The 72,089-nt window shown below is 35.5% G+C and overlaps 2 protein-coding genes across 2 annotated transcripts; one reads left to right on the top strand and one right to left on the bottom strand.

The window, feature by feature from the left end:
- Positions 1–16,169: 16,169 nt before the first annotated feature.
- LOC144450421 (ankyrin repeat and SOCS box protein 8-like) lies at positions 16,170–18,375 on the bottom strand. The gene is made up of 2 exons (XM_078141016.1): positions 18,154–18,375; positions 16,170–16,805 (listed from the first exon to the last, which is right to left on the bottom strand). The coding sequence occupies exons 1-2, from the start codon at positions 18,373–18,375 to the stop codon at positions 16,170–16,172; spliced, it is 858 nt and encodes a 285-aa protein (XP_077997142.1).
- Positions 18,376–20,763: 2,388 nt separating this feature from the next.
- LOC144450468 (presequence protease, mitochondrial-like) lies at positions 20,764–64,996 on the top strand. Its single transcript, XM_078141079.1, has 25 exons — positions 20,764–20,867; positions 21,192–21,294; positions 22,389–22,495; positions 46,626–46,777; positions 48,006–48,120; positions 48,812–48,908; positions 49,919–50,079; positions 50,670–50,796; positions 51,973–52,061; positions 52,469–52,597; positions 53,290–53,403; positions 53,631–53,727; positions 54,688–54,961; positions 55,699–55,815; positions 56,060–56,189; positions 56,833–56,953; positions 57,459–57,535; positions 58,751–59,017; positions 59,318–59,438; positions 60,342–60,454; positions 61,089–61,142; positions 61,462–61,533; positions 61,813–61,927; positions 62,918–63,051; positions 64,763–64,996. The coding sequence occupies exons 1-25, from the start codon at positions 20,809–20,811 to the stop codon at positions 64,887–64,889; spliced, it is 3,072 nt and encodes a 1,023-aa protein (XP_077997205.1). The 5' UTR covers positions 20,764–20,808; the 3' UTR covers positions 64,890–64,996.
- The last annotated feature ends 7,093 nt before the right edge of the window (positions 64,997–72,089 follow it).

Here is a 72,089-nt window from a genome sequence, read left to right as displayed (position 1 = left end):
AGAACTAGAATTTTGTTTGCAAACATGAACTATTATGTAAAGCGGCCATGAACCTGTTCATATCAAATGATGGAGTGCAATACAAGTCTCTGTATTTCCAACAATCTGTGCCAAGTGTTATTAATCCAGTTCACTTGAATGTTTACTTCCCCTGTTTGTAACAGGTTCCGTTTGTCCACGGTCTGATGACAGCAGTTGTAAAATGTAATGTATAGTAATTATGACATAAAATAGAGAAACACTTCCTCAATCTACTCTCAGACTCAAGGATATTATTCAATCTAATCTGAAATGTTTGAATTCCGACACATCTGTTTAATTAGCATACCACAAGAGACCAAATTCTGGTAAAATATTCATGAAAATTTACACAAGACCACAACCTTGGTGAATTTTAATATCAAAGGTTGGTGAAAAATTCTGATACAATATATTAATGCTAGTATTACTAGCATTATTAGTAGTAACCAATAAAATTACATGATTTTTTGATGTAATTACGTGGGTATTACTATCGGTAATGTAATTTTACTATTAAGTTGGGTCTAGATGGCGACAGATATGCAGTCAATTTTCAAATTAACGAGTCCATAATTAAATAAGAGTTTAGTCTGCAAAATGTCGTGATATAAGATCACACAATCATATTTCGGAATATGATCTTTGTTTCATGCCATAGTGGCTCTTTCTTGATGCGTTTTGAATTTTTCTTTTAAGAAAGAAACTGAAGGTGATGTTCTTAGCTACGATAACATACATGCACAGACACGTACAGATTCAGTGCTCACAATTGATATTATCTGCAGTGTGTAATAATTCAGTATCCACAGAAAAGGAAAGAACTTACTTTATCATTTTTTCATGTTTTTGATTCAAAATTTTGTACGCTAAAATCTAAAATTCTCTAAAAAGCATTCCTGTCTCCCCCCCCCCCTACTTTTACACTATTGACATTAATTTTTTGTTTTACTTTTCGATCTCATCAGCAAAAAAATAGCAAAAAGGGACATTCTGAAAGATGTCCTGTATTCACCCTACTTCACTGTCAACATTTCATTTTAGTTTCACTTTTAAAAATCAGCTCAAAACTACAAAAAGCAATTCTCGAGCTATCCTGTGTGTTCTTCTCACTTCATTCTGACAAAGTATTTTTTAAAACACTTTTTTCAATTTCATGAGCTTAGACTCACTCAAAGTATAATTCCCTACTAACTGTCATATATGCTTTCTTCTTAACACTGCCAACATTTTCGATTTTACACACATCATTGATTTCACTAGCTACTGAGAGAAATTCTGTATTTTTCTTCCACTTCAGACATTTTCATTTTTTACCACTGTCAAATTTCACTGGCTATTAACAGCAATGCTCTCTAATATGACAGAACCCTATAAAACGTGAGTGCACGTGTGGTGTACTTGGGGTATTTGCACGAGTGCTTGCAGTGTTCTCTGAGCCTGTATGCTCGTGAAAGTGCAGCAGAAAACACTGCAAACACAAATATGCAAATACCCCCGAGTATCCAAACTGGAACTCATGTGGCATGGGGTTTTGCTATTATTACATTATGTTTGTCTGAAATGGCAAATTTCCATAAAAATCATAAAAATCATACAGCGTAATTCTGCATGTAGAGAAAGTGTCCTCATTTGCATATCATCTGCATGCAAATATGCAATAATGTTTTCAGTATTGCACTGTAGTGAAAATACCACTAATAGACGTGTGCACCGGTGTAAGTACTCTCTGGTACATACATAATAATAAGCTCTCCTGTGTTTACTCCCCACTTCATGCAGACATCATAATTTTTTTTTTCACCTTTTTTTTTCAATTTCGCTAGTACTGTGGGCAATTCTCTACAAAGTAAGCCATCTTCAACTCTGCTGATATTCTATATCCTCTTCAATTCTCTGACATAATTGTAAAAATGCCTTTAGTATACAATTACATGTTATCACTGCAGTTTTATCTCTGGTGTTATTATTACATTTGATATTCCCTGTAGATTGCTGCCCTTTTTTTTTCAACAACATTTTCTATTTACTATTTTGACATTTGACAAATCTCCATGGCAGTATTTATCTCCTAATATGTAAATGTGCAAATGCAATAACGATTTTATAACATTTATACTTCATATCGGATCACATGCACACAGACCCTGCACCAGGGTCTCCGTAACACAATATTTTTGGCTTAAATTTTCTTTTACATGAAATAATTATTTTTTATTTTAATGTCGTATGTTATATTTGTATGCCTTACCATGCTAGCTTTGGCATGTTGTCATGCAATAAAAATTGATTGATTGATTGATTGATTGATTGATTGACTGATTGATTGATTATTGCAAAAATTAACCCTAGCCATTGAAGGGATATTCTTTATATGTTGTCTGAATGACTATTGTATTCAAATTATTTCTGTATATTATTTTTGTATGCTTTACCATGCTTGATATGGCATGTTGTTATGCAATAAAGAATGATTATCTGTCCAGTAATTTTATTTCGCCTGTAGAACATTTCTACCCGACTGGTTGTGGTCAGTATTTTTTTAAATTATATTCAAACATGAACAAAATAGATATTTCACATATCCTAGTAAAATACAATTTTTAAATCATGTTACATGCCAGGGTCAATACTCCCGAATGTTGTTTTCAAAAATCCCTCATTCTTAAATTCCTCACTTTGGAGAAGACAGAATGATGCATCATATCACACAGTGTACATACCATCTACGTTTGTATGTTATCCTTTAGAAAAGCACTGATTAACAAAGGCATTGAGTTTTATTCCGGGAAGGCTATACATTCCCAGAAAAGACTAAATTCTACACTATTCATGGTGCATTTGATTTTGTAATCCTTATTTCAGACTTATTCGAAGAATTACAGTGGTTTACGCAATAATATCACTACAGTCAGATACAAAATTAAATTTGTTATAAATTCATTACATAAAACTACAGGCTATGAATGATGACTCCGAGATGTGATAATCAAATTTTAAATTAGTGTTCTCGTTACAGCACAATTTTATAATTACAAATCTGTGTTGTGTAACTTATGCAGTCAGGCAGACGTGTAATAAAAAAAAAGTCATCTTGTCATACTTGCACAGATCAATGACCCTAGGTTCAACAACCTAGGCTATCATGTGACAGATCTGACCTTTGAACTCATCCCAGCATGCTCTTCACAGAGTGCAGGCATTTCATTAAAAAATGACACAGGGGTCACTTGATGTTTGAATGATAGTGTATTATGACAAGCAGTCGGTCGTAAACTATCCTTTTATGTAATAAACTTAAAACTCGTCTAGTATACTTTCATAATTTATGCATTCAAACATGAAATCTTGAATTATCACAAAATGTCTCCCGTTTATAACTTACAATGAATGTGTATTAGTTACAGGTTGGCATCGATAAAAATAAAGAGGTCCCATGCTTTTTTTTGAGGTATCAAGGTTTTTTCTAAAATCATTTATAATTTATTTTGTGGAAAAATTTAATCACATTTGCAGGAATTCCCCTGCTGTGCTCTCTACAATGTTGTGAAAATATACATGAGAACATTACTCATAATGTCATTAACTACATGCAATTTGTACAATGTGTTATGATTGTACAATTTGTTTTATACACGGTGTAAATTGGTACAAGATATATTTATCAATGACTAACGGTAAGATGCATAAAAGCTATTTTCCTAAGGCCAAATAAAAAAAATTGTGTGGTTCTGATTACGCTCAATTTTAGAATAGGTAGGGTAGGTAGATTTCTTATTTCATTTTCTTCATCTAGTTCAGGTAGTTATGTATTTTCCGTTGTGTCTCTGTGTTATTGGTTTCTTCCCATCAGATGTACAGCCATTACAGATTGGAAGGAGAGTGTCATATTGTCTTTTTAAGTTGATGTCAGTTTCCACATCCACTATTTCTGGTGAGACTTCACAATTTCCGCGATTTGATTGTCATTTTCTTGAATATTTTTTAAAAAGTTTAGGGTCGGCAGTGAAAAACTAGGTGGGGGTCGAATAACTGGGACCACACAATTTTTTTTATTAGGCCTCAGTAACCTGATAATGCAATTTTTAAGAAATTTACCAATGAATAAGACACTAGATGTTATGTTAGAGACTGTATAATGTTTTCATACACTGTAATTTACTACCAAACTAGAAAGACTTGACAGTTTCAATTACACATCACAATGTTTTTGACATCTCGCACAACGGTTTTAGTTACAGATTATACAAACAAAATATTACCCTCGTTCTCGTAGTTGAGTCTTTGGTTTTCTAAGATCAGCACAAACTAAAAACTATTGTTGCAACATGTTGATACAACAGTGATAAGCTATTGAACGGACGTTGGTTTAATTATAGTCTCAGTAGGGAGGGGTCTCTGAAAACTAGTTTATTTTGTGAGGTCCATGAACTTGCTGTGCTGTTTCGAGACTTCCAATGTTTACACTATCTTGATGATCACAGGGTGGTTAGAATCGCACAACAGAGGAACCGCTATCACCCACTTGTGTAATCTACCACATTGAAGACCAATAGATTTAGTTTGCACCTATCTGTTATAGTAAACCGAAGGCTGGATTACCAGTGTGTATAGGCACTGATAGAACACAAACACACAAAATGTTATAATTCATCTCGATCACAGTGAACAAAATAAACATTTTTTTTTTAATCTGGTGGTGAAGTGATGTTCACATGCATTTATAACATAAAGCGAGAGTTTTGTCCGTTGCTATTTCTCGATTCGGCAGCATAAATTAGGAAAATTGTTTGCAGACTTATGTTCGTATGACAGTTTTACATGAAATTTGTGGGATTCGTCGCTGTCAATGATGCCTGTGGAGTGCTACTCATCATATGAAGCAAATTTGACTTAATCAAGTTGTAGTTATTATGCCATATACCAGTTTTTACCTTAAAAAATAAGAATATTCCGTGTGAAACATGGGTTATGTTCCAGTAAACAAAAATACGAGATAGCTTCCTTTGTGATAACACGCCATAAAATAGGAAGTAAATAAAATTCAGAAAATGAGGAACAAGATAAAACTACACAAAATCTGATAATACAGGATTGAAATAAAAGAACAAAACACGTAAATAAGGAACAATGTTTTTGTGAGCTGATGTAACATCAATGCACGAAAATACAATTTACTGAGCTAACCTTACACTACAGGCAGCAGGTCTGTTTTCTATTTGTTTGGTCATACATTTGAAAGTGATTTTTTCCACTAGAATGTGTATGATTCTTGTGATATAACTCAGGATGGGACCAGGTGGTGGAATCTGTGTTCATCCTTAAAAAAGTATCTAAGGATTTCTTTAAAAATGTACAGTAATTTTTTTCATAATGGACTCCCCGTTATTTGTTTAAGACATTTACAAATGATTGAGGTGTAGTTAATTTTTAATTAAAAATTGTCAGTCAAATGTGAAAACTAGGCAGCAATATCTGTGAACAAGACCAGTGAATGGATGACAAGACCTATGAATGGATGAAAATATACTAAACACTCTTTACCTGCTTTCCTTGTATTTTTTAGCCCTTGAAAAAGACTGTCTGTGCACAGTTGAAACATCGGGATTCAAATAAAACAGAAGTTTTAACAAGACTTGGACTTGTCCTTTTATTTGAACTTGAAATATACTAGTTGAAACAAAGAATTCTTAAATAAATATCCCCCAAAAAGTAGCAGACAAAACATTGCGGAGTAATCAGTTGTTTTCCCGGCTACCGACCATTATCTACATTGCTGAATGACTGTGATATTAAGTATTTATGTTAAATGAATACACAGTTGTTTTTTGATAATAGACTGTGTCATTTGACATTTCTCAATGACCTGTTACCTTGACGATGTAATTTTAATACAAGCACCTACGTCAATTTATATTAAAGAAAGTGTTCTGCCAGGGGACACTTCAACTATTGAGAGTAGCAGATTCATCATAATATCGGTGAAGTCACAACATCACGACTCAAGGCTGTGTAATTTACTGTTTCTATTAACATGACCCAAAACTATATTAATTCAACACATTGGGACCAGAATGACATTGTGAAGGACAATATTAAATATAATTGACATTACTACCTTGGGGGTAAAATACCACAGATGTTAAATTACTATGCACCATGGCAAGGTGATATTATTAGCTGTCATTACAATAATCCAAGTAGAGCATATGGTGGACAGTGTGTAGTACTATTAAATGACAACAGTTTTTTGCTGTGAGTCAAAGTCATAAAAACTGAATTTTTCTTGTGGGTTTAATATAACATAATAAAGGATAGGACAGCGCTAATTGTTAGTCCATCACAAGAAATTGCTGTGTCCTAGTAGCAAAATTTGCTTAGAACTTAGAAGGCACAAGTGTGGCGGAATTTTGGTAGATTTACCTAAACTATTAACACCCTTAATTATAAAGACCAGGGTTTCCATCCCAGGTTCTTACATTTAGTGTTATCTTATCAGTGGAGCTACAAGGACTACATAGGAATGGATTATTCTTTTCTTGTGGGCCAACTTTTTCTATATTTCTGTCAGGTACATGTAACTGTTTTTCACACCTATATTTCAAGGCTTGTCCAAACTTGGCCTTTACCAAAACCAACCAACATCAGTAACTCAACAGCTTACAGATATCACCAAGGTGAACTCATTGGTACATATGAATAAATAATTTACCTTACTGCCTTGCGGATTATACCATAAATATTAAATTACTACGCATGACGAACTAATATTGGAAATCAATCCAAGTAGAGTGTGTGGGTAATTTTGGTAGACTTTACCTTTATTAGCAATACTACCAAATTAGTAGTACCAAATTCAGTACATGCAATGTAGCTACATACATGTAGCTTTGGGACATGTAACCAGGTATTATAATATACTATATCATCCTCTTAGCAGTGAACTTATTTTATTGGTAGATCCAAGTAAGGCGTGAGGGGGTAATTTGCTACATCTGACTAATTGTCACCCTCAGGAAAGCAAAATAAAGTCAGTAGCTACACAGCTTTGGGACATGAAACCATTGTATTTTATCTCCAACTATTACTTGTAACTCTCCGTAGTACACTTATTGATATATTTGAAGAAAAAAAAAAGTCTTTATTTAAAAAAAAATTATTCTTTATAATCTATTGTAAATGTAAGTGTACCGTACTCACTTGGAAAATATAAGTCTTGGAAAGTATAATAATAATTGAATCCCTATGATGCTTGAGTTCCAGTGTGGGTACTTGGGGTATTAGCACCATGGGAACCGTGCATCAGAGGTAGTATCGTACCGTCATCCTCAGCTTTCGTTCGACAATCTTCCATATAGACTGTAAGATACATCATGCAGTTCCACCCTTAGAGGGGGTTGACTGATGTGTGAGGGCGCCCTGTCATGGCGTGCCTTTACAGAAAACCTATCGAACACAGACCTTAGTTATTAATAGTTAAACAGTTAGCCCAGAAATTTATCATGATTTTACTATCTCTAGCTGCTTGTACTTTGCAACAGCATGGCTGAAAGGTAGTGTGATATAGTGAGACCATGTACCAAGACAAGACCTCAACAAGTGTCTGACCTATCAAACACTTGATGTATCTGTACTTTCACAATGATCACTTTAAGATAAACTAAGACATTTTCCACTGTATATATATATATAAAATAAATAGTGAGATGTATCAGTTATTGCAACGATTCTAGTAAATTCATCTTTCGCATAATTGACATCATAATGAAAAAAAACAGGGAATATTATTACGCATAACAAATATTTTCATTGATAATGTTATAACAGCTACAACAAATCGACCACATTCATATTTGGTTGATAGGTAGTGGAAGTCTAGATTCAATAAATGGATTTGAAACAAACTTGGATTCATCGTTAGTAGGTAGGAGGACTCCAAGGACAGTTCAGTAACATTAAAGTGGCCATATGGATGAGGATTTTGTATTTATTTTGGATTTTTTATTCACAAAAAAACATTATCATGGCTTCCTACTTGAAATACCAGTGTGAAATAACACTGACCAAGTCTATGTTTGTAAGTCAATATGTTGCAAAAAGCTAAAAAATGTGTAAAAAGTTTGTCATTGTACGTACAATAGCAAACATCTTATACATTTTTATCTTTTGCAATTTATTGAGTTACAAACATGAACTTGGTATATGTTGTTTCACATTGATTTTTCAAGTAGGAAGCCATGATAAAATTGTTTTATGAATTAAAAATCCATCCATATGACCATTTTAAGTGTCAAAAAATAGAGAGTGAAAAGATATGCATATTTACAGAGGTTACAGAATACCAGACAATATCCATCAATTCATACAGATAAACAGTGATATGACAGCAACATTCATACTTAACCTGAAATCCACATATATGTTGTCCTATGGGAAAACTGTCCAAGTCTGGAATCCATACTGTCTTCAGGGAGAAGTTGAACTGTCTTGCCTGGAGTATACAATCCTCAGGGAGGAATGTGTATCCCAGAATCCAGCATATAGTCCTCAGGGATGGGAAATTCCTAGTCTGGAATCCATAACTTCTCAGGGAAAACTGTCTTGCCTGGAGTATATACCGGTAATTCAGAGGAAGAACTGTGTAGCCCAGAACCAATGCAGCCCTCGGGGGAGGGAGAACTTCCTGGCATAGAATTGAAGCCAATTAATCTGTAGGGAAAACTTCTTAGCCTGGAATCCATGTGCAATCCATGTGCAGTCCTCAGGGGAAACTGTTTTCCTTGGAATCCATGAAGTACCTAGGGAGAACTTTTTGCCTAGAATACATATAGTCTTCAGGGAAGACTGTCTAGCCCTGGGTACGTAGTGACATTGGATTGGGGATAGATGCCATCTCTTGGATTTTGGAAGACACTTTCATCACTATACGATACATAGACAAAGACACTTAATTTGAAATAAAGTAATGTTACCAGATGCTTTATTTGCATTATCCTTTGTAAAGTTTTACAGAGCAAGATAAGATGCCGACCATTGAAATAAATAAAATATATATATTACCACCATTTAAAGCAGTAAACTGTACAAGTTTTAGAACTGTCAAATATCCCATGTACATTTTATACATTATGCAACATCCTGCAGTTTGTAATTTAAACTTGCCCAGATCACCAAATCACAGAAATAAATTTTGTTTAAAAAAAGAAAAAATAGGTAAATGTTCTTTGTTAAATATAATATACTATAAATAAATGACTGTCTACATTTATGCATACAGTTTACTTCACAGTAAATATTTCTAAGACTGGTTTTAAATGTGAAACGCCACTCCAGAAAATAGAAACATTTTCATAAAACTATGGGTTCTGGAGAGTCATTTCATGATTTTACATCACCTACAATTACTTGTGATTTCAGAGAAACATCAAGTTGATCTTGTGCATCTATAGGGTATCTTTGCTATGGGCTATTGCATCATGGGAATCAGCAGAAATAATGTGTTCGAGTTGCACACTGAATATTCATGAGTCAAAAATGCCTATTAAACAGTGTAAAAACAGTTGTCATGAATATTCAGTGTGCAACTTGAATACATTATTTCTGCTGACTCCCATGATGCAATGTCCCATAGCAAAGATACCATATAAAGGCACAAGGTTAACTTGATTTTTCTCTGGAAAACAGGAAATGCAGTAATTGTAGGTGATGTAAAATCATGAAATAACTCTCCAGAACCCATATTTTAGGAAAATGTCTCTATTTCCTGAAGTGCTGTTCCCGTTTAAATTTACACACTTTGCAAGGTTATGGAACATCTCAGAATTTTATGCAACTGGCACCAGATATTTCTCAAAGTGTTACCATGGTTTCCCAACCTTAACACAAACAGTGTTACACCATACACATCTCGTTTGACCATCCATAAAATCAATGAATGTTTTCACAACATTTGAGAGATAAACACATGTTGAAAGCATACATACATCCTGTGTGATAACGTTTAAAATTCGAAACATGAGTTAACTATTTTTTTTACGACTTTGAACGGAAAACATAACATTAGTTTTAATACTAATTTTAGAAAGTTGCACATAGGTTTGGCAATTAAATCTTCTGATAACCAACACCATGTTTCAAATAAAATCTACGTAATCCATCCCCTGTACACGTACGTATGTGCTACTCTGCTGAACTTTGAGATAAGTTTCTACAATTGTACTTCCTATGATAAAATCGAGTCAAAACTGGTTCTTTTCCAAATCAAAAAAAAATTGTGTGTCCGATAACCCAACCGACCCTAGTTTAGGCCTCAGACCCTAAACATTCTTAAAAACATTTAAAACAAAAAGATAAGAAAGTATTTCTCTTCTTGACCTTCATGCACATCTGTTTTCTTTCCCCAGCAATGTCTGTACATATTTCATCAAACTCTCACAGAAGGGGTATTCTGACCGACATTTTCTTTGTTTTTGGGTCGAAGCAATATTTTTCAAAAATAGTCAAAATTAAAAAAAAAATAAAGAAAAATAAAATCCCGACCTACCTACCCTATTTTCTAAGGCCATGTTATCGGAAACTCACAATTATTTTTTTTCACCTACTATGTACCTATGTCTGTAAACTCCATTGATAGCAATATCACAAGGATATCCATTTTGAAAGTTTTGCTCAAAAGCTGAAAAATGGTTAATTTTTCTTAGACTCGATCAAAAGGCATGATAAGGCAATCCTGATATTTACAGTTCAAATCAAAAGGAAATGAAAATGCCAGTAACTTAATTTTTACATCATAATTCCATAAAATTCCTAAAATAAAATAGCCATGGTCACGCACAGTACTTCTGAAAGTTATCATAAAACCATGATTTGAAACTGTACACTTTTCATCTGGCAGTGAGTTGAAAAACTTTTGAAAATGACTATCAAACCAACTTTCCCGTTCCTTAGTCTTATGTATGTGATATTACTACAGTGGCACTTGAGGTTTCGGCTGACTATTAAGAAAGAGACAAAAAAATGTTGTTGTTTGATGTGTTAGATTACACAACTTGGTGATAGTAGCACACCACCAGTACAGATATAGTCTCCCTGCAATCACCACAGTGTAAACGCACGCTGGAAGCCCAAAAACTGTACACTGTAGGATTATGGAATCATCAGAAATGCCACACTCTTGGAATACTTAAACCAATGTCCATTCAATAGCTTATATGTCTCAACAATAGTTTTAATGTGTCTACCTTAGTTAGCTGAAGCCTCGATTGCCACTGTTGTATTACGTTGCATAAAATTTCTACAATGCAATGATAAACTGAACTCCAAGCCATGATAAATGCCAGTGTGGCGTACTAGGGGAATTTACATGACTGCTTGTGAAGTTCTCTGATCATACATATGTACTTTAATAACTAGTGAAGAAAAAGTACATTAGAAAACAAGTTGTAAGCATAGAGTAAATACTTTAAGACCAAGATATTTTCGCTACTAGAAAATTTTGTGATTTTACAGTCTTCAGCAAATTCTGAAGGACTACCTTTGAAGATTTATCAGACTGGTAAACTGTGTTCATGTACAAGAAGGCATTTTAGTCACGACTTATTTTTTGCACTTTAGTTTTCCAGTGAAATACGTGAAAATATGTCTCTAGCGAAAATTTTCTGGTTTAAAGTAACCCAAGTACTAACCCTGACAGTAACACCACAGGGAGCAGCAAGCACGTAATTGATAGATAAATTATTACACGACAAAAATTAAACATTCAATCGATCGATCATTCAACCAAATAATAAATCAATCAATCAATCAATCCCATGCTTGCTGCTCCCTGTGGTAACACGTCTTATGGGGTTCTATTTTTTAAGATATGTTTCTCTACAACAGTAAATTTCGTAAAATCACATATTTACATAATTGTATGTACATCGGAATGCTTGAGATCTCATTTGCATACAGGTATGAAAATTTGCAACAATGGTTTATTTTTTTAAATCGCTGAATGGGAGTGCAAATCCCAACGGCTGCTTTAAGTTTAGCAGCGCGTAATCAATAGTACAATGTACACCGTATGTAATAATTACAAGATTGTACATCATATAAACTCAAAAGTCCATTTCTGTACACTGAATTTTAAGATTCTAAAAACCATCTTTTGTAAATACCATCTCCTTTAAAATGCATACAAATTCAGTGTTACCTTTACAAGCAAATAACTGTGAAAAGCATTTTCTTAATTGTTTAAGTTAAAATAGACTGATTTCAGATGGGAATTTCTTTGCTTGAACGTCAACAAAGAATACCTTAGTATCCTTTTTCTATACAAATCTATCATTGAAACTGAAAGGGAATTATATGATTGGCAAATAACCCTACAAAATTACAACCAGATATCATACTTTTGTCATTTTGATCACATTTTGAAATTTCTCACGTTCCTTTTTGAAGTGATATATTAACTACATTTTGTATCATGCAACATCTTTTGAAATAAATATCATTTCGGCTTTGTAGTTCTAACCACTGGTAAAAAGGAATTGATAGTATAATTGATTTGTGATACATGTATAGAAAAGGTCATGTACATTGGCGGTGGTGCTCAGATAGTCTTTAACTGTACAGAATAAACTATTCAAGAGCCACCAACAATGATATTCAATCTAACGTACTGACAGCGATGTGTCGTTGTTGGGATCTTACTCATCATGCTGACAGGCATAACAATTTACATGTATTCATGGTTGCAACAAGAATTTTTTGCATACAACAATTCTCGGTACCTGAAATAAAATATTACTGCATAGGCGCATTACAAAAATAACGACTATTCAATTTCTTAGTCGACACCATAACTTCTGCTCCACTCACTTCATATGCATTACTATAGTATAGGGTGCATGTGCCATAACTCCGGGCATAAGTCAAATTTTTGCTCTGTTTTTACCCTCTAACATGAGCAGTGCGCCCTCTCATGATAGCCAAATTTTGTTGTTCTGGGTCAAATTGATAAAAACTGACACTTCTTGTGAGTCATCACATAGTATTAAGAGATAGAGAAACATCAAATTTTGGTGTGTCACTATAAATTGTGTGTGTCAGTGGTGCATCGTATTGGCTTAGAAGGCACACTGAGCATGAGGTAAAATGCTATTATTGCAGGTACTGAGAATTCGTTCATGGTGCAACCAAGAATATCATGTTGCTGTAATAAATAATAAAGTAGGTATCCAGTTGTTGTACAAGTAAATGACAACTTTAGTGGGGCAATAACAACAACATATTTTTAAAACTAACATATAGAATTAGGACTATTTTTATACAGACTATCTGTCCTTGTAGTCTAGATCCTATATGATACGAGTTACAATTATTATGATCATCTCCACTCACTACATCTAGTCAAATTCATTACTCTAGCACAGAAATCTGTGCTACCCCTGACAGTGTTCATATAAACGTGAAGTTATCGCGTGCTCATGTGATTTTAATTTAGTACAGCTGTACTAATTGAATATTAATGAGCAATTATCTGAAAGAAGTAAACCAATTACACCTGCCTGTCAGTTTGTGATAGATTACTCCTGACATGCACCATTTACCCTTTACCCAACATTGGGTTTAGCCAGATTAATGGTAAAATTTCGACTTTGACTAGACGTAGTGAATGGAGATGATCGTAGTAATCGTAACTTATATCGTATAGGAACTAGACTATAATTCTTGTTACACAACAGTTTTACAAAACCCGTCAACCTTAACAGGTGAAATATTGTTACTCATAGAACCGTTGGTCATGTAACAAGAACTACACTTAGGTATTTATTACTACTTCATAAAGAAATCATGCATACTTGATAGTCCGCACACTAAACTTGATTATCTGAACAACAGGATTATCTGAACAAACAGAATCCTGATCTGACTTACTTATCTGACAGATAGCACACTTGATTTTATGTATTTATGTGATTATCTTGAGAGAAAAAACCACATCCAAAATATTTGGATATTACTATTTTTTCTGTCCACATAATGAAGGCCATTTTCATACATGTCATATTTAATTTTTAAATGTAAAACTACTCCTACGACTGCAGACTGTGAATCAGTCATTGGCCAATTTATGACCTCTCACATGACCCCAGATTCTGAATCAGTCATTGGCCAATTTATGACCTCTCACATGACCCCAGATTCTGAATCAGTCATTGGCCAATTTATGACCTGTCACATGACCCCAGATTCTGAATCAGTCATTGGCCAATTTATGACCTGTCACATGACCCCAGATTCTGAATCAGTCATTGGCCAATTTATGACCTCTCACATGACCCCAGATTGTGAATCAGTCATTGGCCACTTTTATGACCTCACATGACCCCAGATTGTGAATCAGTCATTGGCCACTTTTATGACCTCACATGACCCCAGATTCTGAATCAGTCATTGGCCAATTTATGACATCTTGAATGAATCCAGAAGCTGAGTCGGTCATTAACACTGTTTAAATCTCTACAAGGATTATCTATTGTGTCAATAAAAACATCAAAAATGTTTGGCAATTTAGGTACTAGTGCTAGTAGCAAAGCTATTGAAATAGCTTTAGAATTTAGGATTTATAGCTAGATAGAGAATCAGGGGTCATACTAGGTCACAACAGCAGCCTATACCCTGGTATCTTGGCATCTAATTCAAACTGTGTCTCTAAATCTGTTACAATGTGATAATTAAATTCCTCCACATGTGGATATACTTGGTATTCCGTGACAATGCATATTCCTGGAGTATGAGAGTCCAAAGGTTTCAACGAATCACTTCAGAGTGTATGCATATATATACTTTGTACATCTGTATCAGCTGAGCAGTTGAGACCAAGGCACTTCCAGTATGCAGTATATATACATGTGTGTGTCCTAGTAATCATAACTCGTATCGTATGTGTATATCATGTGTGAATTGATCATTTCTGTCGTAACAAAGCCTTGTACATGTAAATCACATCTTTTTTTGTACTATGATTTGTAGGAAGTCACTGGCCTTGGGAGTCATATTTCAGCCATGATGTATGTATCTATTTTGCAATAAATTTGATTCTTTAAAAAAAAATGCATTGGATGCATTACACGTCAATATTTCATACATGTATATTGTCGATTGACTTAAGTTATGTCATTTCGCTCCATTCTGATTGGCTCTCTCTCTCTGTGATGAAACGACACATGAAATGTTGCATCTTACGGCTTACAATGTCGATCATCCACTGCTATATCAGAATGCAGTCATTATGTAAATGTACTTATCATTTCACCATATTCCCTTCCTTCAAGATTATACACATGTGTACATGTATATGTAGGTTCTGAAATATGCCATGAACTACAAAGATAGTCTCCATGACCTTTCAACTTTAAAGAGGCACAGTCTGTTCCTAAGGCTCATCTCCCCCCCCCCCCCCCACATAAGTTTGACTAAATCAGTGTAGAAATAAGCAAATATACAATTAGTTATTTGTAAAGAGCTGACAAAATGTGATAGATATGTCTATCATTAATATCCAGAACGAAGTCTGAAAAGTGAATGTGTAGTGTTTTTAAAATTTTCTGGTAACCAAAAAATTATGTCATGATGTAATTTTTATATTTGAATTTCTCATTAGAGCTTTATTGTAGTTGTGAGACATGAAATAATATATTTAGTGTATTTCAACGTGAAACAATAGTAACCACCAAAGACAATAAAGTCACAGGCTGTGTCCCTTTAAACCAAAGTAACTACCAAAGACAATAAAGTCACAGCCTGTGTCCCTTTAAACAAAAGTATCTACCAAAGACAATAAAGTCACAGGCTGTGTCCCTTTAAACAAAAGTATCTACCAAAGACAATAAAGTCACAGGCTGTGTCCCTTTAAACCAAAGTAACAACCAAAGACTATACTGCTACTTATGTCCCTTAAATTCTATACAAAGTGAAGTATCTGGATATGTAAATTACATGTAACCATAGCAACAACTTCTCTTATTTCTGCATCAACCATCTGTACATGTAACACCTTGGTGTCCCCCTCGCGTCCTTCAAGTCTTCGTCAGACTCAGACATTTGTAGATAAACTTGACGTAAATCTGGAAGAAATCTTAAGTCGTAAAATTCCTATAGTTCCATCAATGTACTTGAAGTAGAAGATATGTTTGTAGTGCTGCTGGTAATGGCAGTTTACGGACGGCCTCCGGTAGGAAGGTCTGGCCGAGACTCAGACGAATCACATACCGACATAGTTCTTTCAGCGGGCGTACATTTTTACTGTAATTCATTAACAGATTATAAAGTTCGGGGTCCCTTTTGATTTCAACGGGAAGGCTACCTTGTTCGTTACGTATATCAAACTGGCCCAGTCCTTTAATCAAAAGAAACACGCAATCCGGATCTTTAGTTTCGAGCCCGCTTGCTGCCATGACAGCAGCCCGTTTGATCGGCGACATCTCGTTATAATTTGTTATTGCTGGATCAGCGCCATATTCTAATAGTAGCTGGACACTCTCAACGTTGCATTTGAAAGCTGCCCAACTAATAGGCGTGTCATTGTTGAAATCTCCGATATTAACAGCTGCGTTGTTTTGTAGCAAGATTTTTACACAGTCAACATTATTCTTAAATGCTGCCCAGTGTAGCGGCGTGTCCTGATTTCCATCAGGAGAATTCACGTCAGCGCCGTACTCGATCAGAAGCTCCGTGCAAATATCATCTTTTTCAGCAGCATAATGTAACGCCGTTCTTTCATAGCCATCTACAGCATTGACCTGTTTGAGAAAGTTTGAAGTTTCACTCAATCTTAAGACAATACATTTTTATAACATTTTTTTGAGGGGCAAGAAATTCTCATGTTCTGTATTTGTCTTTCGGTACAAATTATAAACTGATCAAATCTTAATTAAATAGATGGTTGTTGCATACTTCATTATCAAGAATCATTCTCAAGACAGCATCTATCAATTTTTAAATAAAGCATCCACACATTCAAATAGCCAATATCATAAACGTTAACACTAGGGGGCGCTATACAAGTTTTAGCTTCGGCAGTGTCTTTTCCTCTCTAGGCCATGGGTAACAGCTGACACATTTTGGAATATTTGTTAAGATCATTCAATTCACAATATGATCAATATATGTCATCATCATTTTTTTACACATTATATCCAGCTGTCATTCTCTTACATGACCGTGTAGATTTCTATCAGTGTATACAAAAATTACAACTGAAATTCTGATTTTCTTTTTTTTTGCCAAAATTGTCCACACCCTGCAATAGTTTGAAATGAGGTTGCATGTACCACCATTTAGGGAAAAAGTTACTCTCAGAGATACTACCATACTGTGGGTGTACATGTACTTTAGACTCTCTCACCAGTCCTTTGGAGTATCGCTATTCGCTGTTTTGTATGTACCAATATCTACTTTATCCTTATATACTGTGGGCCCTCAACGACTACATATGGCTAATCATTTGTTGACATGTTAATGGATGTGCCGTGTTATTGCAATAATGTATTGCAATAACACATCAACAAATGATTAGCCCTACATGTATGTAGTCAATGAGTGCCCACAGTACAAGGATATTCTAGTAAAATTATGTGATAGATATTGGTACATACAAAGTAGTGCGATACTCCAGAAGACTGGTGAGAGAGTCTAACATGTACTTATATTTTACCCAAAGTCCACTGACAGTTTGCATTATAGCAACATGTCGCAATAACAATTGTTGTGTATCTGTCTTTAGTGTGGTAATATTGTAACTGACATAATACAGTACAGTAATTGCTGTATGCTACAAGTAGGCCACAACACAGTCTCACATGAACAAGGTTGTCTTTAGAAGCTTTTACTTAGCAACGAGCAAGATAAAAAAAAAAATTTAAAACTGAAATACAAGCATGTACCACCCTGTATCATCAAAAGCAAACATAATGGGATTGCAAATACCAGAAATAAGTGATGGGGCAGGGTTGACGAAGAGTACATAACATGATGTATGTAAATTTGTAAATGTACATGTGGTACAAGTACAATGTCCAGATACATATCAGTGAGAAATTGCTGAAAAGTACCAATGTTGAAAGATTTGAACACTAACATTGCACTTACTAAAGCTCCTCGTTGTAGAAGTAACTTGAGGACAGTGCTGTCTTTGACCATACAGGCACAGTGTAATGGAAGTAAGGTACCTGATGCACCATTCACGTCAGCGCCGTCATTCAGTAAATCTTCGACATCATCCGTAGAGTGCGCTCTCCAATCAGCAATAGTACGAATCAAACGTTCCTGTAGACTGTAGCTTTGTTGTAGTCTTGCCATCGCGTACCACATGATAATGTACTATACATGGATGTCAAGAATTCATGCATTCCTGTTGTACAGAGTAAAAAGATGCTAAGAGTACATCAGGAAATGAAAATGTTCTATGTATGAATCTAACTAGACTGGCACCAGTCTCTTTGAAGATTTCTTTTTTGGCTCTTAATCTTCAAATGTTTTAATTTTAATTTGTCATTTATTTCAAATTTAGTGAAGGAAAACAGAACTACATTCTGCATGAATTCCAGTGTGGGTACTCAGGGGTATTTGTAATCATGCTTGCAGTGTTTTCTGCTGCACTTTTACTCGCTATGGCGCTCGTAAAAGTACGACCACTCAGATCACCACAAGCACATGTGTAAATACCCCAAGTATGCCACACAAGTTTGCACTCACGTGTCATGGGGTTCTGACATAGTATATTTGTATACCATACCAGTGCAAATAAAGGCTAAGTGATACATCGTATAATAATACATGCTCATAAGATGCACATGGAGTGTGGGGTAACGACATATATGTACATGTGTGTACACATACTTTCTGACTAGAACTACATCATATTTTGCATTTTAATAATGAGGGTAAAAAACAGATGAAACTTGCAGAGAGTTCTATAACATGTACCCTAAATTCCTAGAGGTATCTCAGAGAAACACATGGTGAACTCTGGTACAATGTAACTAAATTTGACGTATATCACCGACTCGCCATCCTTGAAAATAACATGCAGCTCTGAATTTGTTAGAAATTGTCAATGGGACTGTATGAACAGATGTGACATTTCTGAATTTAGTAACATATTTACGTCTTTTGATTATTGAAATCAACAGAAACAGCTGTTGTTATCATTACTAATTAGTATATTTATATGGGCAGAAAGGATGTTAGTCTGGATCGATGCCAACATGATTTCTAACTGGTAGCGATATTGTATAGGAACTAGACTATAATGATGGAGAACTACCTGATTTCCACAATGCAATCAATTTACAACGGACTCATCTATGTTACTTTTATCTGATGTTCTCATTTCTGTTACCATGGTTCCCAAACCTTGGCAAAAAAAAAACCTGGCAAGTCTCGCATTTACTCAACTTCATTTAAAGTTTTTTGAATTGATAATAGAAGTTACAACAGAAATTAATGATGACAGAAAGTTTATGTTGCTGAAAAAAAAGGTGTACGGAACGTCATGCAAAATAAAATAATACTACAAATATTATAGATGTAAAAAAAAAATAAAGTAATTTACTTTATTTTTTTTTTACATCTATAATTTACACACACACACACACACACACAAAGAAAATAGAAGCAGGAAATCACGGTAGTGATAATGATGATAATTACAATGTAGGACAAGTTGAGATGATGATGATGATGATGATGATGATGACGATGATGATGATGATGATGATGATGATGATGATGGTGGTGGTGGTGATGGTGGTGGTGGTGATGGTGGTGGTGGTGGTGATGATGATCATGATAGTTATGATGATGATGATGATGATGATGATGATGATGATGATGATGATGATGCAATGATGATGATGATGATGATGATGGTGATGATGATGATGATGATGATGATGATGATGATGATGGTGGTGGTGGTGGTGATGATGATGATGATGATGGTGATGATGATGATGGTGATGATGATGATGATGATGATGATGATGATGATGATGACGATGATGATGATGATGATGATGATGATGATGATAATGATGTTTCATGATGATGATGAGGAGGAGGATTTCAAATAGAACATCTAAAGTGGTACTGGACAAACCATAAATCAAGCAATTCCTCTGACCTCGCATTCATTCCACCCCCCTCGGAACATCGTGTAACTTGTATTCGTAAAGTGTAACCTCCCCCCCCCCCCCCCCCTTTCCCGGTAAACTTTATTAGCGTCACAGTGTCGTCATATTAAACACACTATCATCTTACCTTCTTGCCCGGCACACTCCTTTTTAAGCACGAAGCACCATATACAATTGTTCAGCCAAGACACCTTTTTAAGATAAAATTTCCCGTTAAAATAGGTAAGTTAAGACGTAAGCTTTCGTGTTATTTTTATTTCACACAGTCGACACACAGACAATGTTATGACTCCCTAGCAGAACGCATAATACAATTTTGTAATTTTTTCCTATGGAATTAGTCTGAATCGTGAATGCATTTACGGAGGGTATTGGATTATCATATTTACTCTAAGTAAATAATGCCCTTTCAAAACAGACGGCTGCAAACGATGGAATATTAACTACAGTCGAAGTAAAATAACTAGTTACTTAGGGAGCCGAGACGTTGGAGTACACATGTAAGAAGCAAATAAACTGGGGTCATGTTGTGAAACCAAAGGTCAATTAAGGTTATACACTCACGTGTGATGTGATCAGAAGGTGTTGGACAGAGAAAGAAGAAAATAAAATGTTGCGAGCGTTCACATTGAGGCACAGGCGAGCGTTGGCACAGATTGCGAATGGAAGGTGAGAAAAAGAAGTGAATAATTGAGATGTATTTTGAAATAATCACTCGAAGATAGCCACTTCAACATGACATGTATAACTAGTATAAGTTATAACTATAAAAAACATGATGTAACTAAATGATCTGAAAATGTTTGTTTTCTTAAAATCATTTTAACAATCATGACAATGGTAAATATTTCTCACAATTTCTTGAATATCAGTGAAGTGTGGACTTCTAACAAAAACCTTCATAATGAGAAATCAGTTAGATTTCATTTTCTTGCTTTCCATTTCCATTGGTGTGCATGTTGTTAAAAGAAGTCATATGTGTTGCCTTAGTAGATGTGGTTGCAGAAAGTACAGTGTGAGGGCAAGTTCAGCAGTTTTAGAAAAGGCACAGAACTACCAACCTGGACAACATATCCATGGATTTACAATTGATAAGGTAAATTATTACATAGACATGTCATTAATTAATAGTTTAGGAATTTGACAAAGTCAGGTCTAAATTTAGGTTGTTGAGTGATGCAAAAGGTGGTGCAGTATATGTACAATAAGGCACTGATGGTTGTTGTTGTTGTTGTTGTTGTTGTTGTTGTTGTTGTTGTTGTTGTTGCTGTTGTTGTTGTTGTTGTTGTTGTTGTTGTTTGTTTGTTTTTTGGGGAGGGGTTTGGTATACTATATAAACATTATCAATTTGTTTGAATGTAAAATCTGAATACCTAATGAGAGAACTCGTCCAGTTGCCATGCATAATTTAATATGTGTTTGTAGTGGGGAATATTGGCTTTAGTCACTTTCGCTTATCAGTACAAAGCTGACAGTATCTATTAGAACTTAGATAGAAGTAATGTATAATATGCTTTGTTAGGCAACTGGTGTTATTTGTGTTGTCAACTGTTTCTATTAGTATTTGTAATCAAACAATACTAGAAGTGGTGCAACCTCAATCATCTGATTAAAATCCGATATACATGTATTGTACACTTCATGATTTCTGTTTGGCTTTTACGTTTACCGTCATTTGTTTCGTTCGTGAGCACTTGTTACATACATCTGTCACAATACCGTAGGCATTCCCATATCAAATCTCGTACTTACAAGTAGCCAATCAGAATCTGTCTTACAATATATTTACTCATATGTAACGTCGTTGTCTGCGCTCTGTTCTCATGCTCTTTGTGAACAGAGTACTCTGAAGAACTGTACTTGTGTGTGAACTTTTAGTGCATTATGAGTGAATTCACTCAGCGCTGAGATTTAGTACCGGAATGCTTATGGTGTTGTGTCAGATGTATGTAACGTCAGCACTCACAAAAGAACAAATCACAGTAAACGTTCAGCCGAACAGCAATAGCATGTGTACACTACATACGATTTTAATCAGATTGTGGACAACCTCTAACTGAAGTTCCCTATCAAAGCCCTGACATCACTTCACCGAAGTTCTAATCAATACCAGCTCCATACTGATATTAAAGTTAAAGTGAATAAAATAATAAAAGCAACACACTTTAATATACACTTACTCTGTTACAGGTGAAAACAATCCCAGAACTGTACTTGACAGCTGTTAAACTCACACATGATGTCACAGGTGCTCAATATTTACATATTGCTAGAGATGATGCTAATAATGTATTCAGGTAAGAAGACTACCTATGTGCACTGTTGATATTGTGTGTGCTTAACCATGCAGCGACATTCCCTGTGGGTATAATGTTAAACTTTTTTGCAAGGCTTAGTTTACAAACATTTAGAAAAAATGACATTTGTCACATGTATAAGTTGCAAAATACTGTCATGGGGGTGCTACACCTATGACTGGTGTTGGTAGCGTGTATGTGTTTTTTAGTGGTTACTTGCATGTGCATACTAGCGGTATTTGCACTGCAGACCTGCATGCAAATGCTATGCAAGTGCATTCTCGCAAACCAGAGTTATTATTTCTACCACTGCATTTTGAAATAAAACTCTGGCATTTTACAGCTGTCAAAGTTATATCTCACGTATACGTAATACATTATTCATAAGCAATGACATCATGATAATCTGACCAATCAAAGTCTCTCAAAGAATGTGCTTCAGATAACAACAATGGCCAGCGTCATGTTATGGCATGGCAACTGCAGCGTTTGCGGCAAAGCAGAAAAACTACAGGGTACTCACACATACAACTTTCCCAAAAGAAGTCCTAAAACTATAATTGGGGAGTACAACAGAAATGATAGACTTTCAAACAGCAAATTTTTGACGCTGCAGTAAAAGAGGCCGTGGTTAGCACCCGGGAGTTAGCGACGATGTTCAATTAACAGCAAACGTTGGCGATTCAAAAGACCCGAGTAAAAGTTAATAGTCTCATTTAAATCTACTAGGATAACCAATATTTGACGGGGTTAAAGAGTATAAAGTAAGAACGGGGAAAGATTTTTTGAACATTTACATTAAGGGCTGATAAACGGGTACTGTACAGAGTTTCAGCAACAAGAACCCAACTTGGCCAAGTCAATTTTCAGTGTACGTAACATACTAGGCTCTTGCAAAGGCATTGTATATCACGTGGTATGCAAGGGGCAATCTGATTGGTTGTAGTGTTTAAGTACAAAATGAATAAATTAGCTATGCCATAAATACGGATGTAGTATATGAATGCATCCACAGCCAGTGGGAGGCTCATTAAGAACGTTGCCGTAAAACAGGCCGTGGTTTGCGACGATGTGCAAGTGAGGGCACGATTGTTCCTTGAACACAAAATGTCGTGATCATAAAGTATGATTTTTGTGAAAATTTGCTGTTTCAGATAAACATATCTAATATTAAATGAACCTCATGCCAGATGACTCTGAGTGCCAGTGTCTGCACTCTTATGATAATTTACAATCATGCTCGCTATGCTCATAAAAGTACAACCACAGAGAACACTGCCTTCAAGTTTTCCCCTTTCTGGAATTCCAACCATAACAGATTGGTCCTCTTTTACTACCAAGTTGTTGGCCAATATATATGAAAGTGAGTTGTTAAGATATTTTTGTCCATATCCTGATCCAACATGGAAGATGATAATGTCCACTGTCAGCTGATGATGTCGGTAAACTTGAAAGCGATTGGGATACGATGTGTAAGCTGTTTTGGAAGTCAGTTGTGTTGTACTTACACAGTTAGCTAACTTGCTGGTTTGTGACTGATTAGGCAACAACGCCCACTGTGGGCTTGTAACACTGATGTGCATGTGTATGAGTAAAAGACATGTTGTCATGTGACACATGTTCCACGCCCACCAAGCCCAAAGTCCAAAATTACAACTGAAGGCACTCAGTGGCTCTTTTAAATAACTGTATGTGACTGTATGTGTCCATGGATTTTAATTTTCAATAACATGCTTCAGGGTTTTGATCTGTCATGTTGGATATTACACAGGAGTAGATTTGGACTTTGACAATAAAAATAAATATTTTATACAAATGTTATCGTTCTGCTTTTTACAAAACAGGCGAGATTTAGCTGATTAAGAATTATAGCGATTAATGAGGTAGACTTTATTTACAAAGGATCTCATCACAAGTGGGTAGTTTTAGCACAACTTGTGACAGGAAAACTAGATAGTTGATAACAAAACAGAATTTCATCAATCAACAGTGCAATAAAGTTTAGGGTCGACGTGAAAAACTAGGTGCAGTCGGGTAACTGGAACTAAACGATTATTTTAGGCCTTATATTTAGTAAAACAGTTTCGAAAAGTATTCCTGCTACAGCAGCTAACGTGTACTCCTTATGGCGTCATAAAATCCTGTGGTCTAGGTGGGACCGGAAATACCCGAAAACTCTCGAAGTAAATCCGAAGGGAAGTGACTGAAAAAAAAGTCATTTTAAGGTGTTTGCAGATGCTTTTTAAAAGTTTTAAAATCAGAATGCATTTCACAAACATGTCGTGTAGCAAATCAGCGAAAGTGAATGTGAGCATTTTGAATCACCTTTAAAGAGATGTGCAGACTGAACTCTGACACTATTTGTGGTGTTTGTTAAAAAAAAATAATTTTGATATCATAAAGTGTATTAGATTTATTAACTTAAAAAACTAATAACTACTGCAGTCAAGTGACATGTCTACGTTATTGAACCATATGGTTAAGCCAAAATTTACTGGGTAAATGACTATTTAGAACTCCATTTTTTTAAGATTTTGGACATTGGTCATTGCAAGCAACATACCCAAAGTTGTGTTGACCTCTTGGTCTATTTATAACTATGACAGTACTAGACATATATTTCCAGGTATAACTTTGTCACAATGTAATATTGATAAGATATATAGAAACAATAAAATGTGTTACTATTTAGCAACACAACATGCTAAACGTAGCATTGATTATAAACTGGTACTGTAAGTGCATACAGCCGAAGAACATGGAAGCTCATGTAGTGCAATGTCTATCAAGTTTACCAACTTGCCCGGATGACTGTGGACATTTTTGCCTCCCACTTAAAATGTTGGATGAGAAAACCGACAGAAAAGTCTTAAAGTCACGCTTTGAAAGTCACAATTTGAAAATGAAAGTGGTCCAATCTGCTATGGTCTGTGGAACACGCTGGGAGTTTTGGATTTCCAACTTGAAGAGAACTTAAAAGATTGTGACTACTTCGAGAAAGTCTTGAAGGAAGATCCCTGGAATTTGAATGCTTTGGCCAACCTTGTGTATGTGTATAGAAGAAAAGGCATGCAAGAGAAATCAGAAGTCTTCTCAAAACAACTGCAGACCTTCTTCTGGGGTGAGTCTGTTCTTTCCGCAGAAGAACAACAGTGTGCTTTGGTGAGATGTATTGCAGAGCAGGCCTATTCTTTGGCATTTGACTGTTATGATGAGAGTCAACAGTCACCTCCAGGATATCAACAGGCAAATACTCTCTATGAATGTGCTGTCAGAGAATCTGAAGATGTTAGAATGTTAGATGAAGAAAGATGTAAATGGCAGTTATTTATGGTTGTGAGTTGGATGCGTCTTTGGATTAATGATGTGAAAAGACCATCAGGAAAAAAAGACACAAACCAATACGATGACTGGTTCAAGGGACTCAGTAACCTGCTTGAAAAGATGCTAACACTTCTCAAAAATATTCTGAAAGTGTCTAAAGACAGACGATGTATATCACAATGCTGGTGCTATATTGGAAAGCTGCTGTTCAATGCACCAACTCTGGATCATGATTCTAACATGCAAAGTTTTATCAAAACATTAGGTTTCACTGAACACTATGAAGATCCCATGAAATGTTTTGAAGCTGCAGAATCCTGTGATGAAAACATCTGGAAAGAGTTGTCAGTGTTTGCAAGATCATTGTCTGATCTTAAAAAACACGAGGAAGGGCTGAATATCTGTGAAAAATCACTTGCAAGGCATCCTGATCCAAAGTCCAACTGGAATGCTTATTGTGTCAGAGCTCATATATATGTGAAGATGCATGAGAGACAGTGTCTCGAGCTACTGAATACAAAATACTGCCATGGAGAAAGCAGACAACGTGATAAATCATTGCTTAGAAAGGCAGAACAAGATATGAAGCTGGTAATGGATGTTATGGACCATAGAATAAAGAACATTGTTCTTGCTGCCAAAGTACAACTACGGTTGGGTACCTATTTCAGAGGACACTATTCAACAGATTTTACCAACGCAGTAGATGATGGAGAAGCTATAAGGAAAGCCATCAAATTACTTTCAGAACTTGGAGACAGTATAGATCCTGGTGCATTGAAAATTTATGGTGATTGTTTCATGTACCTTGAAAAATATAGTGAAGCTGCTGTAAAATATACACAGTGTATGAGTGCTGATGAAGTACGGAATCATTCAGCTTTCTTTGCTTTACTGGTTAGTTTATTCCAGCACTTACGACAGCTTCTAGCTACAGACTGTCCCAATAAACAGAAGTGTAGTGAAGTGATCACACAGATCTTTGATCAGTTTCAACAGTCCTACTTAAAGTATGACAAGTGGTGGGCACAGAGAACTTTAGAGACTTTGGTAAAAGACTTTACAGCTGAATTTGACGAACTTCTGACAAGGAGAGTTGAAAATAAGAGACATCAGTTGAAGTTATTTGTCATCGCAAATTGGATTCCAGTGTGGATGTTGGATGTTGACCAACTTTCTAGGCGTCAAATACGTTATACTCTTACAAAACATGTAAGACTTAGCAAACTACTGGTGATGATGTTAAAAGTTCTGCAAGATGTACTGGAAGAATCTGATGATAAACTGTGTAAGGCACAGTGTTGGTGTGATATTGGAAAGCTGTTGTTAAAGGCTTCTCTGCGTCTGTACAATAGAAATGTACCATTGTTCCTTCATGAGCTTGCTCTCTCTGAACATTATAGAAATCCAATGAAATGTTTGGAAGCCGCAGAATCCTATGGTTAAATTATCTGCCACAGTTGTCAGAGTTCGCAAGAACTTTTTCTGACATGGAGAAATATCTGGAAGTGCTGAAAACCATTGAAAAATCACTTGCAAAGAATCCTGACACAGAAGCCAATGAGAACGCTTATTTTGCTCGACCGTATATACATGTACATGTCAAAATGTATGAGCAAAGTCAGTCAAGTGGAGGTCGAAGACAAGCTGATAACATTTTGCTGAGAAAGGCAGAAAAAGATCTGGATCTAGTATCAAACCCAATGTGTACATGTAAACAAGAGATTGATATTCTTGCTGCCAAAATAAAAATTATTCTGCATTTTGATGTAGATAATTGATTTTTAATTGTATAGATCTAGGAAGGGTATCTCATAATCTGAGACTTGGATGTGTGACTCACACAAATACAAATGTGTGACTTCAAGTTCTCCAACTGACATGTTAACCCATTGTACTACGTATAATCTGTGACCAGTCATATGACCAATCGTATGGCCTATATTGAACCAGTCGTACTTCATATCTGCAACCGAAGAAACACAAGCAACAATTCTTCTGACATTATACAAAACAACCCAGTGATATTAATCCTATCACATTGTGTGTGAAATTTATCATTGGTTGGTTGACGTGAGTCCAACAGATTTCTGTAAGGATCAACAGTTTTGCAGAGTTACAGCTATTTTTGGTCCTCAATTACAAATTTAAATTTCAAGATAATGAATAACATCTATTCAAGTATTTTAATGCAGTACAAAGTTTGAGTTTATTTGTAACATTTATTCAATGATATGGATAGATATCCAAATTTTACGAACATGAATCTAACCTCGTGGAACCTGTTTTACGTTTACCTTTATAGTTTGTAAGTCAAATTGACCTGTCATGATTCAGAGCATTGTTGATACCAAGTTTACAGTGACATAGGTTACAATGATTATGTTAGAACACATGTGGTTGGTTGAATTTCTCTAATTATTATTGTCTTCACTAATCATGATGTCCAAGACATTCACTGATTCAGACTCATTTGAGCCATTTGTGAGGATCTTTGAGGATCGAGATAGGACTGTGATCTCTTTTGGATTTTGTTTGCAGATAATGTTCATGAGTGTCACTACGAGTTGCTAGATAGTTTTCTTCTGGTTGAATGAAGAAAAATATTGGAGAATAACATTTTTTTTAATTAATTATACCTGTTCCAGTAATATCAAAGAAAAATTAGGGAAAGTAATTTTGAACATTTTGACTCGTACTTCAAACACTGTGACGTAGAACAACCATATTCCATATTTTTTGTCAAACTTTGCTAGTGCATTGCATAATTCCATTGTGAATAACAAGAAGTGATTTATATGCTGGTCAGCAATTTGAAGGATCAAAGTCTAAAACAATTATAGATAAGAAATCTATTGTTCTGTGAGTAGTTAAGAACTTCAATGAAAACAAAATGAAAGAAAAAACATGTCTAAATTTACAACGAATGGGAAGTTTATTTTTAAATTTTAAGAAGTGAAATATTGTAATTGAGCATGTCACAATGTATCTAAATATAATATAATATAATATAAAATAATAAAATATGATAAAATATAATATAATATAAAATAAAATAATATACATGTAATATAAAATAATATAATATAATATAATATAATGATATGACATAATATTATAATGATACAGCTTTTGATATAGAAATAGTGTATGACCATGTTATACCAGGAAGTAGAGCCGATACAGTGGAACTGTTTGTTGTACTTGTTGAAATAGACATAACGTCACTGCTACAAAAATAGATTCTTGGCATTCTTCCAGTAAGACTATGATTGACAACTAGTCTATTGTATGTGAATGGTTTGCCTGTAACTTATAAGACTTCAAGGAAAATAAAGTGAAAATTGAAGTGGCCATATGGATGAGGATTAGGTATTTATTTTGGATTTTTAATTTATAAATTTGAATAGTTTTATCTCCAACTTAAAAAATCAAACTTTACAAATTGTTGTAAATTGCAAACAGTACAAAATATGTAAAACATTTGTTATTATACATACAATAACAAACATTCAAGTAGAAAGCCACGATAAAATTATTTTATAAATTAAAAAATCCAAAATATATACCTAAATCTTGTCCATGTGATCTCTTTACTGCTACTGCTACAGTGATAGATTCTTGACAATCTTCCACTAAGATTATAATTCACACCTACTCTATTGTATTTTGAATGATCTGCCTGTGTAAGACTTCGAGGAAAATAAAGTGAAAATTTAAAAAAGAACAATGGTGAAATTCCCATCTTTCTCTTTTTCTTGCCTTCCACTTTACACAGAAAAGGCCCAATCTTTAAGGTATGATGGTACATGTATCTCAACTACATGCCTAATCTTGCTGCTAGACCCCTTGGCAATTCTGCACACTGTGAAGGCAACCAAAGGTGGCTAGTGAGGGTGATAGCTTGATTCCACCCTCATATCTATCAGAAGAAAGCCTGAGGTGTAGCAGCTAGATACCTTATTAACTCTTACAACGCCATGTCTTCATATACATGTACTCTTTTGCGTTAGCCCAGTTTTCACCTCTTCACCTCATATCTGGGTAGATCATTCATTTGACAATTACTAATAAGTGGATAAGGAAATAAAGGGATTGGCTGTATGTTTTATTTTTTCTTTCAAGTTAAAGTTGATAATTTTTAGAGTAGGTAAGATCCTACTCTGTAATGGAAAAAGTCCTTGGCCTAGGGAGTCTTTTGCATGAAAAGTTCTTAGCCTAGAGAGTCTTTTGCATGAAAAGTCTATTGCATCTTACATTATCTATCACACCTCTCAAAACAACATTGTTTGGTCTAGGATTATAGATTTTACAAGGGCATGTAGTGCCTGATGTAAAATCAGAATTATATGAAGGAAGACAAAGTGAGATATAACAGGTTGTTTCCCAACTTTTTAAAGCAGTTTTATTGTGACCTCTAAGGGTGTGACTTGATTCTTGCATCGAGTGTTGAGTTATATTATCCTCTCCATGAGTAGTAGTATTCAAAGTCTGTATTGGTATAATTGGATTAAGTCCAGAACATAGAATTGCATATTGTGAAACCGCATCGGCTGATGGTGATGGGTTTCGAGGTTCCAATATGCTAGTACTGTCAACTAGTTTGAGTGCCCGTTCAGGACCAGGCACAGGTCGGGTGTGTTTAGACATGGATGCCTCTGTAGCCGTGCCACCTTCTTCATTATAGTCAAGTTCCTCATTGGAGAGGTCCATGATGAGTATATCAGATAATATGTTGCACTGTCAATACAACTTACGAAATGGCCACTGAAGAAGGAAAGGCTATCGGTTTTATTACAAAAGAAGGAATGCTAAAGTTTTTGCTTAACTGATCATTGGATAGTTCAAAGTCAAGAACAATCACATGGTTATACCCTTAGAGGACACAATAAAACTGCTTTAAAAAGTTGGGAAACAAACAAATAAGAATGGCCAAACAAATATTATATCAAACGAGTACTCCTGATATATAATTAAAAATATATCAAGCTGCTAACTGTGTTTATTTCCCACAATGCCTTGTCTCAGTGTACAGCAGATCTCATCTAAGGCCAAATAAAAAAAAAAGTGTTTGTTTTCAAGAACCTGATCTAGTTTAAGCTGCTGACCCTAAACATTTTTTTAACATTCAAAAAGGTAATCTTAAAAGTGGTGAGATTTTAATACTTCTATTTCATTGTAATTTTTTTTAAAACTCAGGTTCAGCATACTATAGGCATCGAGTTTTGTCTGTGTGTGTGTGTGTGTGTGTCTGTGTGTGTGTGTGTGTGCATCTGATCAACTTAAAGTGATAAACCACTGTATCGATTGATTTCAAAATTGCTTATGGGTGTGTACAAGAAATATTGTTCAAAGGAAAGCGATCCGATCAGTGGTTTTCAAGTTATTTCGTAAAGAGTGATTTTCTGTCAAAATGGGTGTCTTTCACAGTGGAAGTATGGTGATATAATTTTACATAATCACTTGGCTAAAGTCCATGGGATATCCCATTATTCTGTAGGGGTGTTTTTATATTTGAGGTGTGTTTCTCCCACTGTATGTGTATATCAGACATTGGATTTCAGTTGTGCACATTGCCATTGACAGTATTTTTATGTGCCTTTACACTCATTACAAAGCATAAGTAATGTAATGTTTTTGTTTACTAAACTATTTACAAACGAACTCATCACAAGTTGGTAGTTTTTTTAATTTTTTTGAGTTGCTAACAAAACTGAATTTCATCAATCAACAGTGCAATAAAGTTTAGGGTCGACGTGAAAAACTAGATGCGGTCAGGTAACCAGAACCAAACAAATTTTTTTAAGCCTTATAGCTCGCGCAGCGGCAGCAAAGCTGCCGCGAAGCGGCTCAATGTCTAGTACGCATGCGCGTCGTATATACTATGCGAAAAAATTTGGTGGTTCTCCCAATGATGCATTGCGGCGCGCACTGACTACGCATGCGCCTTCTATATACTACGTGCATTCTCCACGCGCTACCGTATCATCGTATATCATAGGCGACATAACATCACCATGCATTTCAATGTTGTAACAGTAGGCCTGTTGGCACGATTATCGTAACATTGTAACGAGTATCGAGTCATCACTGTACCACAAGGAGAAATTGTTTCACTATTTGGAAGTTTGATGCACGGCGGTACGCGATACGTACCACTGACGACATAGCGCAGTTTAATTTCCGGGTTGTGGAAGTGGGGTTTTGATGTTTATATTGTCGATAATTGTTTTTTTTATATGTTTTAAAAAGAATATCTACTTTCCTATGTTTGTTGGTACAGTAACATTCCTAAATCATCGAGTTGAATTGTCCAAAGACCAACGTACATTGGTGGAGGGTCTATGATAAGTTGGCTGATTGAAAATGAACAATATTAATCTAATGGCTATGATGGTTTTTGAAACCAACAACTGCATAGAGTGTTGACTTGCTTTACTTCTCGTCCATGTCAGAGAATTAGTTGTCATTCAATAAAATAAATTTTGATGGTCAATACCCCTGGAAAATGACCCAAATCAAGTGTATCAACCCTGGCCCAGGCAGCCGGTCACAAATGAATCTACCCTGCGCGAGCTTATGGGCTTTGCCTAGTTATGATATTATCTAACAAAAGGGTTTTGAAAAATGTTCCTGTTGCAGCTTAAAGAGATGTGCAGACTGAACTCAGACACTATTTGTGGTGTTTGTTAAAAAAATAATTTTGATATCATAAAGTGTACTAGATTTATTAACTTAAAAAAACTAATAACTACTGCAGTCATGTGACAAGTCTACATGATTAACCAATTTCGTTTTCTCCGAGCCTCTCTCTGTTTGCGACGATGTATTCTGTAAATAATTCAAGCAACATGTCAGATTAAACCATATGATCAAATCAAAATGCACTCCAGGTAAATGAGTTTTTAGAACTCCATTTTTTGTTTCACTTTGTTTTCGTTGAAGTTATCACTTGTGTTTACTCATGAAGTATGTCAATACGTTAAGATTTTGGACAGTTGTCATTGCAAGCAACATACCCAAAGTTGTGTTTACCTACTGGTCTATTTATAACTATGACATATATTTCCAGATATAACTTTGTGACAATGTAATATCGATCAGAGATATTTAAACAAATAAAAATGTGTTAGTAGGTACTCTTTAGCAACACAACACCCTAAACGTAGCATTGATTGTAAACTGGTACTGTAAGTGCATACAGCCGAAGAATATGGAAGCTCATGTAGTGCAACGCCTATCAAAATTACCAACTTGCCCAGATGAATGTGGACATTTTCACCTCCCACTTAAAATGTTGGATGAGAAAACCGACAGAAAAGTCTTAAAGTCTCGCTATGAAAGTATCAACAATCAACTTGAAAATGAAAGTGGTCCAGTCTGCTATGGTCCGTGGAACACGCTGGGCGTTTTGGATTTCCAACTTGAAGAGAACTTAAAAGATTGTGACTACTTCGAGAAAGTCTTGGAGGAAGATCCCTGGAATTTGAATGCTTTGGCCAACCTTGTGTATGTGTATAGAAGAAAAGGCATGCAAGAGAAATCAGAAGTCTTCTCAAAACAACTGCAGACCTTCTTCTGGGGTGAGTCTGTTCTTTCCGCAGAAGAACAACAGTGTGCTTTGGTGAGATGTATTGCAGAGCAGGCCTATTCTTTGGCATTTGACTGTTACGATGAGAGTCAACAGTCACCTCCAGGGTATGAACAGGCAAATACTCTCTATGAATGTGCTGTCAGAGAATCTGAAGATGTTAGAATGTTAGATGAAGAAAGATGTAAATGGCAGTTATTTATGGTTGTGAGTTGGATGCGTCTTTGGATTAATGATGTGAAAAGACCATCAGGAAAACAACACACAAACCAATATGATGACTGGTTCAAGGGACTCAGTAACCTGCTTGAAAAGATGCTAACACTTCTCAAAAATATTCTGGAAGCGTCTAAAGACAGACAATGTATATCACAATGCTGGTGCTATATTGCAAAGCTGCTTTTCAACGCACCAACTCTGGATCATGATTCTAACATGCAAAGTTTTATCAAAACATTAGGTTTCACTGAACACTATGAAGATCCCATGAAATGTTTTGAAGCTGCAGAATCCAGTGATGAAAATATCTGGAAAGAGTTGTCAATGTTTGCAAGATCTTTGTCTGATCTTGAAAAACATGAGGAAGGGCTGAATATCTGTGAAAAATCGCTTGCAAAGAATCCTGATCCAAAGTCCAACTGGAATGCTTATTGTGTCAGAGCTCATATATATGTGAAGATGTATGATAGACAGCATAATGAGCTAAAACCAAGTACACAACCATGCCATGGAGAAAGCAGACAACGTGATAAATCATTGCTTAGAAAGGCAGAACAAGATATGAAGCTGGTAATGGATGTTATGGACCATAGAATAAAGAACATTGTTCTTGCTGCAAAAGTACAGCTACGGTTGGGTACGTTTTTCAGAGGATGCTATTCAACAGATTTTACCAATGCAGTAGATGATGGAGAGGCAATAAGGAAAACCATTGAATTACTTTCAGAACTTGGAGATAGTATACATGTAGATTCTGGCGCACTAAAAATTTATGGTGATTGTTTGATGTACCTCGAAGAATATAGTGAAGCTGCTGTAAAATATACACAGAGTATCAGTGCTAATGCAGTAGGGAATCATTACACGTTCTTTGCTTTACTGGTTAGTTTATTCCAGCACTTACGACAGCTTCTAGCTACAGACTGTCCCAATCAACAGAAGTGTAGTGAAGTGATCACACAGATCTTTGATGAGTTTCAACAGTACTACTTAAAGTATGACAAGTGGTGGGTACAAAAAACATTAGAAACTTTGGAAAGAAGTTTTCCAGTTGAATTTGATGACCTTCTGACAAGGAGAGTTGAAAATAAGAGACATCACTTGAAGTTATTTGTGATCGCAAATTGGATTTCAGTGTGGATGTTGGATGTTGACCAACATTCTGGGCATTACAGTCTTACAGAACATGTAAGACTTAGCAAACTACTTGAGAAGATGTTAAAAGTTCTGCAAGATGTACTGGAAGAATCCGATGACAAACTGTGTAAGTCGCAGTGTTGGTGTGATATTGGAAAGCTGTTGTTAAAGGCTTCTCTGCATCTGTACAATGGAAATGTACCACAGTTCCTTCACAAGCTTGCTCTCTCTGAACATTATAGAAATCCAATGAAATGTTTGGAAGCCGCAGAGTCCAATGATGAAATTATCTGGCAAGAGTTGACAGAGTTCGCAAGATCTTTTTCTGACCTGGGGAAATATCTGGAAGGGCTGAAAATCATTGAAAAATCACTTGCAAAGAATCCTGACTCAGAAACCAATGAGAAAGCTTATTTTGTCAGAGCACATATACATGTAAAGTTGTATGAGCAGAGTCAGTCAAATGGAGGTCGAAGACAAGCTGATAACATTTTGCTTAGAAAGGCAGAAAAAGATCTGGATTTAGTATCAAACCCAATGTGTACATTTCGACGAGAGATTGATATTCTTGCTGCCAAAATAAAGATCTGCATTCGGCTGTAGATTAATACTTGTCAACAGATTTCAGTTATTTAATTAATGATATCTAGAAATGGTATCTCAAACTGGGACTTGAACATGTGACTCACACAAAATTTAATACAAAAACTGGCTCAACCGACCCGTTAACCCATCATACTACATATAATCTGTGAACAGTCGTATCACCAATCGTACAGCCTGTATTCAACCAGTCGTACTTCATATCTGCAACCGATGAAACATAAGAACAATTATTCAGACATTATACCTCCAGATTTCACAACCCTTGAGTAAATTTCAAAACTATCCAGTGACATTAATTCTATCACGCTATGTGTGAAATTTAACAATGGTTGGTTGGTGTGAGTCCAACAGATTTCTGTAAGGACCAACAGTTATGGAGAGTTACAGCTACTTTTTGGTCCTAATGACCGATTGAAATTTCAAAATAATGAATAACATCTATTCAAGTATTTTAATGCAGTACAAAGTTTGAATTTATTTGTAACATTTATTCAATGATATGGATAGCTATCCAAATTTTACCAACACAATCTGACCTCGTGAAACCTGTTTTACGTTTAACTTTATAGTTTGTAAGTCAAATTGATCCGTCACAGTTCAGAGCATTGTTGATACCAAGTTTTCAGTGACATAGGTTACAATGATTATATTAAAACACATGTGGTTGGTTGAATTTCTCTAATTATTATTGTCTTGACTAATCATGATGTCCAAGCCATTCAGACTCATTTGAGCCATTCATGAGAATCAGTGAGGATCGGGAGAGGACTGTGATCTCTTTTGGATTTTGTTTGCAGATAATGTGGATGAGTGATTCATTCATCAAAAATTTGCAGTTTTTGCATCTGTGTTTGTATATGTTGTTGATGTTATTCCCCAATACTTTACTTCATTCAGCCAAGGAAAATATGAGTGACCTAAGGGCCCTTTGTCACTATGAGTTGCTAGATAGTTTTCTTCCCGCTGAATGAAGAAAAATATTGGAGAATAACATAATTATACCAGTGCCAGTAATATCAAAAGAAAAATTGGGGGAAGTAATTTTGAACATTTTGACTCGTACTTCAAACACTGTAAAACCAGTGACATAGACATGCATTGTCATGACACCAACACGTGTTGTTGTGACGTAGAACGACCATATTCCATATTTTTTGTTCAACTTTGCTAGTGCATTGTATAATACATTGTGATTAACAAGAAGTGATTTATATGCTGGTCAGCAATTTGAAGGATCAAAGTCTAAAACAATTATAGATAAGAAATCTATTGTTCTGTGAGTAGTGAAGAACTTCAATGAAAACAAAGTGAAAGAAAAAACATTTGTAAATTTACAATGAAGGGGAACTTTTTATTAATTTTAAGAATTGAAAATATTGTAATTGAGCATGTAACAATGTATCTAAATATAATATAATATAATATAAAATAATAAAATATGATAAAATATAATATAATATAAAATAAAATAATATACATGTAATATAATATAATATAATATGATATAATGATATAATATAATATTATAATGATGTAGCTTTTAAAATAATATATGACCATGTTATACCAGGAAGTAGAGCCGATACAGTGGAACTGTTTGTTGTACTTGTTGAAATAGACATAACGACACTGCTACAAAAATAGATTCTTGGCATTCTTCCAGTAAGACTATGATTGACAACTAGTCTATTGTATGTGAATGGTTTGCCTGTAACTTATAAGACTTCAAGGAAAATAAAGTGAAAATTGAAGTGGCCATATGGATGAGGATTAGGTATTTATTTTGGATTTTTAATTTATAAATTTAAATAATTTTATCTCCAACTTAAAAAATCAAACTTTACAAATTGTTGTCAATTGCAAACAGTACAAAATATGTAAAACATTTGTTATTATACATACAATAATAAACATTCAAGTAGAAAGCCATGATAAAATTATTTTATAAATTTAAAAATCCAAAATATATACCTAAACCTCGTCCATGTGATCTCTTTACTGTTACTGCTACAGTGATAGATTCTTGACAATCTTCCAATATGTTTATAATTGACAACTACTCTATTGTATTTTGAGCAATCTGCCTGTGTAAGACTTCGAGGAAAATAAAGTGAAAATTAAAAAAAAAAGGTGAAATTCCCATCTTTCTGTTGTTCTTGCCTTCCACTTTACACAGAAAATGTCTGATGGTATCTCAACTGCATGCCTAATTTTGCTGCTAGACCCCTTGGCTATTCTGCTCACTGTGAAGGTGACCAAAAATCGCTAGTGAGGATCATAGCTTGATTCCACCCTCATGTCTATCAGAAGAAAGCTCGAAGTCTAGCAGCTAGACTACTACATACCTTATTAACCCTTACAATGCCACATCTGCATATACATATATGCAGGCAAGTTAAGTCTTTTGCATTAGCCCAGGTTTCACCTCTTCACCTCATATCTGGGTAAATCATTCATTTGACAATTAATAAGTGAGATGTAACTGGGTTGGGCTTGGAGGGACCTGTTATATCTCACTTCGTCTTCCTTCATATAATTCTGATTTTACATCAGATACTACAAACTGATTTGGAATGACTGTATATACATGTAGAGTAGACTTCCTTATCATCATCGTCATCCGAAGAATCTGACGGTGAGCATAAGCCGCATTTACCTAGTAAAATGTCACTTCGCTGTGTACTACTGTTGTGAACAGAGAGCGATGCCTGTGACAGGTTGGGATGATTAATTTGTGAGACTGAATCCATTATCTCATCCATGTCATCATGAAGGTGCTGAGCTTTTTCTACACATTAGCTCAATGCATCGTCAGCCAGGTTGCTCATGTGTGGAGGGGAACGGAGTCCACCATGCTGACTGTTATTGTCTTGTACGTCAGCGTCCATTCCACCCGTGGCTGTTGCAACCTGACCATCTAATTCACTACCCTGCTGCCTGTCCGAGACTGGTGGGGGATGAGATACCTTTTCAAACATCTCATTCTTCGATTCTTGCATCAAGTGTTGAGTTATATGTATATTGTCCTTTCTTGTGAGTAGTATTATTCAAAGTCTGTATTGGTATAGTTGGATTAATTCCAGAACATGGAATTGCATATTGTGAAACCGCATCGGCTGATGGTGATGGGTTTCCAGGTTCCAATATGCTAGTACTGTCGACTGGTTTGAGTGCCTGTTCAGGACCAGGCACAGGTCGGGTGTGTTTAGACATGGATGCCTCTGTAGCCGTGCCACCTTCTTCGTTATAGACAAGTTCCTCATTGGAGAGGTCCATGATGAGTATATCAGATAATATGTTGCACTGTCAATACAACTTACGAAATGGCCACTGAAGAAGGAAAGGCTATCGGTTTTATTACAAAAGAAGGAATGCTAAAGTTTTTGCTTAACTGATCATTGGATAGTTCAAAGTCAAGAACAAACACATGGTTATACCCTTAGAGGACACAATAAAACTGCTTTAAAAAGTTGGGAAACAAACAAATAAGAATGGCCAAACAAATATTATATCAAACGAGTACTCCCGATATATAATTAAAAATATATCAAGCTGCTAACTGTGTTTATTTCCCACAATGCCTTGTCTCAGTGTACAGCAGATCTCATCTAAGGCCAAATAAAAAAAAAAGTGTTTGTTTTCAAGAACCTGATCTAGTTTAAGCTGCTGACCCTAAACATTTTTTTAACATTCAAAAAGGTAATCTTAAAAGTGGTGAGATTTTAATACTTCTATTTCATTGTAATTTTTTTTAAAACTCAGGTTCAGCATACTATAGGCATCGAGTTTTGTCTGTGTGTGTGTGTGTGTGTGTGTCTGTGTGTGTGTGTGTGTGCATCTGATCAACTTAAAGTGATAAACCACTGTATCGATTGATTTCAAAATTGCTTATGGGTGTGTACAAGAAATATTGTTCAAAGGAAAGCGATCCGATCAGTGGTTTTCAAGTTATTTCGTAAAGAGTGATTTTCTGTCAAAATGGGTGTCTTTCACAGTGGAAGTATGGTGATATAATTTTACATAATCACTTGGCTAAAGTCCATGGGATATCCCATTATTCTGTAGGGGTGTTTTTATATTTGAGGTGTGTTTCTCCCACTGTATGTGTATATCAGACATTGGATTTCAGTTGTGCACATTGCCATTGACAGTATTTTTATGTGCCTTTACACTCATTACAAAGCATAAGTAATGTAATGTTTTTGTTTACTAAACTATTTACAAACGAACTCATCACAAGTTGGTAGTTTTTTTAATTTTTTTGAGTTGCTAACAAAACTGAATTTCATCAATCAACAGTGCAATAAAGTTTAGGGTCGACGTGAAAAACTAGATGCGGTCAGGTAACCAGAACCAAACAAATTTTTTTAAGCCTTATAGCTCGCGCAGCGGCAGCAAAGCTGCCGCGAAGCGGCTCAATGTCTAGTACGCATGCGCGTCGTATATACTATGCGAAAAAATTTGGTGGTTCTCCCAATGATGCATTGCGGCGCGCACTGACTACGCATGCGCCTTCTATATACTACGTGCATTCTCCACGCGCTACCGTATCATCGTATATCATAGGCGACATAACATCACCATGCATTTCAATGTTGTAACAGTAGGCCTGTTGGCACGATTATCGTAACATTGTAACGAGTATCGAGTCATCACTGTACCACAAGGAGAAATTGTTTCACTATTTGGAAGTTTGATGCACGGCGGTACGCGATACGTACCACTGACGACATAGCGCAGTTTAATTTCCGGGTTGTGGAAGTGGGGTTTTGATGTTTATATTGTCGATAATTGTTTTTTTTATATGTTTTAAAAAGAATATCTACTTTCCTATGTTTGTTGGTACAGTAACATTCCTAAATCATCGAGTTGAATTGTCCAAAGACCAACGTACATTGGTGGAGGGTCTATGATAAGTTGGCTGATTGAAAATGAACAATATTAATCTAATGGCTATGATGGTTTTTGAAACCAACAACTGCATAGAGTGTTGACTTGCTTTACTTCTCGTCCATGTCAGAGAATTAGTTGTCATTCAATAAAATAAATTTTGATGGTCAATACCCCTGGAAAATGACCCAAATCAAGTGTATCAACCCTGGCCCAGGCAGCCGGTCACAAATGAATCTACCCTGCGCGAGCTTATGGGCTTTGCCTAGTTATGATATTATCTAACAAAAGGGTTTTGAAAAATGTTCCTGTTGCAGCTTAAAGAGATGTGCAGACTGAACTCAGACACTATTTGTGGTGTTTGTTAAAAAAATAATTTTGATATCATAAAGTGTACTAGATTTATTAACTTAAAAAAACTAATAACTACTGCAGTCATGTGACAAGTCTACATGATTAACCAATTTCGTTTTCTCCGAGCCTCTCTCTGTTTGCGACGATGTATTCTGTAAATAATTCAAGCAACATGTCAGATTAAACCATATGATCAAATCAAAATGCACTCCAGGTAAATGAGTTTTTAGAACTCCATTTTTTGTTTCACTTTGTTTTCGTTGAAGTTATCACTTGTGTTTACTCATGAAGTATGTCAATACGTTAAGATTTTGGACAGTTGTCATTGCAAGCAACATACCCAAAGTTGTGTTTACCTACTGGTCTATTTATAACTATGACATATATTTCCAGATATAACTTTGTGACAATGTAATATCGATCAGAGATATTTAAACAAATAAAAATGTGTTAGTAGGTACTCTTTAGCAACACAACACCCTAAACGTAGCATTGATTGTAAACTGGTACTGTAAGTGCATACAGCCGAAGAATATGGAAGCTCATGTAGTGCAACGCCTATCAAAATTACCAACTTGCCCAGATGAATGTGGACATTTTCACCTCCCACTTAAAATGTTGGATGAGAAAACCGACAGAAAAGTCTTAAAGTCTCGCTATGAAAGTATCAACAATCAACTTGAAAATGAAAGTGGTCCAGTCTGCTATGGTCCGTGGAACACGCTGGGCGTTTTGGATTTCCAACTTGAAGAGAACTTAAAAGATTGTGACTACTTCGAGAAAGTCTTGGAGGAAGATCCCTGGAATTTGAATGCTTTGGCCAACCTTGTGTATGTGTATAGAAGAAAAGGCATGCAAGAGAAATCAGAAGTCTTCTCAAAACAACTGCAGACCTTCTTCTGGGGTGAGTCTGTTCTTTCCGCAGAAGAACAACAGTGTGCTTTGGTGAGATGTATTGCAGAGCAGGCCTATTCTTTGGCATTTGACTGTTACGATGAGAGTCAACAGTCACCTCCAGGGTATGAACAGGCAAATACTCTCTATGAATGTGCTGTCAGAGAATCTGAAGATGTTATAATGTTAGATGAAGAAAGATGTAAATGGCAGTTATTTATGGTTGTGAGTTGGATGCGTCTTTGGATTAATGATGTGAAAAGACCATCAGGAAAACAACACACAAACCAATATGATGACTGGTTCAAGGGACTCAGTAACCTGCTTGAAAAGATGCTAACACTTCTCAAAAATATTCTGGAAGCGTCTAAAGACAGACGATGTATATCACAATGCTGGTGCTATATTGCAAAGCTGCTTTTCAACGCACCAACTCTGGATCATGATTCTAACATGCAAAGTTTTATCAAAACATTAGGTTTCACTGAACACTATGAAGATCCCATGAAATGTTTTGAAGCTGCAGAATCCAGTGATGAAAATATCTGGAAAGAGTTGTCAATGTTTGCAAGATCTTTGTCTGATCTTGAAAAACATGAGGAAGGGCTGAATATCTGTGAAAAATCGCTTGCAAAGAATCCTGATCCAAAGTCCAACTGGAATGCTTATTGTGTCAGAGCTCATATATATGTGAAGATGTATGATAGACAGCATAATGAGCTAAAACCAAGTACACAACCATGCCATGGAGAAAGCAGACAACGTGATAAATCATTGCTTAGAAAGGCAGAACAAGATATGAAGCTGGTAATGGATGTTATGGACCATAGAATAAAGAACATTGTTCTTGCTGCAAAAGTACAAATACGTTTGGGCACCTATTTCAGAGGACACTATTCAACAGATTTTACCAATGCAGTAGATGATGGAGAGGCAATAAGGAAAGCCATTGAATTACTTTCAGAACTTGGAGATAGTATACATGTAGATTCTGGCGCACTAAAAATTTATGGTGATTGTTTGATGTACCTCGAAGAATATAGTGAAGCTGCTGTAAAATATACACAGAGTATCAGTGCTAATGCAGTAGGGAATCATTACACGTTCTTTGCTTTACTGGTTAGTTTATTCCAGCACTTACGACAGCTTCTAGCTACAGACTGTCCCAATCAACAGAAGTGTAGTGAAGTGATCACACAAATCTTTGATCAGTTTCAACAGTACTACTTAAAGTATGACAAGCGCTGGGTACAGAGAGCATTAGAGACTTTGGAAAAAGACTTTCCAGCTGAATTTGACGAACTTCTGACATGGAGAGTTGAAAATAAGAGACATCAGTTGAAGTTATTTGTGATCGCAAATTGGATTCCAGTGTGGATGTTGGATGTTGACCAACATTCTGGGCATCAAATATATTATAGTCTTACAGAACATGTAAGACTTAGCAAACTATTTGAGAAGATGTTAAAAGTTCTGCAAGGTGTACTGGAAGAATCCGATGACAAACTGTGTAAGTCGCAGTGTTGGTGTGATATTAGAAAGCTGTTGTTAAAGGCCTCTCTGCGTCTGTACAATGGAAATGTACCACGGTTCCTTCACCAGCTTGCTTTGTCTGAGCACTACAGAAATCCAGTGAAATGTTTGGAAGCCGCAGAAGCCTATGGTTAAATTATCTGGCAAGAGTTGACAGAGTTCGCAAGATCTTTTTCTGACCTTGGGAAATATCTGGAAGGGCTGAAAATCATTGAAAAATCATACTTGCAAAGAATCCTGACTCAGAAACCAATGAGAAAGCTTATTTTGTCAGAGCACATATACATGTAAAGTTGTATGAGCAGAGTCAGTCAAATGGAGGTCGACGACAAGCTGATAACATTTTGCTTAGAAAGGCAGAAAAAGATCTGGATCTAGTATCAAACCCAATGTGTACATTTCGACGAGAGATTGATATACTTGCTGCCAAAATAAAGATCTGCATTCGGCTGTAGATTAATACTTGTCAACAGATTTCAGTTATTTAATTAATGATATCTAGAAATGGTATCTCAAACTGGGACTTGAACATGTGACTCACACAAATACAAAAACTGGCTCAACCGACCCGTTAACCCATCATACTACATATAATCTGTGACCAGTCGTATCACCAATCGTACAGCCTACATTGTATATTCAACCAGTCGTACTTCATATCTGCAACCGATGAAACATAAGAACAATTATTCAGACATTATACCTCCAGATTTCACAACCCTTGAGTAAATTTCAAAACTATCCAGTGACATTAATTCTATCACGCTGTGTGTGAAATTTAACACTGGTTGGTTGGTGTGAGTCCAACAGATTTCTGTAAGGACCAACAGTTATGGAGAGTTACAGCTACTTTTTGGTCCTAATGACCGATTGAAATTTCAAAATAATGAATAACATCTATTCAAGTATTTTAATGCAGTACAAAGTTTGAATTTATTTGTAACATTTATTCAATGATATGGATAGCTATCCAAATTTTACCAACACAATCTGACCTCGTGAAACCTGTTTTACGTTTAACTTTATAGTTTGTAAGTCAAATTGATCCGTCACAGTTCAGAACATTGTTGATATCAAGTTTACAGTGACCTAGAAATTTGAAGGATCAAAGTCTAAAACAAATATAAATTAGAAATCTATTTTTCTGTGAGTAGTTAAGAACTTCAATGAAAACAAAATGAAAGAGAAAATCATGTCTTAATTTACAACGAAGGGGAACTTTATTTTTGAAATTTAAGAAGTGAAACATTGTAATTGAACATGTCATAATGTATCTAAATATAATAAAAAATCATATAATATGATTATAATATAATATATTATAATTTAACTTTTGACTCTGGATATAGAAATAGTGTATGACCATGTTATACCAGGAAGTAGAGCCGATACAGTGGAACTGTTTGTTGTACTTGTTGAAATAGACATAACGTCACTGCTACAAAAATAGATTCTTGGCATTCTTCCAGTAAGACTATGATTGACAACTAGTCTATTGTATGTGAATGGTTTGCCTGTAACTTGTAAGACTTCAAGGAAAATAAAGTGAAAATTGAAGTGGCCATATGGATGAGGATTGGGTATTTATTTTGGATTTTATAAAACAATCTTATCTTAGTCCCACTTGAAAAATCAATGTGAAACGATATGTATACCAAATCTGTGTTTGCAACTCAATAAATTGCAAACATTATAAAATGTATAGAAAGTGTTATTGTACGTACAATAACAAACATTTTTACACATTTATCAGTCTTTTGTAATTTATTGAGTCACAATTGAGTATTTGGCATATGTTGTTTTACATTTATTTTTCAAGTATACTAGTGGGATGCCATGATAAAACTGTTTTATAAATTAAAAATCCTTAATCCATGTGATCTCTGTACCGTCACTGCTACAGTGATAGATTCTTGGCACTCTTCCAATATAACTACAATTGACAACTATTCTATTGTATTTTGAATGATTTGTCCTGCAAGACTTCAAGGAAAATAAAGTGAAAATTAATAAAAAAATAGTGAAATTCCTGTGTTTCTCTTTGTATTGCCTTCCACTTTACACAGAAAAGGTATGATGGTATCTCAACTACATGTACATGCGTAGTCATGTTACTAGATCACTCAGGCTATTCTGTTCACGGTGAAGGTGACCATGGGTTGCTAAGGGTGATAGACCGATTCACCTAACCCTCCTATTTATCACTATCACAAGAAAGCCCAAGGTCTAGCAGCTAGACTACTAGATGCCTTATTAAAGGGGCACAGGCTGAGTTTAGACGGTTTTAGTAATACAAAATACTTTACATAAAACCATGGCTAAACTAATCAAGTATAGTGTTTACAACGATTCATGTAGCTGTTGCATGAAACTTCTAACCAACCATCCAACTCATGCGTTGTTTAACTTTTAACCAACCATCTAACGTGTGCGTTGTTCATGTAATGACAGGGATTTCTTCAGATTTGTTGATACGTACCAACAATTACATCACCAAATCTTTCATATATTATATCTAAATACCAGGATTGAATTATACCAGTATCAAGTAATGAATAAGTGTGCTTCAGTAAGTAGAATACAATATGTAACACTTCAGAGGCAACAAAAATTGCATCCAAAAACCGTCTAAACTCAGCCTGTGCCCCTGTAACCCTTACAATGCCATGTTTGCATATGCAGACAAGTTTACTCATTTGCATAAGCCCGATTTTCACCTCTTCACCTCATATCTGGGTGAAATATTCATTTGACAATTATATGTAATGTGTGGATAAGGAAGAAAATAGGATCGTTGTATGTTTTATTATCCTTTTCAAGTTAATATTGATAATTTTTAGAGTAGGTAAGATCCTACTCCGTAATTGAAAACGTCCTTGGCCTAGGGAGTCTTTTGCATGAAAAGTCCTTGGCCTAGGGAGTCTTTTGCATTAATAGTCTATTGCATCTTACATTATCTATCACACCTCTCAAAACAACATTGTTTGGTCTTGGATTAAAATATATCAAGCTACTAACTTTGTTTATTATCCACAATGTCTTGTTTCAGTGTACAGCAAATTTCTATTAAGGCCAAATAAAAAAATTGTTTGTTTCTGATAGCTCATCAACTGACTATAGTTTAAGCTGCCGACCCTAAACATTTTTTTTAGTGTGTATGTGATCAAGTTAAAGTGATAAACCACTGGATCGATAGATTTAAAAATTTGGTAGGGACGTTGCTTAAGGTGTATAGAGGAAGAATTGTTCAATTAAATGAAAGCGATCCAATCAGTGGTTTTCAAGTTATTTCCAAAAGAGTGATTTTCTCTCAAAATAGGTTGTCTTTTACAATGGAAGTCTATATGGTATAGCTATATTATACTGTTAGATAATTACTCGGCCAAAGTCCATGGGATGTTCCATTATCCTGTAGGGATGTTTTCATAAATGAGGTGTGTTTCTCCCACTGTTTGTATATATCAGACATTGGATTTCAGTTGTACGCATTACAATTGGCAGTATTTTTATGTGTACTTACACTCATTGTCCAAGCACAAGTAATATGAGATTTCTTTTGTTGTTTTTTTGTTTTTTTTTCAGTGTTGGATTTCGTACAACACCAATGGACGACACAGGAGTACCCCATATATTAGAACACACTGTACTATGTGGTAGTCACAAATATCCAGTACGAGATCCATTCTTTAAAATGTTGACAAGATCACTGTCAACTTTCCTCAATGCTATGACTGGTAATTATAATCATTATTTTCAGTACATTTGTATATCGAATATTGATGTAAGGCTTATCGGTGCGTTAAAGGGGCACAAGCTGAGCTTATATGTCCTTAGGCGTAGTTTTTGCTGCACACAGTACTCACAGTATTGTACTTACTGTAGTACACTTAACCACCACTTGCAATTGACTGAATTCAAACCTAGTATTGAAATAAAAGTTGTAATTGATCCAATGATGTAATTTATGATACGTATCAAAAAATGTTCAGGAAATCCCTGCAATCAACTGTTCTAACAATGCCAGAAGACAATCGTATTGTCATTGAAGGCACACATCGATTTTAACGTCATACTGGAGTGCGGTTTTACAAATGTGTTTAAGTTTTTTCATTTGAGTAAAAAACTTATAAACTCAGCTTGTGCCCCTTTAATAACACAGTCACAGTCACAATATATGTTATGGAACTTTTGCCACTTCCAAGATTCTTCGCATCCCAGCCAATACCACACCATGTATTGTGTATGTGCAGTGGGTTCTACATGCACTGCTCAGTGAAACAGATTTCACTTGACCATACCCTGGATTTACAGTTATCTCTGTCATTGACGTTTAGCCTTTGTTCTATCAAATCACTCTTAAAATTAGACTTTTCAAAAGGTCAACATGTTTTTCCATCATTTCATTATAAGGCCAAAAAGAAATAATTGCTTGGTTTCAGTTACTTGATCTAGTTTTTTTACTGCCAACCGTAAACTTTTTTTTTACGTATTCAAGAAAAAACTAATAAAACCACAAAAATTGTGAAGTCTCTCCAGAAATAATGGATGAGGGAACTGACATCAACTTAAAATTAATATAAAAGTGTTCTTCCAATCTGCAATGTCTTTTACATTTGATAGGAAGAATTAAACAACACAGAGACCATTTGGAAAACAATAGAAAACCTGAACCTAGACACTCAGACATGAAAAAAATATATAATGAAAATTTTTTAAAAGTCTACCAGTATGATTTCAAATTGACTAAAAATGAATCAAGTCTACATTTAAACATACCTACTCAAGTCATCAAAGGTTGGTGCTGAAAACAATCTTTCATTTCTACCTCCATTATGTTATTGTTATACATCGCCATACAGGTATCTATAACTCTTGTCTATTTTTTTCAGAATTTTTTTTTTTTTCGTTTCATTTTTGTTACATTTACACTACTATGTTACAATTTTTGTTTTCATTTCACAGCCAATGACTACACAGTGTATCCGTTTTCAAGTCAGAATTCCAAAGATTTTGAGAACCTTATGTCAGTTTATCTAGACGCTGTCTTCTTTCCTAGACTCAAAGAAATGGATTTCAGGTATTGTGTACTAAACATATTTAGCTTTCCACTGTCGGTTTTTAATAACTTGACGCACTATGCTACTCAACCCTGAAGATGACCTCCTGTGTGAGGTTCGAAACATTGTTAATAAAATTTAACATCGACAAAAAGACTTGGTATTCCTTTTACCAAACCCATTTTAGTCAACTTCGATCAGAAGAAAAAAATTGAACAGTGTCACCTGACTACTATGTGCAGTGTCACCTGACACCACACTCTAGTGTAGGTGGAATATTGTATTCACTGTGCTAAATTTATCAAAGGAATATTTGTTCTCACAGAGTCGAAAAAAATTTCTTGGAATTCAATCCCTAGTTTTCACTGACATCTCTACAGCATTGTCAGGGGGGCGTACTCTGGCTGTTATCAAGTGTCTCAGAAGAGATATAAGAAACAAGCTGGAGGGATACAGCTGGGATTATAGTACACCCCTGATGATGCAGACATGATGTCAGCAACAAATTTGGACTCACTTTCAAGTAAATTTTGACTCTGTGAAAAGAAATTTTCATTTGAGTCTACGAACCGAGAGTCTGTGAACATTTATATTCTCAATATCAATTTAGTGATTCATTTACTCAAATATGGAAAGTAATTTTTCAATTAACTAATAAAAATTGAGACACACAACAATTTAAATTTAATTATATTTTGTATTTCATCACAGTCAGGAAGGATGGAGGCTAGAACATGAAGACGTCAACGATTCAAAGTCTCCGATAATATTTAAAGGAATTGTCTTCAATGAGATGAAGGGAGCATTAGTAAGTACAGTACATTAGTCATGTTGTCAGAAAAACAAAAGATTTCATCTTTTGGCCACTAGGAGTGCTGTTCGCAAGCCATATTTCAGCCGAACTGAGGCCCAGATTAATGGAGTATAGTCTAGTTCCAATATGTTACAAGTTATGATTACTCTGATCATCTCCACTGACTACGTCTAGCCAAAGACTTTATTCTAGCACAGAAATCTGTGCTACCCCAACATCATTCATATAAATGTGATGATGTTTTATCGTCCCCATGTGATTTTAGTTTCAGACAGCAAAACAGCTGCACTAATTATATTATTAATGAGCAATTTTGTGAAAGAAACCAATTACACCTGTCTGTCAATTTGTGATGGATTACTACTGACATGTGCTATTTACCTTTCGCCAGCATGGGGTTTAGCCAGATTAACGGTAAAATATTCAACTTCGACCAGATGTAGTGACTCTGTGAGTAGAGATGTTCGTAGTAATCATAACTCATATTGTATTGGAACTTCAACTAGACTAAGTTGAATATTGTAGCATAAAAGATAACATAACATACAGTTTAATTAAGATAGTTTGTATTGCGATAGTCTCTCTTACAGTCCTCTCAGCTTGACATCGCTAAAATGGTTGTTTTGTATGTACTGATATCTACTGCGTAATTGTACTCAAATATCCTTGTACTGTGCACTCTCACCGATGACATAGGGCTAACCCTTCACTGACATGTTACTGCAAAGCTTTGCAATAATACAGAGCTTCGTAGTAACACGTCAACCAATTAGCCCTATGTGATGCACAGTACAAGGATGTTCGAGTATACACAGGAGAAATCGGTATATACAAAATAACCATTTTAGTGCTGTGAAACTCCGAGGACTGTATGAGAGTCTAGTATCGCAGTTACATTTTAATAGTCAGATGTAGTCGTATGAATGTAGTAATACCAATAATGTGATAAAAATATATGTCAGTAAATTAATCACTTTAAATGAATGATTTGTTTTTCTTTTCAGACAAGTCCAGATCAAATATTTTCTCTAAATGTCCAAAACAAAATCCTTCCAAGTCATACATACGCTACAAACTCCGGAGGGGAACCGTTGAAAATTCCGGATTTGACTGTTGAACAGCTGAGACAGTTCCATGCGACACATTATCACCCAAGTAATGCAAGGTGAGGTGTACATTAGGAATAAACTTTTAGTGAGTATTGCTTGTATTAGTCTGGTTGTTAATTTGGCCAAGATTTAGAAACTCAGTCACAGAGGAAGGGAATATCAAAAAGATATATTCTGGTTAAACTTCATTTGTTTAGTCCATAACTCCCTCCCCACTACCCCTGAACGTTCACAAGTGCGACATCAACACATTTATTTATTATGTAAACTACGATGAAATTTGTAGCAGTCACACCACTATTAAAGCTAACTACAATGTATTCATGATGTGCAAAAACATTAACCTACTAACGGAAACCTGGCACTGTATATCACATTTAGCAGTATTTTTAATCAACTTATGAACATCTCATCCATAAATTCAGAATCTGTTATTATCGTTGAAGGTGTCGAAGATTTCAAACTTGTGGTTAGAAGTGTAAAATGAAGTTCAGCAACCGCATTGATGCCAGACCCCCTGCCCCTCTAAACAAACAAAGTTTGTTTTTTGAGCTTGTGTGACATTGTGCGATTGTCCCAAATGTTTACAATATTAAATGTAAAGTTAACACTAACAGTCAAATTGTCTTTTTTTATGTATTTAAAGGTTTTATACATATGGCGACATGCCAATGGAGCGCCACCTAGAGTTCATTCAAGGCCAGGCTCTCAGTAAATTTAGAAAAATCAACCCAAATACTGAAGTACCCAATGAAATGAGATGGACAATGCCTGTAGGTATACACTTAGTAATATAGTAAATTCAAGTTTGAAATATGGTTTATATGCAACAATTTCTCGATTTTGGTGAAAATCGCAATCATTTAAGATTCTCAGAAACTTTGTTAAAACTTTCCAATAGAATTGGGTTATTTACTTTTGAAAGACTTTGTGTTTGATGTAGCAGTTTTGATGTGGTACCACTTTATAAAATACATTGTGCTGATGTCACCAATTTTTGTACACAAATTGCAATGACGTCACCAGTTTGTGCTTACTTTATAGAGCGTCGCGTATAAGTAACTGGTGAATGCTAAACAAATTCGTGAAGATTGTACAATTTTTTAGGCATAGACAGGATGATGTTTTCGTTTCATCAAAAAAAGTAGCAGTTTGTAGCTTCCAAAATCACCTCATTAGCTTACCGGTATATTAACGTGGAACTGGAATACCAAGGCATGCCAGAAAATCATGTGCGAAACAGGTGATATTGAGAATGAGTATCATTTTATTTGTGTTTGCAAATTTTACGACGATCTGAGATATAAATATTTACACTTATATTACTTTACGGAACATTTGTATCATAAATTTGTAATTTTGCTTCAGTGTCAGAAAACAAAGATTGTCAGTGATCTAACCAAGAATGTTTTTTTTCACCTTTAGACGTCGGCAGAAACACTTTGTAACAGATTTATAACTCTTTATCTTTGTTTATCTGTCAATGTTTGTTTGTTTGAAACTTATTTATACCATACTATCATTAGTCTCGGTTACCCAGACTCTCACCACTGGGAGCTCTTCTACAAGACCACTCAAAAGGGAGTCTGGGAAAACTGTGTTTCAACTACCCCGTGATGGACGTCACACAGTACATTTCTTCCAAGTCATAAAAAGTGGGCTTACGAGGCCTGTTTGTTGTAGTTTAGATGTACGATGCCTGAGAAGTGATAACTTGTCGCGAAAGTTCCTAAATTGTTTAGCCTAAAATGTTGGGTGTGTAGTATTCCCCAGCATGCACTTCTCTGATCGGTACTTCCTGCACAGGCGAGTTGGAGTCTCGTTTCCCCAGATTCTCGTTTGGGATGGTCTCGTAGGCAGGGCTCCCAGTGGTGAGAGGCTGGGTAACCAAGACTTTACTATCATTAGCTTATATAAACTGATATCTCAATGTCATGATTGTATTTCAGAGACAAGATCATGTTTATTGTACAGTAGATCCCATGGCTGCTGACCCAAACAAACAAACCACACTATCTATCAACTTTCTGCTTGGCGAGTAAGTTGACCCAATTGCGAAAATCATTCAGTAGTTTTGAGTGTTTTGAACGTTTCAATATTTCTAATCTAATGTGTATCATTAAATTATAAAAAATTGATTTCAAATAGTGTTGACCAATGAAACAGAAATAAGAACATTTTTACAAATCACGTAAAACATATAACTGGAAAATGTATACATGCCAGAATATACATGATATACCCATTGGTTGGTTGGTTGGTTAGTTGGTTGGTTGGTTGGTTGGTTGGTTGGTTGGTTGGTTGGTTGGTTGAATAAAACAGTAATTGAATAATTCATTAATTGGTTTGGTGATCAATTATGTGACTGATTTGTTGGTGGATTGATTGATTGATTGATTGATTGATTGATTGATAAATTGATTGATTGTAGCTATTTGTCATCAGTATTACAGACACCTTTGAGTCATTGGCAGTCGGCATTCTATCATCCCTGCTGGTATCTGGACCAACGTCACCCTTCTATCAGTCTCTACTAGATGCAAATATTGGCTCTGACTATGCACCAATTACAGGGTAAGTGATGCTACAGTCCCTATAAGAGGTACCTAAAACACTGATTTTGTAGCGCAGTAAGTAGAGAAAAACCTGCCCATGTTCCCATGGTATTTTACAATGTGTAACAGAGAACTAAAGCATTTCAGCTACTTGCCCCAGGTGTAAAATAACAATGTATTTATATCAGTATGTGGTCTCAAATGTAGTATACCGGTATCTGTAAACAATGTTTAGTCATTGGGAAGGGTAGACCATAGTAATGATGAGGCAATAAAACTTGTCTATATTCTAATTGTGACACAATTGGGTTTCCTCTGCTGGCAACACTGTTTACAAATTGAGTACATTTAGAGTGACCACAACAGGGCTAGTTGATAATTAAACACTGTAACAGTTATTTTCCACCATTCTAACTGAATGGGGCAAGTAGCTGAATCACTTTTAGTTATCCGTTACACAGTGTAGTATGTGTACACTTCTCGAGTTCAATATCAAGTATATGGTAAAGCAAGAGTCCATGGTCATTCCATGACATTCTAGGAATCACCCTTCTCTCAAAGCTTATATCCTCACACTGTTAATTTCAATATCATGGGATAATTTGTAAAAAGTAATAGAGGTAATATAGAGAGAGTGGACACTGTCAGTGATCAGTTATAATAAGTTTTGGGCTTAGACGTATGATGTACATGTATTTTTATTACTTATAGGTATAGTTCCTCTACAAAGGATTCTACATTCTCCATTGGATTGAAAGGAATTGGTGAAGATGATGTAGAGAAAGTTAAACAAATTATAGAAGATACCTTTGATAAAGTTATACAGTAAGTATTTAGAGGCTATAAACATCATCACCACCGTGTGATGTTCATCATCATCGTTGTTGTCATCATCATCATCATCAGCATCATCATCATCATCATCATCATCATCATCATCATCATCATCTAAGATTTGGTCATTTGTACACAAGTGCTTACATGTATTCTGACTGAATGTACAGAAAGTAAAAGAGCTTTATATAATATACCTTCCACTGTCAACATTTCAGAGATGGATTTCCTGAAGAGAGAATAGAAGCTGTGTTACACTCAATAGAACTGTCATTAAAACACCAAACAACAAGTTTTGGACTGGGACTGATCAGTGTAAGTATATTTCTATATCTGCCAAGTTTCATTTATATTTATCGCAAGTATGAGTGAGTGACAGTGTTTTTGAAGGCCTTAGTAGCCAGTGATTTTGTTAATGTTTTGGATACCGTGCAATAGGGTGATAAAATTAGGTGAATTGTTTTGATGGGAAATAACAGAATAACAACTGGAGAACTCGCACAGCTAGACAGAATGCCATTTCCAAAATCACTAGTAGGGATCCCTCAGACTTTGGTACATGGGTAGATTTTGCTTAATTTCATACCACACTTACTAAGAACACTGGTAGGGAACCCTTTAACTTGAATACCTGGGTACATTTTCTCTACTTACCAAACTTACCAAAAATGCTGTTAGGGGACCCCTTGACTAGGGTACCTGGAGTACATTTTGTCCAAACTTTACCAAAAACACTGGTAAGGAATATCTACTTACCACACGTACCAAAAACACTAGTAGGGAACCCTCAGACTTTGATACCCTGGTACATTTTGTCTACTTACCAAACTTACCAAAAATGCTGTTAGGGAACCCCTTGACTAGGGTACCTGGGGTACATTTTGTCCAAGCTTACCAAAAACACTGGTGGGAATAAGTACTTACCACACTTACCAAAAACACTAGTAGGGAACCCTTGACTCGTGTACCCGTTACATTTTGTCTACTTACCAAACTTATCAAAAATATGGTAATCGTAGGGAACCCTGGTAAAATGACAAGTGTAGTTAAATAAATTATATCTTTTTTACCGCTCTACTTTGACACATTGTTACCAGGGTAACAAGTATTTCTGTATTCACTACTAGCACTGTTGTTATTGACTTCAATCCATAGCATGTGATATTTAATTTGTTATCCAAGCTCCTAGAATTGTGCCAAGAAATAATGCACTTCCGGTAATAACATCATATTGTACAATTCATTCAAATATTTGTTTTTTTCTTTTATTAACAGTCCTTGATGTCGAGTTGGAATCATGATGCCGACCCTATTGAACAATTGCAAATTAATCAAAATGTGGACAAATTCAAGAAATCACTTGAGGAAAATCCCAGGTTCTTACAAGATTTAATAGTCAAATATTTTAAGAATAATTTGCATAAATTAACATTGACTATGTCACCTGATCCAGAGTATGAAAACAAGAAAGCTGAGGAGGAAAAGAAACTATTGAAAGAAAAACTGAAAAGATTAAATGATGAACAAAAGGTGGATGTATTTAACCATGGTAAATGAAACATTTGAAATATTTTAGTCTCTCATTTTTCAAATGACACACACGAACACACACACAATCACAAACACACACACTTGCTCTAAATCTCGCAATTCAAACGGCTCAGCATATTTTTGTCGCACCTACTGAGCCAACGAATTCTAAATCAACTCTCTCTCTCTCTCTCTCTCTCTCTCTCTCTCTCTCTCTCTCTCTCTCTCTCTCTCTCTCTCTCTCTCTCTCTCTCTCTCTCTCTCTCTCTCTCTCTCTCTCTCTCTCTCTCTCATTTTTCAAGATTCACACACATGTGCACATGCATGCAGGCACATTTATACATTCAAATCCCCCACTCTCACATAGCACAAACAAATACTCACACATGAAGATATGCATCCATAACTTGTGAACATACATACATACCACACATGAACATTTGAACAAGCAAACATATGGAGTGGTTAACGTGGTTGAATTATCAAACCATTCTGATGTCTTTTGGCAGTTAACATTATAGTCTCACGTCTAAATATTTGTCTTTCTTAGGATCTGAATAGTATTTAACATTGTTTATGTCAAATTTCAAACTCTAACAGAGTATTAGTTTTTGTAGTTTTCCACTTAGTGTTATTGTCCAAGTTTCAAAGGAGCACATGTAATGTATTTTGACGAGTGTAATTATGGCTAGATAATTAATGAACAGTGCATATAGAGGAATCATACCATTCATTCTCTATTTTTTTACTCCACAGGAGTTGAACTCGCTAAAATCCAAAATAGCCAGGAGGACTTGTCATGTCTTCCAACTCTACTAATAAGTGATATCAGTCCTGAATTGAAAAGAACGGAAGTCAAGAGAACAACACTAGGTATGTGTGAGTTAAGTTTCTATGAGAGCCATAAACATTGAAAATAGAGTTCACATTGTTTGTAAGTTGGTCGCTAAATATCCATGTACATATACTGATGTCATTGTTAGATTAATTTCTCTTTGAACTCTATAAACAAATATATGATTACTAGAATTACATTGTCATACATCATGTGAAAGCAATTTTGCTGATGTGAAAGAAAGTAATGGAATCACAACTCTTTTCTTCTATTTCGTTACAGAAACAGTACCAGTACAGCTGTGTGAGCAGCCAACCAATGGAGTGTCGTACTTCAGAGCTATAGCCAGTATGAATAAATTACCTCGAGAACTTTTAGCCTATGTACCTCTATTTTGTAATGTTGTAACAAAGTAAGTACAAATTCTTTAAACGTAACAATTTTAGTACACTTTATTTGATGAAAATTTGACACCCGGGTTCTATCTTGTTGTCGGTGGCCAAGTGGTTAAACCACTTGCCTCTTACCACTGCAGTCGGGGTTCGAACCCCATTCAGGGTTCGATTAAATTTACCCCGCTGTAAGTAAGAAGAGTGTCGTTCAGTTTGACTCTACCGAACAACGCAGGTTTTCGCCGGGTACTCCGGTTTCCTCCTGCATTAACACTGAACCCATGAGGGATGGCCCCCACTGGACTTCTTGGGAGACAAGTGTTTAAATGCTATCCAGTATAAATAAAGAACTATCCAGTATAAATAAAGATTATTATTATTATTATTATCGATCAAAATTAATTTCACAATATAATCTTTCATTCATTAACATTTTTTTTTACTCAAAACATTTCTCTTTGCCATATGACATTCGCCAAGCTTCCAGCCTGGATTGTTTCCAAAAAAAACCTGAAGACTTATTTCTTCACCAAAGCCTATGATGTGCTTTAGCCATTCAGTGCTATGGAACAGAACATTACTCTGGAAATTGGTGCAATAGAAATTTGATTGATTGATTGATTGATTGATTGATTGATTGATTTGCCTGTCTTTCTCCTGTAGACTTGGTGCTGGTGACATGAGCCACCATGAGTTAGCTCAGAGAGAGGAATTGAAGACAGGTGGTCTGAGTGTATCTACCCATACTGCATTGCATCATAGTAATATGAATAGCTTTGATCAGGTAGGACTTAACATGTGATCTTAGTCAGCAGCGTTGAGTGAAAAATTTTGACCAATACATGCACAATTTGAGACTGACGGTTCTTTGATACGATATCAAATGTTCCATGAACATGAACAATATACCAAAATTCATTTTGGGGGTTTTTTTGGGAGGTTTTTTTTTTTGTTGTTTTTTGTTTTTATTTACCAAAAGTCAGTTTCTCCTATCGTATACAAAATATTGATGCTATACAAAGTTTGAAATATTAGACTCACAAAGGGATGATATGTGTATAAGAGGGTATACTTGTACTAAGTAATGCACATCCAGCAAGGATTGTGGAACATTTGCTCTCTAAGATGTAGACTAACTTTATGTTTACAGAAACACTATATTGCTGGCCTTGTATATCAAAAAATGAATTAATTAAATATAATAGTATATTGTAGATGCGATAGTTTCCTTATCAATCTGGTTGAACCATACATATATATCTTGACGATTAGTGGTTTTTGTTTTACAGGGTATATTATTTTCATCATATTGTCTTGATCATAACATGGAGGATATGTTTGAATTATGGACCGAAATCTTTCAAAGGTATGATGTGTTGTCACAAATTTATTTAGTCTAGTTCCTATACAGTATCATTCCCATTTATACCTCCATTCACAGTCTCGTTCCTATACAGTATCATTACCATTTACACCTCCATTCACAGTCTAGTTCCTATACAGTATCGTTACCATTTACACCTCCATTCACAGTCTAGTTCCTATACAGTATCATTACCATTTACACCTCCATTCACAGTCTAGTTCCTATACAGTATCATTACCATATATACCTCGATCCACTCACATAGTCTAGTTCCTATACAGTATCGTTACCATTTATACCTCCATTCACAGTCTAGTTCCTATACAGTATCGTTACCATTTATACCTCCACTCACAGTCTAGTTCCTATACAGTATCATTACCATTTACACCTCCACTCACAGTCTACATGTAAGTCGTTACTCTGGGAGTCCTGAGATGCATGAGATGCAATTTAAAATTCATCTACAGCCACCCACACAGTAATTAACATCATGTCTTTGTTAATCAATCACAAAATTGTAACCAATAAAACAGTCCCTCATAAAGTTAATGTTTATTAGGGCAGTTATGTAATGTCCAAATACAGTATATTTGTCAGCTCAGGATGCTACTTGTACACTGTTTACATCACTATAACAGTTTGGGTTCACTGATTGGATAACAACTTTTTGGGCTGATTGAGGGACTTTGACCAGACTGTGGTTTAGTTAGAGACCATGTTGGCATCCACACTACAAATTTATGTGAAAATATAGAACTACACTATAGCATTTACTTGTAAACTGGGAAAAAAATCCTGAGAGATACCATAAACAATAATGACAGAATTTTCCAGAGACCAAATCTGAATGTAATACTATAGCATTCATATAAAGCATAAAGGATACTGTTTCAATTGGTTTATTTACAGGCCCAGCATATGGGCTTTCTAATTAATGTAGTCGATTAGCAAATGAATTTATACTTTTACACTTGATATGGATGATATGAACGATTGTGGTACATACAGAAAATGTTTTACTTTGGTGTTATGGGTTGTATAATGTATGATGGGAACTGTATGTGCGGGCCTTTGTGTGTTTATGTAGGTAGGTTTTCTGTATGTATATATGTATTCATGGCTGTGTTTGTGTTTCAGTAATTGTGTGTGTGACTATTGGTGTGTGGCCATCCTGTGTAATTTAACTAAAAATGCATCCGTATTTTAACTTAGGGCCAATTTAGAAGATGAAAATACACTGACAACACTGATACAGATGGAAGCAGCTGAGATGGCCAATTCACTAGCTTATCATGGCCATCACTATGCTATGTTATGTGCTGGTAGCTCACTTACACCACTTAGTGAAACCAAAGAACTACTCCATGGAATGACACAGGTCTCTATCATGAAGCAAATAGCCGAAAGCAAAGATCTGTCACAAGTTATCCAGAACCTGAAAACCATTGCACAGCTTTTACTCAACAGAGGGTCTCTCAGGTAAGAAAGAATAAAAGTGCACCCATTTCACTGTAGGCAGAATATATTTCTCCCAAATGGAGTCGCAATGTTCAAGTTTGTAGAAAAAACAAAAGATTGTATAGTTTGGCCACTAGGGGCATTGTTCAGAAGCAACTATTTGATGAGAATGCTGGCCTTTGTAGGGAATATGTGTTCTTTGGTGAAAGTAACTACAGGGAAACTTTGATTGGAAGGTTGACACATTGAAGATAATCTGGAATTCTTTTTTCTTTTCTTTTTTATAAATATACAATGATTAAATTGATGTCTTTCTTTCAGGTGTTCTTTAAATTCAAGTCCAGATAATTTAGTCTCGGCTGTTTCTTCACTGGAGAAATGTATCAATACCTTGCCTTCCCCAGGTGTACAACAAGCACAACCTAATGCTGAAATGATTGAGGTATATTGAAATGAATTTCCATTTTAATTCATGACTTTCACTTCAAGTTTATTCCCAATAACATCACAAAAAGTTAGCAAAAAAGATGAGAATGCAAATCTGAAAGTACATATAAGGTCTTCTCTGATACGACTTATTGATATATACAATGTTTATGTAACTATGGTTACTGGCACCAGTGTATGCGCATATTAATTTACTAGTGGTACTATAACAGAGCCACATGACATGAGAGTTTTAGTGTGGCGTACTCGCAATATTCGCATGAGTGCATGCAGTGTTCTCATTGGCTGTACTTTCACAAGCATGGTGAGTAAAAGTGAAGTGGAAAACACTGCAAGTATGAGTGCAAATACCCTGTGTATCCTCACTGAAACTTGCACATCATGGGGTTCTGTCATTAGGCCAGAAAAAAAAAGCTGTTCAACTACCTACCCATATTTTTGGCATTTCAATTTTTTTTTTTTTTTTTGGTGATGGGCAAAATATCCTCATGCTGGCTTTGCATGTCAGTGAAATGCACACTTTGTTTCAAAATTAAGGGAATTTCTTTATATTTTCTGAATAGTACATGTAACAATATACATTTGAGTCAATTCCAAATTATGTACTATCAGTGGTTTACTTGGCTCTGATGATGCATACAAGCATGAATTGAGATAAAATTAAACTGTTGCATATCCAATATTCACTAAACGAAATGAGCAAAACTTTTTGCATGCACGTGGGTATGCAAATGAGTTTGCGAGAGATCCTTGTACATGAAATTGTGTGATAACACAAGGCTAAGGTTGTCATGAATATAGAGTTGTGTTTCCTAAATAATAGATCTAATTCTAACGGAATCAAATACACACATACAGGTTCATCATTTTTTTAAATAATTTTTCAATATTTTTGTAGGTAGCTGATTTCAAGCCTTCTGCTAGGAGGATACATTTCCCGTTACCGTTTCCTGTTAACTACATGGGGCGATGTTTACCAACAGTAGGATATACTCATCACGATTGTGCAAAGTAAGAACTACTAAGGCCAAATTTAAAATTAATACTGTGTTTCTGATAACCCGACTGACACAAGTTTAAGCACCCGAACCTATTCATTTTATTTACATGCAAAAAGGTAAAACAGTAAAAATGTATTTCTTTTTCCGTGTACATCTTCATGCCTTTGCCTCATCTGTGGTCACTTTTTAAAAAATTTGTATTCCAGTGAGAAACCAGGTCTTTTTAAACTATAACAGTACCGTCTACGTAACGTGTTCGTCTACTTAATTTATAATTGTATGCATGTACTTCTTTTACACCTCATACTTACAGTCAGGTACATATACACAGAGCAACTTAAGTTTTGATAATGAAACAACACTTTACTCTACATCTACATCTGTGGTTACTTTAGTACCAGACTGTGTGTGTGTACTGCTATTGTGTCACTCAGTGAGGATGACTGGTCAGCCTAGATAAAAGTCTCATCCAATTACTGCTAATGTTGTTTCGCTCATAAAAAAAAAACATGTGTCCCCTACAAAGTGTTCACAGTATTTGGCAAAGTGTAGTAAAATTACAAGTTTTAATCAAGAAATGTTGACAAATTTGAATATTACACTGGTTTCTTTCTTCATTTGATTATTTTTTATTTTTTTTACAGATTAAGGGTACTTGGAAAATTGATGACAAGTAAATTCCTACACAGGGAAATCAGGTACGAAATATTTGACATCAATTCAGTAGAGATATCAACAAATGCTTTCAGTTCTAAAACTACAAGATTACAAAATACCGTCAGTCTTTCTACTTTCCATGTCAGGATCTCTTGTTATTGAGAGTACACACACCACACTTATACTTGTGTGTCATGGCTCAGGTTCTATCACAGTAAAACATTCAAAAAAGCAAGAACTGGTCACTGATATATCTGATATTCTGTAAAGTTTGTGAGGAGAAAGGCCTGAGGAAGATATTTACATCTTGTTCTTTGAGTTTTACATTATATAAACCGAGTGTTATTATTTCATTTTCAGGGAGAAAGGAGGAGCCTATGGTGGAGGCGCTTCCATGGGAACATCAGGAATATTTTCATTCTATTCATACAGGTAGGCATGTACATCTTTATGCATTGTTGATGCAGTGCACTCGTTCATATTAAACTTTTTTCAGAAAAATTTTGGTCTTTGTTTTGGATCTACAATGGAAAAAATCTTGACTTTAAAAGGTAGAAAAAAATTAAGTATTAGCACAGTTCCATTATTAGTTATGCAGAGAAATTATGATAAAAAAATGAATAGTTATATGCATAATATTGGATTCATGGAGTGCTTTAGACTTGGAATTCATAGAGAATAAGACTAAGACTATATTTTTGTACTTTCCAGGGATCCAAATACTGTGGAAACTTTGAATGCCTTTGAAGCATCAACAGAATGGGCTAAGGAGGGTAACTACACACAGCAAGATATAGATGAAGCTAAGCTGTCAGTATTTCAAACCGTAAGTACAGTGCTCTTAGATGGTGACATACATTATTACACATGTACCAAAGATTACTTGCATCAGTGCATGACAGTGACATGCTTGCTAGGGGTATTTACACTGTGGTGCAATATTTAAACAAATTATTGCATATCTGCATGCAAATGAGGGACGCAACCGTTCATTGAACACAAAAGCGTGCAATCGCACAGAATGATTTTTACAGAAATTTGCTGTTTTGGATAAACATATGTAATAATAACAGAGCCCCATGCCATGTGAGTTCCACTGTGAGTACTGTGGGGTATTTGCACTCATGCTTGCAGTATTTTCTTCAGCACTTCACTTGCTATGCTTGTGAAAGTACTGCTGCAGAGAACACTGCAAGCACTTAAACCCTGACTACGCCACACTTGCACTCACCCATCATGGGGTTCTGTCATTGTACTGTGAAAAGTCTTCTGCTGAAAATGACTAAAACTTGGGTATTGAAATAGCTTTGTAACCTATTACAAGTTCTTAATCCTGGTCTTGGTAGCGAGTTGACCGGTGTTTGGCGTAGTGGGTAAGGAAAGATACCAGAGTTGTAGAGTATACTCAAAACACTTCATTCTTTATTGCTACTTGTGGTACACTAAAGTTACAAACCAAAGATAATGAATAAACCAACTCCTAATAATATTCATGTACCTGCTCATGAATAGTAATGCAATGGAATAGGCAGGGCACATGTCACAAGCTTATTTACTGTACCAATGAAATGATGTGCAAAGCAACCATAGCTTGTCTGCAAACACACGGTTCAACAAAAGTTGAAAATATTTGGACCTGAGCAATACAAGACTCTCACAAAGTATATGGTCAAAATTTTTGAATGCCTGTCATGACAGACAAGAAAATATGCTAATTTAGCAGCCTTACAACAAATGTAAAGATTGGTATTAAAACAGTTTCATGAAGTGCGACACAATTTTAATTTATCACTTTTCACAAAAATGCATTTTGCAGGTAGACTATCCAGTGGCACCACCAAATCGAGGAATGACATTATTTCTAAGTGGAATCACAGATGATATGAAACAAGTACACCGAGAACAGTTAAAGAAAGTTACCAAGGACGACTTAGTACAAGTTGTACAGAAGTAAGTGTCTAATTTGAATAAATTACCATATACAAGCTAGGTTTATGTACTCATGTATGTTGATACGAATTGATGAATAAATGCACACTCGGAGCCTGAGACTACCACGGTGAAATAATGATTGCATAATTTGCTTATTTTAAAAATGTAAAGGTTTTAAATTATATGATAATATTTTTATATAATTATTATGATAAGTATTGATGATTAAATTTTGCATTTTTTGGCATACAATTCACAAAAAACTAAACCTTCCCAGAAAGATTAAAATGGATTTTGAAGGAGAAGTTTACTTTTTAAGATATTGTTCCTAAATATATTTCATTGCAAAGCCAGGGAAAATACGAGTGACCTAAGGGGCCTTGTCACTACGAGTTGCTAGACAAGTAGTGACAAACTCTTAGGTCACAAGTATTTTCCCAACTGAATGAAGAAAAATATTGAGGAATAATATTATTATACCTCGTCAAGCATAATTCAAGAAAAATTGGCAGAACTACATAAACACGAGTTGTTGCGACATAGAGCAACCAGAGTATATAATCCATATTTTCTGTTCAAAAACAATAACTTGACTTGTGCAAGGTATAATAATTGTTAATTGCATTTGTATGAGTTTAGAATAAACCGTTAATTGCAATGAATGACATTAACAAATAACTAACTGCAAAAGAATGTCTGACTGGTACAAATATGAACAAATTATGAATAAAAACAGATCACATTTTCATCCATGGATGGTCATCTGTACCTACATTGCGTGAATGAAAAAATTAAGCAAGGACAATACTGAACACTTGAGACCATACTGATGTATCAGAGCACAGTTTATACCTAGCTAAGATAACTTGCCATACTGCAATGTTTCAGAATTTTTTCAAGAATCCATTAATTGAAATAAATGACAAAACATTCCTGATGAAATGATGCTTCACAAAATTGCATTTTGTTGCATATATTGTTCAAAACATGACCTGCTAGTCAACTAAGGAGTCTTGTCACTACGAGTCGCTTTAAGTCCATAAAGGCCAGCAAAAACAAGTGGCCACTCCATTATGTTTTGTTCACTACTTTTTCGTCATTTCTTTTTTTAAATTCTTTATTTCACCTTTGGTATTTTTTGTGCAGATTCGTTGATCTTGTTCCAATCTGATTAAAATCCGATGTAGTGTAATCGGCGCGATTTCTTTTTTGCTCTTATGTTGACTGTCGCCCTTTCTTTTGTGAGCTCCCATTGCCTACATCTGACACGATATCATAGGTTTTCCCAAGCCACAGGAGAGTGCTGAGTGCATACACGCAATGAATGAAAATGCGCAATGCACCGAAATATACCGTCTGGTAAAGTACTTTAGAGCGCTCTGTTCGAAAAGAGCGCAGAGAATGATGTTATCATTATTGTTTGGTGGTTCTCTTTTTTTCAATTTCAAATGTTGAGTGTTAATTTGTAAGACAGATTCTGATCGGCTACTCAAGAGTATGAGATTTGGTTTGGGAAAACCTATAATGGTATTGTGTCAGATGTACAATGTAGGTAATGGGCGCTCACAACAGAGCCTACAACAGTAAACGTAACACCTAAAAAAAATTGTGCCATGTACACTACATCGGATTTTAATCAGAATGGTCTTGTTTGTGTCTACTTTGACATTTTACAAGCTTCTTTTCAAATTAGCTACATTCCTGCTAGTCTTATATTTTATATTTCCAGATATTTATCTAAAGGAACTCAAGTTGATGGTATATCATTCCTTGGTCCTGAGAGCTCTGTATCCAACGACAACAATGATTGGACGAAGGTTGTTGATGGTAACCCAGGATACATACACAGGAAGTAAAATTTAGCACTTAGTTAATCACACTTACATTCGATATTAATTGAAGTGAATTTCTTCAAATATTGTGTGTTGTACAAAATGTATTCAATGATTGAATTATGTCATTTAAGCACTGAATAAAAAAAAATCAATAAGAACACTCTCAATTGTTTCCGCTGTGACAAAATTTATTGTCATTAGTTTTACACTCGACGGGTTTGTCAATGGTAATAAATTACAGATAATGTAATGTGTTATGAAACACATATTTGCTTGGCCATATTCAGACACTATAAACACATTATAGTAGTCTTCCCGCTACCCTCATGGCCAGGCAATACGTGTTAACTAGATGCCACAATGTTTTAAGGGTTAAAGTAAACTTTTTTACGTAGAGTGGTTTCTGTAAGTGGTACCATTGCGATATCTTCACCTAGGTCTCTCGACCGTTGTTTCAAGCGGTTTTCAACTGCTGCGTTGACTTCTGTCATCATTGATAGTAAGTCAGTAGAATGGGCATGGCGTTCCAGGGTATCAACCAATTCCTGTATGTAAATGCTACCCTGATGAGGATTTCTGTATGATACGTATCCTTTGACAGTGGAGTAACCAATCATAAAATCTGCTGAGTCTGGTTTGTAATGTGGCCGGTTATTAGACAATCCTGCAGTCGCGTCACATGTAAGCCATTTTCCTGTCATGGTTTGTCCCCCTTGACAAGCTTGTATGAAGAAAAGCTTTGGTTTGCCAGCCAGTGTTGGAGAGTTTGTCGCTGTCACCTGCTGGACCAAATCATCTATATGAACAGCCTTCTCATCCGAACCATATACAGTACCACGACCACCATGTGACATGATACACACAACCAAAGTGTCAAACTTGCTGTGATCATAATGACTTACTATATCCATGATCATTTTAATGCCATTTGAACAGACATTATCAAAACACCCGACTTTGAACTTCAAATTTTTGAACACCGTCTCAAGTCTAGCTGTCAAAAGATAGAAGAAAAAACGAATATATAGTGACGCCATCATTCATTCATTCACCTGGCCTTCATGCTTATTCACTCAATTGCAAAGTAATTGAAAACTCAAAAAATAAATGCTGAATGGAAAGGTGTTGCAGTATGTATTGAAGATAGTATAAAAACATAAGGCAAAATTGGGTTGTCACACCACTTTAGACAAAATGTCCTAACCAGAAACAATTCTTCTTCTTGTTTGGCCTAAGAAGATGTTTTTTCAGCAGGACAATTATGACTAGTTATTAATTACTACTTATATTTATGCTATTCATGTGCATTTTTTTGAATATATCAATCAAAGGTACTCAAGCAATTCAACAAAAACTTATATTTCAATTGAAAATGAGACATTCTTTTATAAACATCTGAGAAATAAGTGACCAGTCATTATCCCTTCTCAAGGTCCAACTCTGTATTTCTTCACTCGGGTATTTTGTATTACCACGCTTGCCTTTGAAGGAAAGGCCCAATTGTAAGATCAGCACATATATTTATCATATCTAGAAATGTGGAACAGACGTTTTATTGAGTCCTTACTGTAACAGTTCTTGAGAAATTTTGCATTATATATATTGTGGATATCTGCCACAAATAATACAGGGTTTATTTCAGATTTGGCAGATTTGCAAACATAACAAACGTCCATATGCCCACTAATGTATGTCATGTTTGTGCCAGGTTTGTATGAAATTGATTGACTCCAGAATGTCAGAAATAGGGCTGTCCACCAACGGATCCGGGCAGAATCCCCTTCACCTGTTGATGACTGAAAACCCCGATGACACAATTCAATGAATGAAGTGGCTATTATACACTTTTCCTATCGCAGCGAAAATGTTTTACTGTCATTTTAGTTGAAAATGTAGATCTGACATCATTTTAAATGCAGTCCTACTTTTCATCAATAGGAAATGATGATGATCATAGTGTGGAAGTGTTGTAATGAGTGCATTCCCTGTCTTTTGTCAAATTGGAAATTTTGATTTACAACGCGTAATGGATAACTAAAACGTTTCAGCTACTAGTAAGCTTGCCCATTCACTTAGAACGGTCATATCTGATGTAAAATAATAGTGTTTCATTATCAGCCCAGATGGGGTCACTCTAAATGTACTTAATTTGTAAACAATGTTGCCAGCACCCGAAACCCAACCATGTCACAATTAGAATATAGACAGATTTTATTGACGTTTGATTCACTGATAGCAGTTACAGTTTACCCTTCCCAGTGAGTAAACATTGTTCACAGATATACTACATTTAGAGCAACCACATACTGAGCTGATAATTAAAACAGTCAATTGTTGTTTTACACTTGAAGGCATTGAGCCAAATAGCTGAAACGCTGTAGTTATCCGTTAGGCGTTGTAAAGATGTATTGATCAATGTATCACATATGTAAGTAAGTTTTAATTAACTATGTAATAATATAATGTCGTGCTTTTTATGTTATCACAGCCTATAATTCATGACTTATCATGTGGTAACTTACTTTTGTCGACATTAGACCCCTCTCGTCGCTCAAGACCACCACTAAATATTTTATTATTTATAATGATGGCAAGTCCACGTGGATCATTTGACATTGGATAAATACTACTTGCAAGTTCTTGTCTTCTAGGCAAGGTTATCGTAATTTGTGATGGCCGTGATGGTGGTGCTAATAGCCGTTGTTGTGTTGGTTGTAATGATGGTGGTAGTAATTGTGGTAGACGATGTAAATCTGGTTTTGGACTAAATGACATAGGTGGCAGACGCAAATGTTGTTCTCGACCCCATGGCACTGTTGGCATATGAAAATGTTGTTCTGGAGCACATGGCAATTTTGGCATATGCAAATGTTGTTCTTGACCCCATGACAATGGTGGCATATGCAAATGTTGTTCTGGAGCACATGGCACTTGCGGCAAATACATGTACAATGGGTTAGGCTCGAACAATGGCACTGGTGGTGGCGGTGGTGGATTGCCATGTATGTCTTGTGTAACCCAGACTCCCGGTAGTGGAACCAATGTTGGTAATGATCGAGGGAAGCAACGACGTTGCCAACGATGGAAAAAGGGGTTCATCTTCTATCAATATATCTCGTCACTTCACAAACCTCAAAGAATGCCTGGTTCACTGTTAAGAAAATAAGAGACATGTCATATATTCACACTACTATTTTTAATAAATCTACGTATAGTAGACATGTGACCATGCATACAGTTGTTTCATCATCATTAAACCAATATCATTAACAAAAAACGATTACGCCATGAGCTTACAAGTTCCATTTTTGTATGGTATAATAGCTATTGTAATGCAGTGATTGGCTGTCTTTGTTACACAGCTCATTGTCGCATGTGCAGGTGTGGTGTACGTACTTGGGGGTATATGCACGTGTATATATTATGTACTTGGGGTATATGCATTGTTCTCTGTGGTCGTACTTTCACAAGCGTAGCATGTAATAATGTTGTCGTTGTTTCACTACAGTGCAAATCCTACCAATTCTGTGCTAGTGTGTGTGCTCCGGTGCAAGTAATGAAATAATTGAAATGATTGATCACATGATTATGATATCAAGTGCGCTAACAACACCAGGTTGTGATTTCAGTGCATAGCAATGAACAACAAAACTAAATGGTGTTTGGACTACCTGTACATTCCACTTACAACTTAATTATTATTCACCCGTAAAAGCCTACATTATTAAATATTTCACTGGGAATTGCCACCGACTACTAGGATCTCTTTGGCATTCCATTTGTATTGCTGTAAACTCTGCTCACATTAAGAAAAGTCCACACAACTATTGTTTCATTACAATCTCAAACTCACTTTTTTCAGCTATCAGCAAGTCTTAATGAAACTCGTGTTTTCATTATGCAATTCATACACGTTGGAACGTTATCTCCTATTCTAATACAATGACAACACAGTTTTGGTATTCATTAAATAGAACAAACTTATTGTGAGCTAGTCGTTGCCAACTTATCTTGTTTCAACAGAAATGACTTAAATGCTTGAATTATTGCGTAGCTGTACTTTTTTAGTAATACATGAGTGGAAAACCCGAGCTGAAAACGTCACATTTCCAATCTAATGGTGTACTACAAAATTTATAGACATGTCGCCATCGATATGCCATTTCAACCGAAACAACATTAACTTCTACATTCCCCATGATCTAAATATGTATTAGCCTATCACACACCAGCTTCGAGACCCCTCTCTATCTATGCACATGTAGAGTTTGTTGTCATCTCCCTGACGCGTTTGTACACAATTCAGAAATGTCACCACTGAAGATTAGCTGTGTTTATGCATTTGTGTATTCATTTTTCATTTAATCGCGCATACAAGGCATACACCACATTTCTAGGGTCTGAAACTTCTTTTATGAAGTTGATCCTTAACTTGATTAACTTTATTCTTGATTCTTGGCAGAAGATATAGATTTGTGCATTTTCGTAAAATAATGCAAGTAAAAAAGTGACTTTGTACTGTGTGTGTCACACAAACTGAATTCACAATTAGCCTTCTTGTTGTGTGATGTTTGGGTTAGAAATCCGTATACCGTTTCAACAATACATCTACTCGCATTACCATCAGGCTATACGTCACAGCACCTTTAACACGAACAGTGAGATTTGAATACAGAAAAAAAATTGCCAAAGGGTTTCACAGTACTTGCCAAGTACTAGTATCTGCATCATGACGGAATAATGCACCTATGGGTTCAATTATTTTAAAATTCGAAGTAGCTAGAGAATCACTTAACTCTTTGCCATATTAAAAATATTTTGTGACGGTTATGGCCCGTGGTTGGGTATGAAGGAAAACAAGTTCCAGATTTTAAAAAAAATCCGTTCTTTTTATTTAAAAATACACCTTTTCCGTATAAAGCAACTGGTGTTCACCTGTAGTTCGACTGATAATTGTTCTGTTATAAACCCTGTTTTGAATGAAATTTCCAGGCTATTGATATCCCACTGTGTTTGGTGCTAATTTTGAGTATACTATGGTATATTTTTCAGTCAATGTATTCAAAAAAACATATGATTGTGAAGCTTATGTTTTCTTCTGGGTGAGAATCAGAGTTTTCATTGTATGTTCAAAAAAGGTCGTAATGTTTATGTCTGAGATTTAAAGTACATGACGTCATGGTTATAAATTAGAAATCTGCAGACGGTACGATGCTGCCCGGAAGCTCTTTACTTTTGTTTTGTAATGTTTGAGCCTGGTATGGCAAGAATGCAATAGAACAGGTTGATTTTACAAAATATATTTGTATTCAAGTTACCTCCAAAGTAGGGAATAAAGGTGGACAATTGAGTTAGTGTGCGGAATAGGGTGAGACCCCTAGCATAATCTAGATTTGTATCTTCTCCAACGACTGTACACTTGTTCAGATTACAACAAACACCTGCTAATGTTAGAGCATATCCGTCTTCGCGGAGTGTCATGTCAGCCAGTCATACAGGCCTATTTGAAGTATTTCACACATCTGTGATTTGTGCAAATTTTCCCTGAAGTGATTTATGATTGATAAGTGTAATTCATATATGGCAGTACTCCAAACAAAATGATAATTATTCATTATACGTAATTTCGTACATGTTGCTAAGGGCACTTGTGTTGACAACGAAGGCAAGTAGACGGCACTAGTGGGACTTTGGGTAATGTAAGTTTCCCACATTTCACCAACTGTTGTCTTTTAGCGGATCATGTTTTATTCAGTAATTTGCTTTCATTGTCTGAATTTTTTATGTAAGGTTTACAACAAATTTGATATCGTAGATCAGTTTTCCTCTTAGCTATTATTGGTACAACGCACTTCCTATACCTAGAGGATTTGGGTTCGAGACAACTAACTATACTGTTGATTTTTAGTGGTTGATTGTGATAATAAAGTTCCATTTCCTTAAAGTACATTTGATGGCATCTTGATATATTATATACGGATATTCCTGTATGTAAATATGTTTTACTTGTTTGAACAAAGTAATGTTTGTATATTTAATGAACTTACCGTTGTCTGGTTATACCAATGACATGACCACAATCCCGAAAAGGAATGTCCACGGCTGATTTCACCCTGCCTACCTTACAAGTGTCCGTGCTATAATCAACTGCGTTGTAAAGGTAATCGTCTGGTTCGTCACGTGACAACCCAAGTTGCATGGCGATCTACCAACCATGAATGGAAATATCTATACATGGGTTAAAATGTTGGCATTACCAACGTAAGTGTGTCTTGAGAGAATATTTTCTTGCTTGCACCTTAAAATAAAATCAAAACACGTACGGTTCTTTCAATTGGACCCATATGTTTAGCTGCACGTCTGTTATGAATGTTGGTCAGTACTAATAAAAGCTCGTAACGACTGTGTGGCTTCTCATTGATCTAAGTATAGCACGGATTTCTCATACAAAAAATACATACCAATAAGTGAGGAGGGTGACAGGAGCTGAAGGGGGAGACATTTTAAGTGACCATCTGGATGACTGTCGATATCGGTATTTATTTCATTAGAATTTTAACTAATACGGCGTAATAAAAACAATGTGTGGTTCCGATTACGCTCAATTTCAGAATAGGTGGGTAGGTTGATTTTTTATTATATTGTTTTTCATGTGTAAGTGTCTAGTTCAGATTTTCCATTGTTTTACAAATGGTATCTCTGTTATTTATTTCTTCATATAAGATGTACAGCCAGTACAGATTGGAAGAACAGTTTTATTTTGTCTTTTTTTTTTAAGTTGATGTCAGTTTCCGCATCCACTATTTCTCGTGACACTTCACAATTTTTTGTGTGATTTTATTATTATTTTCTCGAATACGTAAAAAAAGGTTAGGATCGGCAGTTAAATTTTATTATACCCCACCTATTCTAAAATTGAGCGTAACCGGAACCACACGCTATTTTCATTAGGCCTTGCCAGATATATTTTTCTATTTTGACGATGTCTTTCTTGTTTGCTCGTCAGGTTATTCTTGTTTGAGTGAAGTAATCGTTTTTGAAATGATTGAAATACATGAAAGTTTCAACCTCTTAAAAGACAACTATTTTACGTGGGCAATACAACATGACAATTCAAATATATCACACAACGTTTACGTCGATACTGTCGTCACGGTGATTGATTGCACAATGAACTTTTCAAACTCTCACGATATGTTGTGAAATGCTCCAAATTTCAGA

Source organism: Glandiceps talaboti, chromosome 20, assembly GCF_964340395.1.
Source record: "Glandiceps talaboti chromosome 20, keGlaTala1.1, whole genome shotgun sequence".
In the NCBI taxonomy this organism is placed as follows: Eukaryota; Metazoa; Hemichordata; class Enteropneusta; family Spengelidae; genus Glandiceps; species Glandiceps talaboti.
Note: the sequence above shows the minus strand (reverse complement) of the source record. Positions and strands in the feature narration are given on the sequence as shown.

Coding starts and splice junctions, on each gene's coding strand:
- LOC144450468 (XM_078141079.1), top strand. CDS start 20,809: ATGTTGCGAGCGTTCACATTGAGGCACAGGCGAGCGTTGGCACAGATT. Junction 22,496..46,625: donor GATGCTAATAATGTATTCAG/GTAAGAAGACTA, acceptor TTTTTTTTTCAG/TGTTGGATTTCGTACAACAC. Junction 59,018..59,317: donor CTCAACAGAGGGTCTCTCAG/GTAAGAAAGAAT, acceptor TCTTTCTTTCAG/GTGTTCTTTAAATTCAAGTC.
- LOC144450421 (XM_078141016.1), bottom strand. CDS start 18,375: ATGTGGTACGCGATGGCAAGACTACAACAAAGCTACAGTCTACAGGAA. Junction 16,806..18,153: donor TTCTACAACGAGGAGCTTTA/GTAAGTGCAATG, acceptor TTTCTCAAACAG/GTCAATGCTGTAGATGGCTA.